The sequence below is a fragment of the Primulina tabacum genome, chromosome 14 (genome assembly GCF_025594145.1).
Source record: "Primulina tabacum isolate GXHZ01 chromosome 14, ASM2559414v2, whole genome shotgun sequence".
NCBI lineage: Eukaryota > Viridiplantae > Streptophyta > Magnoliopsida > Lamiales > Gesneriaceae > Primulina > Primulina tabacum.
Window position 1 is genome coordinate 37,391,604 of NC_134563.1, and position 69,644 is coordinate 37,461,247.

At 36.0% G+C, this 69,644-nt stretch overlaps 10 protein-coding genes and 1 pseudogene across 20 annotated transcripts in view; 5 read left to right on the plus strand and 6 right to left on the minus strand.

Annotated features, from left to right (window-relative positions):
• Positions 1-6,644: 6,644 nt before the first annotated feature.
• Positions 6,645-9,762, minus strand: LOC142524013 (subtilisin-like protease SBT1.7; annotated as a pseudogene).
• A 509-nt stretch (positions 9,763-10,271) lies between these two features.
• On the plus strand, positions 10,272-11,406 carry LOC142524210 (uncharacterized protein At2g23090-like). Its single transcript, XM_075628055.1, has 3 exons — positions 10,272-10,408; positions 10,496-10,536; positions 11,036-11,406. Exons 1-3 carry the CDS (start codon positions 10,336-10,338, stop codon positions 11,150-11,152), a joined length of 231 nt encoding a protein of 76 aa, XP_075484170.1. The 5' UTR covers positions 10,272-10,335; the 3' UTR covers positions 11,153-11,406.
• Positions 11,407-11,858: 452 nt separating this feature from the next.
• On the minus strand, positions 11,859-19,292 carry LOC142524209 (transcription elongation factor SPT4 homolog 2-like). Of its 3 annotated transcripts, XM_075628054.1 has the most exons (7): positions 18,768-19,292; positions 18,591-18,682; positions 18,427-18,482; positions 12,459-12,520; positions 12,160-12,229; positions 12,049-12,076; positions 11,859-12,006 (listed from the first exon to the last, which is right to left on the minus strand). In XM_075628054.1, the coding sequence occupies exons 1-5, from the start codon at positions 18,945-18,947 to the stop codon at positions 12,170-12,172; spliced, it is 450 nt and encodes a 149-aa protein (XP_075484169.1). In that variant the 5' UTR covers positions 18,948-19,292; the 3' UTR covers positions 11,859-12,006; positions 12,049-12,076; positions 12,160-12,169. The 3 variants fall into 3 exon arrangements, with proteins under 3 accessions (XP_075484169.1, XP_075484168.1, XP_075484167.1); XM_075628053.1 differs by having other exon boundaries at positions 11,859-12,063; positions 18,768-19,291; XM_075628052.1 differs by having other exon boundaries at positions 11,859-12,076; positions 18,768-19,287.
• Positions 19,293-20,197: 905 nt separating this feature from the next.
• LOC142524603 (uncharacterized protein At2g23090-like) lies at positions 20,198-21,360 on the plus strand. Its single transcript, XM_075628637.1, has 3 exons — positions 20,198-20,334; positions 20,422-20,462; positions 20,962-21,360. Exons 1-3 carry the CDS (start codon positions 20,262-20,264, stop codon positions 21,076-21,078), a joined length of 231 nt encoding a protein of 76 aa, XP_075484752.1. The 5' UTR covers positions 20,198-20,261; the 3' UTR covers positions 21,079-21,360.
• A 353-nt stretch (positions 21,361-21,713) lies between these two features.
• Positions 21,714-29,229, minus strand: LOC142524821 (transcription elongation factor SPT4 homolog 2-like). Of its 3 annotated transcripts, XM_075628937.1 has the most exons (7): positions 28,731-29,229; positions 28,554-28,645; positions 28,390-28,445; positions 22,359-22,420; positions 22,060-22,129; positions 21,949-21,976; positions 21,714-21,906 (listed from the first exon to the last, which is right to left on the minus strand). In XM_075628937.1, the coding sequence occupies exons 1-5, from the start codon at positions 28,908-28,910 to the stop codon at positions 22,070-22,072; spliced, it is 450 nt and encodes a 149-aa protein (XP_075485052.1). In that variant the 5' UTR covers positions 28,911-29,229; the 3' UTR covers positions 21,714-21,906; positions 21,949-21,976; positions 22,060-22,069. The 3 variants fall into 3 exon arrangements, with proteins under 3 accessions (XP_075485052.1, XP_075485051.1, XP_075485050.1); XM_075628936.1 differs by having other exon boundaries at positions 21,714-21,963; positions 28,731-29,228; XM_075628935.1 differs by having other exon boundaries at positions 21,714-21,976; positions 28,731-29,222.
• Positions 29,230-29,879: 650 nt separating this feature from the next.
• Positions 29,880-37,226, minus strand: LOC142525442 (transcription initiation factor TFIID subunit 4b-like). 7 transcript variants are annotated; one of them, XR_012815074.1, is made up of 17 exons: positions 36,959-37,212; positions 36,701-36,812; positions 35,506-36,254; positions 35,291-35,386; positions 35,115-35,199; positions 34,926-35,020; positions 34,389-34,853; positions 32,866-32,978; positions 32,688-32,778; positions 32,433-32,568; positions 32,264-32,319; positions 32,117-32,173; positions 31,843-31,983; positions 31,680-31,745; positions 31,350-31,608; positions 30,253-30,524; positions 29,880-30,179 (listed from the first exon to the last, which is right to left on the minus strand). XR_012815074.1 is itself a non-coding variant. In XM_075629735.1 (17 exons), exons 2-17 carry the CDS (start codon positions 36,995-36,997, stop codon positions 30,358-30,360), a joined length of 2,727 nt encoding a protein of 908 aa, XP_075485850.1. In that variant the 5' UTR covers positions 36,998-37,028; positions 37,113-37,226; the 3' UTR covers positions 29,880-30,357. The 7 variants fall into 7 exon arrangements, 6 of the variants coding, with proteins under 6 accessions (XP_075485850.1, XP_075485851.1, XP_075485854.1 ...); XM_075629735.1 differs by having other exon boundaries at positions 29,880-30,524; positions 36,959-37,028; positions 37,113-37,226; XM_075629736.1 differs by having other exon boundaries at positions 29,880-30,524; positions 36,959-37,028; positions 37,125-37,208.
• Positions 37,227-38,768: 1,542 nt separating this feature from the next.
• On the plus strand, positions 38,769-40,469 carry LOC142525444 (uncharacterized). Its single transcript, XM_075629741.1, has 3 exons — positions 38,769-38,870; positions 39,191-39,255; positions 40,169-40,469. Exons 1-3 carry the CDS (start codon positions 38,771-38,773, stop codon positions 40,364-40,366), a joined length of 363 nt encoding a protein of 120 aa, XP_075485856.1. The 5' UTR covers positions 38,769-38,770; the 3' UTR covers positions 40,367-40,469.
• A 796-nt stretch (positions 40,470-41,265) lies between these two features.
• Positions 41,266-42,103, minus strand: LOC142525443 (LOB domain-containing protein 37-like). Its single transcript, XM_075629740.1, has 2 exons — positions 41,818-42,103; positions 41,266-41,726 (listed from the first exon to the last, which is right to left on the minus strand). The coding sequence occupies exons 1-2, from the start codon at positions 41,999-42,001 to the stop codon at positions 41,350-41,352; spliced, it is 561 nt and encodes a 186-aa protein (XP_075485855.1). The 5' UTR covers positions 42,002-42,103; the 3' UTR covers positions 41,266-41,349.
• Positions 42,104-46,400: 4,297 nt separating this feature from the next.
• Positions 46,401-47,518, minus strand: LOC142525311 (zinc finger protein ZAT10-like). The gene has a single exon (XM_075629567.1). It carries the CDS (start codon positions 47,354-47,356, stop codon positions 46,589-46,591), a length of 768 nt encoding a protein of 255 aa, XP_075485682.1. The 5' UTR covers positions 47,357-47,518; the 3' UTR covers positions 46,401-46,588.
• An 18,047-nt stretch (positions 47,519-65,565) lies between these two features.
• On the plus strand, positions 65,566-67,764 carry LOC142525236 (uncharacterized). Its single transcript, XM_075629457.1, has 5 exons — positions 65,566-66,602; positions 66,789-67,034; positions 67,247-67,312; positions 67,410-67,475; positions 67,603-67,764. Exons 1-5 carry the CDS (start codon positions 65,976-65,978, stop codon positions 67,699-67,701), a joined length of 1,104 nt encoding a protein of 367 aa, XP_075485572.1. The 5' UTR covers positions 65,566-65,975; the 3' UTR covers positions 67,702-67,764.
• A 1,743-nt stretch (positions 67,765-69,507) lies between these two features.
• LOC142523608 (uncharacterized) overlaps positions 69,508-69,644 on the plus strand; it is a 5,665-nt gene continuing 5,528 nt past the window's right edge. The window contains exon 1 of the mRNA XM_075627305.1: positions 69,508-69,644. This exon is cut by the window's right edge and continues 412 nt beyond it. The gene's annotated coding sequence lies outside the window, so the exon portion shown is untranslated.

A 69,644-nucleotide genomic window follows, 5' to 3' on the forward strand; every position in this document is an offset into this window, starting at 1 on the left:
GTTCTAGGAGGAGGTAGAGGGCTGGGGCTGAGGGTTCGACGGTGAGAAAGGAAGTCATGACGGTGAGAAAATGAAGTCATGAGTGATAACCGTAAGAAGAGAGTGAGAGTTTGTTTGTAATATAGAGACGGAGGCCGAGTGTAACGAACCGTACTTGTACTACTTAAAATTTGCGGAAAAATTTAAAATTTTCTTGAATACGAAAATAAAATCAATACGGTCGTCACTACATCATCCATTCACCAATAAAAATCTGTTAAAAGAAAAGCTTGCTCAAAACATCTCGCATCAAACATAAAAATAAGAGTATTTTAAACTTGCATAAAAATATTAAAACAGCGTGGGCGGTCCTCGGGTCTAGCCTCCCGCTCAGTCCAAGCCTGCTCCTTGGTCACCACCTCCTGTCTCTTCATAGACATCCTCACCTGCATCGATCAAGTCTAGTGAGTCTAAAGACTCAACACGTATAAACTGAGAATAGCAAGTAATACATAATAAAATCGCATGCCACTTTAAAATAGAACATACATACTTGAAGCTTGAACTTGAAATGAACTTGAACTTGCATACATACATAGACGTGCCATAACTTAAAAGCTTTCATAAACATGCTAGCATACTTGATCATACTTAAACATACATGACTTCATTTTGCGTAGAGGATGTTTCAAAGCAAGTGACCCATACATACTAAACGCCTGATCAGACAAACCACAGTACTGGGCTGATAGGGACGTATCCACTGCCACATACATGAGATCCCCGTTCATAATTTAACAGGCTGGTTGGTCCCCGTTCATAATTTAACGCTTTCCAACCACGATCTAACCCGTTCATAATTTAACGGGGTGGAGAGGTCCTCGGCCAGGTTCACCGACTTCCAAACCCATTCATAATTTTGTCACAAGACAATTAGCATACCTCAAAAACTTAAAATATTTTCTTGCACGTCAACATACTTACTTGGCGTTGAGGGATTCGTTGGACTTCGATCGGGGTCGTCGCTGCTGCACATACTAACATGAAACTGCATACTTAACTTGCATAGCTTAGACGCATTAATTATACTTACTTACAAGTTCATTCAATTCCTTAGGACGTTCTAAAATTCCCATGAATCGACCTTGTAAAACATTGTACTAAACCATAACATGAAACTCCAAAGGATTCAATAAGTTTTCCCAAAAACTAGAGTACACGGACCCCGTGCCCAGGTCCGGCTCCGGGTCCGTGTAAGTGCGGTGCAATGTGTCGTGAAGAAAAGTAGAGGCACGGACCCCGTGTATAGGTCCGGGTATGGGTCCGTGTAGACACTGGAAAAAGGCACTCCGGAAGAACAAAGGCACGGATCCCGTGTAGAGGTCCAGGTAAGGGTCGTGTACCTGCGCAAATTTGACACCAAGGAGAAAACAATGGCACGGACCCCGTGCCAGGGTCCGTATGGGGGTCCGGCTACGCACTGAAGGTCAATGGCTACGAGGGAAATCTTGACACAATATTACATTCTCCTCAACCAAACTTGATGGCTACGAATCGACACCGCAAGACACTTCCTAGGACAGTAAGGCATTGTATCAAACCCAAGTGAAGCATTAAAATTATTCCCAAGAGCAACGACAATCAATGACAATGACACAACCCGAAATTTGTCACCGTTTACTTTCCTACGACTCTTGATTCAACTTAGTGCCTAACGACACAAAACCAAACGTTAATAATCATCCCAACATCTTAAACAATGTACCTATAAGCAGCAACAATCACTCGTCGATCCCCAACGAAGCTTGCAACATAAAAACTTCAAGAACACATCAACATCAATAGTTTCTGAAAACGCAGTTTGAGCAGTCCCACGAAAAACATCATAACTCACTCAATTTTTATCCAAATAACTCGAATTATATATCAAATCGAAGGTATCGAAAAGTTATACATTTTTTTATTGAAAGTTTTCTCAAAATCTCGACCGCAAATTCGCAGTTTTAACAAGAACAGCAAAAACGTGATTTAGATTCCTAAAATTTTCCTTCAAAATCGGTCCAAACAAATAACCGCTCAAACTATGAACATCATACATGAATTTTACGCATAAAACAACGCAACACATAATATGACATGATCGATGCAGAAAAAAGAGATTATACGTGCCTTTTGATGATAAACTTTACCGAAGCGGAGAAAGAAGCGAGGTTGATCCGGGACGATGGTGGCTCGATTATCTTGCAATAAAATCGCCGAAAACTTGCTGGAAAATAGAGGGGAAGGGGGCGGCTGCTTGCTCTCTCAAGAACCCTAAGTTTTCTTTTCCAAAATATGAATGAGTGGATGAGTATGTGTTTGTGTGTGTTGTGTGATATGTTTATGTGTGTGTGTATAGTGTGTGTGCGTGTGTTAGAAATATTTTAGGGAGTGATTTGTGCTTAATTAAACCATTAATCATGCTAATCAATATACTAATTAAAATGTTACTCAATTAGCCAATTAATTAAAATGCTATCCCTACTCACCTTTAAATAAAAATCCCCTAAATAAAATAACACACATTAAATGCTAATTTTAAAAATTTCAAACTCTTAAATCACTAACAACTTAATAAATTAGTTAAAATGCCCCAACCTCAATTTAAAATAAAATACCACATTTAAATCGCCAAAATCGTCACCGGTCTCTTTTTTCCTCGATCCCGCCTCGAGTAATCACCTGAAACATAAAACTCAAGGAAAACGTTTTAACGTGCATCATATAATAATTTAAAATAATGCAAATTCATAGATCATGAATTAAAACACAAATTAATGAAATAGACATGCGTTAAAACCATTTAATAAAATACATGAGGAATTTAATAACTTGCACGCACGTGGTTCATGTGGAACTCAAATTTTCGGGACGTCACACCAAGGCACCTCTAAAGCTGCAGCAAATATTCTTCCAGTTGCGGCTCAACCATTCCTGTACGCATTTGACGTAGAGTGGTCCCTTTTTTAAATTTTTTAAAAATTTTTTTATAAATATATATATTAAAAATTATAAATATTATTTAAATAATAGTATAATATTAATTTTTTTATTTTAATAATTAGATATTAAATCATAAAAATTAAAAAATAATAATTGTTGATTTTTAAAATATTTATTTATTTATGTTAATTATTAATAATTAAAGACAAAATTTTGGGCTGATCACAGGGTAACTAAATTTTGGCATGTTATTTCAATTATACTCTTTAACACTATAAATTTAACATTTCTTTCAATCTCATTCGACAAAGCCCAAAACAAAGTATAAAAAAGACTTGATACTCAAAATGTTTCTAAAATAAAAAGCAGTTGTGAAAATATTAAATTACTAATTTTTTTCTGTGTTTTTAATCCATTTCTTGGTAAATAAATTTTACCTCCGAATCCCTAATGTATTTCTCCAGGAAGGATTCCGGATCTCTTTTGATATTGTAGTCGACCACACCTTTATCTTTTGGTAAGATATCCAGTTTGTTCTTTTCATCCCGAGAGAGCGAAAATATTTTGCTAGGTATTTTTTGTGTAGTTGTTTACAGCCATCATTTGTCGGGGCCCTGATGGTTGTTTTAGCGGTGGTAAATAGAGGTTGCCGGCAATCAGTGGGAGTGTGGGAATGTTAGAAAGTAAAGAACTCGTGATTGTAGGATGATTAAGTTGAAAAAATAAAAGAGAAATGGAATGGATGGAGTGGAGAAGAGAAATGGAATGGAATGAGTGTTTAAGAAGAAGAGTGACTGCTTGTAGGAGTGAGAAACTAGGAACAGTTCAAGATCAACTTTGACGGGAAGGATTATTGTCTCATTACTTGGCTTTGTGTAAGGGAAAGGCGCCCAATGCCTGCATGTTTGATTTCCTTCGAGAATTTCCTAATTTGTATGTGTATTGTTTACAGATATATAAAATCAACTGAATAAAGCAAAAAGATATTACTTAAAGCCGAATGACTTGTAGGAATGGTAGGATACAGAATCGATCCCCGAAGTATATATTCTTATGTCGCAAATAAAATAGCAAAGCATGTACCGCAATGATAATTCCATTTTCTTGTAATTTCCGGGCTGATGGGTAACTAAATTTTGGCATGTTATTTCAATTATACTCTTTAACCCTATAAATTCAACATTTCTTTCAATCTCATTCGACAAAGCCCAAAACAAAGTACAAAAAAGACTCGATACTCAAAATGTTTCTAAAATAAAAAGCAGTTGTGAAAATATTAAATTACTAATTTTTTTTTTTGTGTTTTTAATCCATTTCTTGGTAAATAAATTTTACCTCCGAATCCCTAATGTATTTTTTCAGGAAGGATTCCTGATCTCTTTTGATATAGTAGTCGACCACGCCTTTATCTTTTGGTAAGATATCCGGCAGTTTGTTCTTTTCATCCCAAGAGAGCGAAAAGATTTTGGTGGTATTTTTTGTGTAGTTGTTTACAGCAAACATTTGTCGGGGCCCTAATGGTTGTTTTAGCGGTGGTAAATAGAGATTGCCGGCAATCAGTGGGAGTGTGGGAATGTTAGAAAATATAGAACTCATGATTGTATAGAAGAGAGATGGAATAGATTGAGTGGAGAAGAAAAATGGAATGAAGTGAGTGTTTAAGAAGATGAGTGACTGCTTGTAGAAGTGAGAAACTAGTAAGTTGTTATCCATCTTTCTCATATTTCCCTTATTATCTTGATTATAGATCCGGTGGAGCACCCGATCCAACTCATTCCTTTTCCCCCGGATCTCATCAGCGGCAGTATCGTCTGAAAAAATATTGGTAAAACAACTCGAACTCGTGACAATTAATCAAGTGTTTATTTACTCTACCGACTCGAACATCATTTAAAAATCAAATAATAGATCGATTGATAGACAGGAAATTAAAGCATGGGAACAAATCGAGACCACACAAAACATTCACGATTGTAGTGAATTTGGGCCTCATAGAAGTATATTCTCGAACGCTTATCATTTTCAAAGAACACGATTGTAGTGAATTTGGGCCTCCGCACCTCCTCGCCCAGCCAATCCTCGCCGCAACCGCCCTCTGCCTGCCTCGCCTAGTGCCCAGCCGCAGCACAAGCTCGCCCAGCCGCAGCGCACATCCTCCCCCAGCCACAGCACAGCCGTAGGAGGTGCAAGGGAGGTGTAGGCGAGAGGGCACGGTGGCGAGACGCTAGGCGAGGGTAGGGGCTTGGGCATGAGCGTGAGCAAGAGCGTAGGGGAGATGCTGAATGAAGGAGAAAAATACTGTGTGGGATAAGTGAGAATGGAGTGAGGAGATGATTAGTGAGCAACAGAGGAAAAATGCACAACTCGCACCTGGAAAACCGAGGACAACACAATTAATCGAACTTAGAACCTACGATTCGGTTCGATTTAGGAGGGGGAGACTGGTGATACCCCAGGAATGATCAGGCCCAAACTCTCGGCGCATCCATAGCAAGGCCCATCAGGGCCCAGATATTCTCTTATAAATACTAGGTTTGAGCGTATGATTCATTCATTCAATAAATTGTTTTTCAGCAGCACCCTTAGCTGCTCACCCCTTATATCCTCAATCTCTGACTTGAGCATCGGAGGGGATACGCTGGGATACCCTCCCCGCCCCCTTCTAACGGTCTTCTTCGTGATTTCAGGCTTAGGGAAAATTCAAAGCCCGTGTCTGGACTAGTGTCACTTGCTGGAATCAGACCCAAAATTTCTCGTGAGTATCACTTCTGATTGTAAATCCTTTCTGAACGAAGAAATAACAATGTGAATTCACACAATATTCACGATAATGGGTGACAACACATTTTGTGTATGCACGCATTCTATTTCTTAATGGATGAAAATTTGTTTTCAAAAAAGAGAAATTAATAGGTATGCATAATTATATACATATTTTGCAAAGAACTCGATAATATCCAACCTAATCTTTAATCTGCTTATTTATCCTAGATGTTTGCTTTATGTACTTCTTATATACGTGATGCTGATAACCGTACGTGCATCATGCATACGTATATACTTCCACGAGATTAATAAATTAAAAATAAATATTCAAAATAATTACAGATAATGTATTGATGATACTCATACTAATTATAGCTCTTTCTGGTAATCCAAGTCTTAATTATATCCATCCAATTTGATTTTGCATGGTGACTAGATTAACTAGATCAACATAATTTTTACAACTTTAGCAAGTTTTTAATATGATAAAAAAGGCTAGCTAGGCTGAAGATTATTATTTTTGAGCAATGTAAATGCTTCTTCAATTTTAGAAAACATTTTGGTTAGTGAAAATGAATTCTGGACATTAATGATCGAACAAGATGTACGTACGTACTCGATAACTAGAAATTAAAGGAGCATAATATAAATCAAAAGTCCATATTTAATGTTCATTTTACCAAAATTATTTTTTTAGCTATGCTGTATTGGTTAGTCTTAACTTTGTCATAGATGATGTAATCGTGAAAATGGATATCGGTATATCTTCCTCACTATGCATCTTTAACAGTAAAGCAACGAATAATATTTTTACACTTAGCCTAAATTATGTTCCATCTTCCAGAGTATTCTTTCAGTTGGATCTGGATAAATCTTTAAGTATGCTAATGGATTTGAGTAATCTAATAGGCTGAGACATTTGTGCTTAGTCTTTGTGGGCTTCGAACAAATTCATGGACCTGGTCTAATTCTCCGTTATCTGAATGGCTATATAATAGGCATAGGGATTCAGGCCGAATTAACTCTTGGAACAATTGCAAGAAAAATGCAGATATGATGATGGACATGCACTCATGCAAATTAAAAGCTATTTGCTCCGGAGGCTCAAGGGCGGGAGGCGGGCATGCATTATTCCATATCTATAGATATCTTTTGTGGGTTGTTTTCTATTATAGGAGATGCAGATGAACATTGACTGCTCTTAAGTTCTGGATTACACCAATTAGCACTCAGGTATTATGCTTGTAGACGTATCTTACAAGCTCGGCAATTTTTAGTCCAACAATTTCATTATGTTATCAAAGCTCGGATTCACAAATCCGAAATCTTTGGACAGTGGGAAGAAAAACCCACATATTTCTTCAGTTAATCGTTAGTGGTCTATGTTGTTTTGGAGTAAATATTTATGTATTCATAGATGGAGGAGGAGGATAACATACTCATGATCGATTTCATGATCTCCTCTTTCTTGGGATATTTTTGTGCAATCCTGCTTCATTTTGGAGGAAAAGTTTAGAGTTCTTCGAGTAGCATTTTACTCATTACACCTCAGTTTTAACAATGAAGAGAGACCAAATAGAATGTTCAGATTTTTTGATGATTTACTCATGATAAGAAGATAATTTCAGGGATATATAGCGTGTGCATTTCTAGGACTATTGACAAATTTTATCATGTCCAACCAAATACAATTGAGCTACTAACTATGTGCTTTCCATCCGACCATTCCAAATGAGTGAAGCTAGTTGTGCTTGAAGGCATGGAATTCGCCGTAAATGTCACAATGTAAGTTTTCCTCTCATCTGCATCAGTGAAATCTAGCACATCCAGCGTGACGTCTATCTTCACCGTCTTCATCTGCTGAGGAATTGAGACTCTGTAAGTTGCTGGAATTCCCACATTTGTCAGAGTTCTAGTGTATTTGATTACTGATGCTGCAGTATTACCACCATTATTTGGGCCAAAAGTTGTCTGTAGAGGAACTGAAAAGATGGGTAGTCGAGATTCGCTACCATATATTCCTTATCTGCCTTGCAGGAATATTCTTGCTTTGTGATGATCTTGATCGTACTTGTGCTATAGTTTATGGCACAAAGAAAATCCATATAGTCATCAATAGTAGCATCATACACAAGACCAGGATCAAGTGCTGGTATAGGATCAACATGTCCGGCACCATAGTCAAATGGTGTTGCTGGCAATCCGGTTGCACTATCTTGAATGCCTTTTCCACTCTTGTATTTGCTATAAGCTGTTGTCATCAGTGCGGATCTTATAGATGCAGGGCTCCATTCTGGATGCACGGCCTTGACCAGTGCTGCTAGTCCGCTCACGTGTGGGTACAACATTGAAGTACCAGAAACTATGTTGAAATTCACTTTTCGGGTGTCTTCTGATAAACCTGTTGGACCTACTTTACCCGTCCAACCCGCAAGAATATTAACGCCTGGTGCTATTAAATCAGGTTTCAATATATCTTGCGTGATGGGGTTCGGACCTCTGGAACTGAATGCTGCTATGACGGGTGATGGCTTCACTCCAAGTAGGGTGCCTCCCGAAGCAATTGTAGCACTCGGATTCGATTCAGAGGAGATGTATTTCTTTAACTCATCACCTTCTGTCTGACCCACAGCTGCTGTTGGTATAAAATGGGCGTCAGCGACCAGCTCTTCTCCATAGGTTTCCATGTTTGCAAGAATCATCCTTACCCCACCGGCATCTTTCACTACCAATCCTTTTTGTGACCTCGCATTCAGCCCCCGCTCGTAAAGCACGATTTTCCCTTTCACTTTCTCTTGAATCAGAGTCTCTCGCATGCAGAGTCTCCCGTAGGATGAATTGCTGACGCTACCAGCAAATACCAGTGGAGTCGTGGAAGTTAACGGTTTCCCACTGTACAGTGATGCCCCAGTAAAGTTCTTGTCATTTCCAAGAGTAACATATGCAGGAAATTGACGATCCATTGTACCAGCTCCTACAGTCGTTATCCATGGTGCAACATTCGACAGGCTCCCACGGCTTGGGCCAGCATTTCCAGCAGAGCACGAAACGAGAATGCCTTGGGATGTTGCTGCAAATGCTCCAATTGCAACTATGTCTCTGGAGTAATCAGAATACGAGCCGCCACCAAGTGACAAGGAAAGCACGTTCACGCCATCTTCTATTGCCTTCTCCATTGCTGCTAATATATCATTGCTGACGGATCATCCAAGCCAGCAGACTTTATAAGCTGCCACTCTAGCATGTCTCGCCATCCCATGCACGGTACCCGCGGCAAAACCAAACAGGCTTACTCCAACCATTGGCGATCCTGCTGATGTGCTCTCAGTATGTGTTCCGTGGCCATCATCATCTCTTGCAGACCTCGATTCTGATGCCTCTTCAATGGCTCCAAACGCGGCCTCATATCCCCGTGAGAAAAATCTCGCACCAACGAGAGTTTCCAGTTGCAGCTTGATGTGGTCAATCATATCTACATATTTATAATAAAAAAAATAATATGTTTTTGCATAAAGATTAATACTTATTTCATGAATGACTCAAATAGAAGATCCATCTCACAAAATTGAATTATGAGACTGTCTCACGAGAGTTTTGTGAAGATAAATATGAAGTATCGAATGCACTTTTTAAGTAAAATGAAGTAAATTGTTTTGCTGAAATTATATTATTTTTTAGGAAAAAAAAATTGATATATTCATGAAAACGACTCACATAATATATAAGCTACTACTACGTGCCAAATGTTAAAGTCCCACAATCACAATAATTGGTGAGAAATGGAGTAGTTACTTGTCTACCTTGAAACACATAAGTATTTCAATAATTTAATTAATTAAAAAGAAAAATAACCGAGAACGAATATATGTTTTCAAGAAGAAGCCCATATACAGCAGCCCAGCTCCTTCTTGAAGGCTTATTTGCAAAAGCCCAACTGAAAAATTTGTTTAAATAAAATAAAATCGTTTCGGTTTAGCCCATGTTCTGTCCCATAATGTAAAGTCTTTTGCCATCCATCCACCCATCAGTTACCATTATTGCAATCGTAACATAAAATTGCAAAAATAAAATAAAATTGTAATATAAAGAATAATAATAAATTGTGAGAGTTGATGAAAAATAATGCAAAGGAAATACGAGATAGTTGGGAGAAAAAATAAGACCTATAAATTGTTAGATTATACATGTGTTTGTAACATTATTACTATTGTTATTTGTTGATTTCATATGATTTATTATTGTTTTTTAAAATCAATATTATTAGGTTGTTTTATTTAAATAACGAAATCATTATGTTTTTAAAAAACTATAACAAAAATAAAATTTATAATAAATTTAACTAGCGGGCTCCTTAACCAATTAAAAGTAAGAAAATTCAGAGACAAAATCATCTACTACACTTAACATAAATTTTTAAAAATTAAATACATTCAACACCATAAATAAATAAATAAAATTATTGATAAAATATTTTATTCTTATAATTATTTATAAAAAAAGAGATGGTTGACTCATCTTATTATTATAAATAAAAAAATATTTTTTTTGTGTATACGTATTTATTTATGCGGCAATTTCCTAACCTGCTCTGCTAAAAGAATTGAAACTATGGGAGGCGGCAACGCCCAGAAATCGAAGATGGCTCGGGAGAGGAACGCGGAGAAGTTGAAAGGCAATAAGGGTACACCCATTTCTATAATTTTATTTTAAATTATGAGATCGAGATAGGGTTTCTCCAAGATTTGACGTTTCTTGATTTTCTGTGCAGGAAGTCAGCTGGATTCCAACAAGAAGGCCATGTCCATCCAGGTTCTCTATTAATTCTGATACCTGTCCTTTCCCCCAAGTTTTAGGTTTAGATTTCTCTTTTTTGGGGTAATTTTTGAACTTTCTATTGGTTTTTCTTCGGTTTATGTTTCAAGGAGTGATTTTTTTCTTTCTTTCTTCGAATTTAGAGCTCCAATTGTGATTAAACGCTTGAATAAAATAATAGCTAAAGAAAATGTTCCCTTAGTTTATTACATCTAGAGAACAATAATTCCCCTTGTTATTTTATTAATTAGTGGGATGTGATGATCATTAGCTGATAAATAGGTGTAGCAAAATCCACCATCTATTGGTTTACCGGGTCAAATTTATATAGTTGATTAAATGACTTGTTATTTGTTATGAAACAAAGGCTTTAAATTTTTAGAACAATATTGTTACGAGGTTAAAGGAATAGAATCCCGTTTCTTGAATTTTGCATTGGTGTTTGTGTAGTTCTTTTATCGTTTAGCGATCAAACTTAAGAGTCGCTCATCTGCAGTGCAAGGTTTGCATGCAAACTTTTATCTGCACTACTTCAGAGGTAAAATGCAAGGAGCATGCTGAAGCTAAGCATCCAAAAGCTGATCTCCACACCTGTTTTCCCCACCTGAAATGATGTGAAGTTCTGGTAAAGTCTTGAAAATCGGATGGTTCCGACTGTGTCTGAAATCTGTGAATGTGCTTGGTTTGATGTTGTAAACTTTTGCTGGTTTATTGGGTTGAAACTATAAATGGTATATGTTTGCATTATATTGTCTCCTCCTCCGTTTGCCATGATAAGAACTACCTGAGTTGATGGCTATCTGTAGCACACTACTGTTTGGTTATGATAGTAAGATGCATTTATTTGGGTGTTTTCAATGATTCAAATGATATGTGAAATTTCTCTTTTTGCTTATTCAATCTAATAATCCACAGCAGTAGGATGAACATATTCAATAATTTTGATTTTCTTATGGTAAAAAATGAATATATAAATCCATTATCAGCCGCCTCCTGAATCAGTTATCAAATATATATTGTTCATTAGAACTGTATCAGCTATATATTAAATTAAGTGGCATGGGATACTTTATATACGAATTGTGAGCTCGATGCCTCGACCACAAGACCAACATGCTGGAAAACAGGGTTGCGCTATGCTACTACCTCCATTTGGTTTAAAGATTTTGATGAATTTCATCAAATATTAGAATTGATTGGAAGCGGACTTGCAACAATAAAATTGATATGTAAATGATGTAATATGCTAAAGATTTGAGGGTTATCGATAAAAATAAAATTAGACGTCATGCATTATAATAATTTGTCAAACATTCATAAGCACAAATTGCAGTTCAACTCTAGGTGCATAAAACGTTGGGTTTCATGATTAACAGCTCCACGGTAGATAATGTTAACTCTCAATGTTTACATAAATTAATTTTTCCAGCTCCATCAACTAATTTTCAGAAATGGAAATCTCTACTACAGTTCAACAGGTGAAATGGACGATAGATTGCACAATTCCTTCAAGCATATGCCCAGCTGGGTTTTGAAACTGTTTTAGGTGATATAATTAGCAAGAAGCTCCCTCTTCTCCCTCGAATATCAAATAAACGTAAAGCAAACACGTATATGTACCATTTAGATGTCAAGATGCCTGGGAACGTTTCGGTGGAACGTATGGTACACGCTGGTCTTCACAAATATTCTGCAATATTTATCAGAATCGATTCAACTCAAGAACAACGGAAAAAGAAGCTTATAAGTACAGAAAGTAAAACATGTCTACCAGGCTAAAAAGGGTATTTTGTTGCAATTATATGAACGGAAGTCAGCGGTTAACAAATTAATCAACGTGAAATGGGGAAACGGATAATAAATTTGAATGCTTGTGTAACTTGGCTGATTTATTGGAAAATAAACTAGATCTAGCATACCTGCAGGTCGTGGGGGAGTTCTTCTGAAACTGCAAGTGTATAGCAACCAGGAATAAATTTCCCTGAAATTTTTTTGAAAGCATCATAGTTGATATGATCAAGATCCAAGCTTCCATCATAACGAAAAGAATATAAAAATGACAAAAATACTTGTAGGACCGAACAACATGAAAAAGAATGGAGCGATGCATCAATAAAGTTTTGATCATTAAAGTAACAAAAACTTAGCAGGCAATAACAAAATGATCTTCCATGAATGACTTGGAGCAGTTAATAAATTTTCAAGAATGAATTTCAAGTACCAAAAACAAACTCCTTCCAAAGTTTTCAAAAGAGATCCATAATCAAATCACTTGGTCGTTAATGTGATCTTTCTTCCAGTCTTCGCGAAAGCCATCGCTCAAGCTGTCATCTCCCTCAATGTCCTTCACTAGTTACAATGACGGATGACCCATGTCTCCAACACGGAGACAGGCAGTTTGCTTAAAAATGGGCTTGAAAAGTAACATCAAGCACTCTACTTAAGTAACAATGCACCTACCTAGTCAGTTGAAATAATGGGAAATATTGCTCAGAGCCATCTAGGAGAAGTCACTGTTCATCAGCCGTGAAATTGACTAGTTTGGATGAACAACAAAGATAGTCGTAGGCAAGAATCTGAAGAACTCAATTTGGAAATCTCCAGCCACCATCAAGAAGGTCCACGGTAGGTGCAGCCATTGTTGATTCTCCAATGGCTGCCATCGTCCATTCACACCAATTAACATGTGCAGAATATCCTCTATAAATAGAGGCTTCAGCTTGTTGTTTAAATCATCCCATTCCCAGTTGAGGAATCCTAATCCCAAGTAGAGGAGATTGAGAGTGCTGTGAGATCCGAGAGTTTTTTATTTCTTTCTGTAAATTAAATCTATGAATTGAATAGATTGATTTTTCTCTCAAATTAGTTTGATCTTTGATAGTTTAATTCCCAACAAGTGATATCAGAGCCTGGTTAGAGGTATTATCCATCAAAGGAGAGCTCTCTGTGAAAAATTCGATTTCGTGAAAGTGTCTGAAATCTTGTTTTGATTATACCACGACGTAGCTCTCGTTCCCACGAGTCTACCGGTATTTTCAGATCGAAAATCGGACATCAAACGAATTTTCTGTGATTTTTCAAAAGTTCTTTACGAAGAAGATGATGAACAGTGCCCGCCACGTCATTGCCACGTAAGCGTCCAGTCAGCGCCACGTCATTGCCACGTAAGCGTCCAGTCAGTGCCACTTCATCAGCACTATTCAATTTTCTGAAAATTGCATTTTGGTCCTTATATTTTCTGCTCGTTTCAAAATGGTCCTTTATCTTTCCTAAAGTACAGAATGGCCCCTGAACTTTTGGTAATGACTTAGAGACCCCTGAACTATCAGAAAGTTATATAGTGATCCCAAAATTTTCAGCAATAGAATTTCTGACCCCGAAGTGCCTATTCCACCATTTTCGGCCGTTCCGGACACAACGGTGTACTCCGTTTTACGAGATTCAGCTCTTTTTTTGATAAATAAATATTGAAGATGACCACAGAAGAGTCAACATCATATTCTGGAGCTATGATTATGCTCACGGCAACCAACTACACGCTGTAGAAACCTCGGATGGAAGATCTCCTCAGCTGTAAAGATTTGTTCGATCCCGTAGAATTGAAAGGTGAAAATCCTGATCCAACCAAAGCGTCAGAGTGGAGGAAATTAAACCGGAAATCTATTGGTCAAATCCGACAATGGATTGATCATAGTGTCTTCCACCATGTTGCACAGGAGACAGACGCATATGCTCTCTGGAAGAAGCTGGAGGACATGTACCAGGCCAAGACCGCTCGGAATAAAGCCCTGTTGATGAGGCGGTTAGTCAATATGAAGTTCAAAAGTGGAACTTCTGTTGCCGAGCATACCAGTGAGTACCAGAGTCTGGTAAATCAATTATCGTCTGTAGAGATGCTGCTTGGAGATGAGATGCAGGCACTCCTACTTCTCAGTTCGCTTCCTGATAGCTGGGAAACACTTGTAGTTTCTCTCAGCAACTCGGCTCCAGATGGCAAACTTACCATGTCCATGGTTAAGGATGCCCTGTTCAACGAGGAGGCCAGGAGAAAGGATATGAGCACAGACCAGACTCATGCCCTTGTCACAGAGCCCCGAGGAAGACAACAAGAGAAACAACAAAGGGGTAAAGGCAAATGGAGAGGCAGAAGCAAAAGCAGATCCACCGATGGCAGAAAACCTTCGTATAAATGTCATCACTGTGGAATAGAGGGTCATATGAAGAAGAATTGCTACAAATGGCTAGAGGAGCAAGGCCAGAGCAGTTCCCAATCGAAGAACAAGGGTGGAGAAACGCTAGTCATCATTCCTGGAGATGTAGCGTTCTGTTCGACCCATAATGAGACATGCCTTCACGTTTCAAAAGAAGACACAGAATGGGTGGTAGATACTGCAGCTTCCTACCACGTGACTTCGCACAAGGAATACTTCATGACATACAAAGCTGGTGACTTTGGAGCAGTGAAGATGGGAAATTCCAGTTCCTCTGGGATTGTAGGAATTGGAGATATCCAAATAAAGACAAGTGTTGGAAATACAATCACTTTGAAGGATGTCAGACATGTGCCAGATCTTCGGCTCAATCTTCTTTCTGGAATAGCCCTTGACAACCAAGGCTATGATAATCATTTCAGCAATGGCACATGGAAGATGTCAAAGGGTGCTTTGATAGTCGCTCGAGGACACATTTGTGGCACACTGTACAAGACTCACATGAAGATATGTACAGACACCCTCAACGTAGCTGAGAAGGAGGGTTCTCAAAATTTGTGGCACCAGAGACTCGGCCATATGAGTGAGAAAGGGTTGTCTACCCTAATAAAGAAAGAGCTTATCATCGTTGACAAAGATGTTGCGCCAGATCCTTGCATTCATTGTCTATTTGGTAAGCAGCACAGAGTCTCATTCAGTTCCTATTCAACGAGAAGATCAGAGTTGCTCAGTCTGGTACACTCTGACGTTTGCGGTCCCCTGGAGGATGAATCACTAGGCGGAAATAAATATTTTCTAACTTTCATTGATGATGCTTCTCGAAAGGTGTGGGTCTATTTCCTGAAAACGAAGGACCAGGTATTCGAATACTTCAAAATGTTTCATGTCATGGTAGAACGTGAGACTGGGAAGAAATTGAAGTGTCTCCGGTCAGATAATGGAGGCGAATACACTTCCAAGGTGTTCGATGCATATTGCAAAACATACGGCATTCGACATGAAAAGACGGTCCCTCGCACCCCTCAACACAACGGTGTAGCCGAAAGAATGAACCGGACAATCATGGAACGTGTTCGGAGTATGCTCAGTATGGCTAAACTGCCAAAGTCATTCTGGGGAGAAGCAGTCAGAACCGCCTGTTACCTGATCAACAGATCACCATCAGTACCACTGAATTTTTAAGTTCCGGAGAAACTGTGGTCTGGAAAGGACAGACAAAAGCTTGATGCAAGGACCACTCCATGCATTTTCATTGGCTATGGAGATGAAGAATTTGGATACAGACTATGGGATCCAAAGAAAAAAAAGGTGATCAGAAGCAGGGACATTGTGTTCCATGAAAGTCAGACAATAGAAGACATTGAAAAACCTACAATGTCTCAGAAGTCAAATGTTGGTGCTCTAAATTCAGATGCAGCACTAAACTCGTTCGATATAGTGACAGAAAATACATGCCAGAAGCAGAAGCTGAGGAAGAAAGGGGTGTTGAGCAGGGGGAGCCACAACCCACTCCACCAGATGTTCCAGGATCATCACAAGGCCCAGATGATGGTGAATCTTCTCAGACTATTCCAGAAGTTCGTAGGTCTGAACGAGGACGGATTCCATCTAGAAGATATACGGAATCCGAGTACCTTCTGCTTACTGAAGATGGAGAACCAGAGAGTTTCCAAGAAGCACTATCTCATAAGGACAAAGAAACATGGTTGTCAGCAATGCAAGATGAGATGGAATCTCTGCAGAAGAATCACACTTATGAGATCGTAGAACTTCCAAAAGGGAAGAAGGCACTAAGAAACAAATGGGTGTTCAAGATGAAGAAAGATGGCAGCGGACAAGTGGTGAAATACAAAGCACGATTGGTAGTCAAAGGATTCCAACAGAAGAGAAGAATTGACTTTGATGAGATATTTTCATCAGTAGTCAAGATGACGTCAATCCGAGTTATACTTGGCTTGGTAGCAAGTATGAACTTGGAGCTTGAACAGATGGACGTGAAGACAGCTTTTCTTCACGGGGATTTAAAAGAAGAAATCTATATGGAGCAGCCAGAAGGTTTTGAGGTTTCAAGTCATAACCTCGTTTGCAAGCTTAAGAAAAGCTTGTACGGTCTAAAGCAGGCACCAAGGCAGTGGTACAAGAAGTTTGACTCATGCATGGCAAGTCAAGGCTATAAGAAAACTGCTGCAGATGAGTGCGTTTACATTCAGAAATTTTCAGACGAGAGTTTCGTTGCTCTTCTACTTTATGTAGACGATATTATGATCGTGGGAAAGGATGCAACGAAGATTAGTCAGTTGAAGAATGAACTCTCTAAGTTTTTTGAAATGAAGGACTTAGGACCAGCTCAACAGATTTTGGGAATGCAGATTGTTCGAGACAGAAACAACCAACGGTTATGGTTATCTCAGGAGAAGTACATTGAACGTGTGCTCGAGAGGTTCAACATGAACAACGCCAAACCAGTCAGCATTCCACTTGCCAATCATTTCAAGATGAGCAAGAGTGCATGTCCTTTATCCAAGAAAGAGATCGGGGAAATGTCATCAATACCATATTCTTCAGCTGTTGGAAGTTTGATGTATGCAATGGTATGCACAAGGCCAGATATTGCTCATGCAGTGGGAAAGGTGAGTCGTTTTCTCTCCAACCCTGGGAAGCAGCATTGGGAGGCAGTAAAGTGGATTCTCAGGTATCTAAAGGGTACTACTAAATTATGTTTTTGTTACGGGGGAGCTGATCCAATATTGGAGGGCTATACGGATGCAGATATGGCCGGAGATATTGATAGTAGCAAATCTACTTCAGGATATATCTACACTTTCGCGGGGGGATCTGTCTCATGGCAGTCACGACTGCAGAAGTGTGTTGCTTTATCCACAACAGAAGCAGAATATATTGTTGTCGCTGAAGCTGGGAAAGAAATGTTGTGGCTAAAGCGATATCTTCAAGAACTTGGAATCAAGCAGAAAGAGTACAAGGTACATTGTGACAGTCAAAGTGCTCTCGACTTAAGCAAGAACTTCAAGTACCATTCCCGTACAAAGCATATTGATATTCGATATCATTGGATACGTGAAGTTATGGATCGACAACTGTTGAGACTAGTTAAGATTCATACGAAGGAGAATCCAGCAGATATGTTGACAAAAGTGGTAACGCGAGAAAAGTTAGAGCTATGCAGAGACATAGCTGGAATGCTTGTTTTGGATATGGCTGGAGGGGGAGAAATGAAGAACTCAATTTGGAAATCTCCAGCCACCATCTAGAAGGTCCATGGTAGGTGCAGCCATTGTTGATTCTCCAATGGCTGCCATTGTCCATCCACACCAATTAACATGTGCAGAATATCCTCTATAAATAGAGGCTTCAGCTTATTGTTTAAATCATCTCATTCCCAGTTGAGGAATCCTAATCCCAAGTAGAGGAGATTGAGAGTGCTGTGAGATCCGAGAGTTTTTTATTTCTTTCTGTAAATTAAATCTATGAGTTGAATAGATTGATTTTTCTCTCAAATTAGTTTGATCTTTGATAGTTTAATTCCTAACAGAATCATATATAAGTAACCTACATTATGCTTTGGAGGATAATTACCTGTTACCGAATTTCTTAACCATTTTATACACGCAGAAATTCGAATAAACAATAACGAAAGCAATAGTATAAAGTTAAATACCAGTGCGAAGCCAGCGGGCAGCCCAGCTCCTAGTTGTGTCCATGATTGAGATTACCCTACCCATAATTAAAATCATAACATGCGATAGATTTCACAAAAGAATTCTTTACTCATTTTGAGCATTTTATTTTTGATTTTTTAAGTAAATTAAAAGAGAAACAAACCCATTGAAATTGGGGGTAGTGCAGTCAGCTACTCGTTCAGGATCCTCCTCCATCTTAAAGAAAGGACAGTTCTCACACCCCGATTCAAAAAACTGTGAAGAAATTAGGCCTTTTCTTTTCTTTAGGGTTGATAATGAACAAGAAATCGAAAGGGAACAAACAGAAGGTGAAACCAACCTGGTCGTACGTCTTTATGAGACGGCATCGGAGGCAGGCTCGGAGCTCATGTCCGAAGCTTGTGGGTAGCTGTGCTGCCACGACGCCTCCTACTTTATCTTGATTTGCCATTGTTTTGATACAGCTAAAACTTTTAGTAGTACAGAAGTTCAAGGGGCCGATTATGCCGATGGGAATCATATAACAAAGACAGTTTGAGGTTTCCCCATTTATAGCACCACAACAAATATGCTATGAAATCTCTTACAAAACTTCGATATCTATGTGAGGAAAAAAATCCTTGTCCATGAAATAAAATTACCTGAAGGTCACCAAGTTAAATTAAAAAGCCCTCTACTTTTCACTCAACAAATAGATTAATATCAACGTGTTAAAAAAAAAAAACAAGAAGAAGAAATACACGTAAGTTGTGTTCAATCGTAAAATTCATATTAATTCAACAATAACACATTCAAATAGGTATAACAACATGCAAAGATGTTGTCAGCTTGAAGACGACCGAAACCCTTTCAAGAACTCTAGCATTCACTCTAAGACAAAAAGAATATTTTAGATATGTTGGTTGATAACGGGGAAAGATTTGAATGTTCTAGGTTCGTGATAAAGATCTCTGAACTTGAATATTATAAATTTATTTGAAATGACATAGAAAGTTGTGGAAAAAGTTTGACATATTTACCATTATAGTAAAAGATATAGATAGTGTAAAAGACTTCTTTTTATATGGGGTAGGGGTTCATTTGTAAATCACTCAACTAGAACAAAATAATTGAACAATTTATTCCAGCTTCTTCTTGAAGGCTTATTTGCAAAAGCCCAACTGAAAAATTTGTTTAAATAAAATAAAATCGTTTCGGTTTAGCCCATGTTCTGTCCCATAATGTAAAGTCTTTTGCCATCCATCCACCCATCAGTTACCATTATTGCAATCGTAACATAAAATTGCAAAAATAAAATAAAATTGTAATATAAAGAATAATAATAAATTGTGAGAGTTGATGAAAAATAATGCAAAGGAAATACGAGATAGTTGGGAGAAAAAATAAGACCTATAAATTGTTAGATTATACATGTGTTTGTAACATTATTACTATTGTTATTTGTTGATTTCATATGATTTATTATTGTTTTTTAAAATCAATATTATTAGGTTGTTTTATTTAAATAACGAAATCATTATGTTTTTAAAAAACTATAACAAAAATAAAATTTATAATAAATTTAACTAGCGGGCTCCTTAACCAATTAAAAGTAAGAAAATTCAGAGACAAAATCATCTACTACACTTAACATAAATTTTTAAAAATTAAATACATTCAACACCATAAATAAATAAATAAAATTATTGATAAAATATTTTATTCTTATAATTATTTATAAAAAAAGAGATGGTTGACTCATCTTATTATTATAAATAAAAAAATATTTTTTTTGTGTATACGTATTTATTTATGCGGCAATTTCCTAACCTGCTCTGCTAAAAGAATTGAAACTATGGGAGGCGGCAACGCCCAGAAATCGAAGATGGCTCGGGAGAGGAACGCGGAGAAGTTGAAAGGCAATAAGGGTACACCCATTTCTATAATTTTATTTTAAATTATGAGATCGAGATAGGGTTTCTCCAAGATTTGACGTTTCTTGATTTTCTGTGCAGGAAGTCAGCTGGATTCCAACAAGAAGGCCATGTCCATCCAGGTTCTCTATTAATTCTGATACCTGTCCTTTCCCCCAAGTTTTAGGTTTAGATTTCTCTTTTTTGGGGTAATTTTTGAACTTTCTATTGGTTTTTCTTCGGTTTATGTTTCAAGGAGTGATTTTTTTCTTTCTTTCTTCGAATTTAGAGCTCCAATTGTGATTAAACGCTTGAATAAAATAATAGCTAAAGAAAATGTTCCCTTAGTTTATTACATCTAGAGAACAATAATTCCCCTTGTTATTTTATTAATTAGTGGGATGTGATGATCATTAGCTGATAAATAGGTGTAGCAAAATCCACCATCTATTGGTTTACCGGGTCAAATTTATATAGTTGATTAAATGACTTGTTATTTGTTATGAAACAAAGGCTTTAAATTTTTAGAACAATATTGTTACGAGGTTAAAGGAATAGAATCCCGTTTCTTGAATTTTGCATTGGTGTTTGTGTAGTTCTTTTATCGTTTAGCGATCAAACTTAAGAGTCGCTCATCTGCAGTGCAAGGTTTGCATGCAAACTTTTATCTGCACTACTTCAGAGGTAAAATGCAAGGAGCATGCTGAAGCTAAGCATCCAAAAGCTGATCTCCACACCTGTTTTCCCCACCTGAAATGATGTGAAGTTCTGGTAAAGTCTTGAAAATCGGATGGTTCCGACTGTGTCTGAAATCTGTGAATGTGCTTGGTTTGATGTTGTAAACTTTTGCTGGTTTATTGGGTTGAAACTATAAATGGTATATGTTTGCGTTATATTGTCTCCTCCTCCGTTTGCCATGATAAGAACTACCTGAGTTGATGGCTATCTGTAGCACACTACTGTTTGGTTATGATAGTAAGATGCATTTATTTGGGTGTTTTCAATGATTCAAATGATATGTGAAATTTCTCTTTTTGCTTATTCAATCTAATAATCCACAGCAGTAGGATGAACATATTCAATAATTTGATTTTCTTATGGTAAAAAATGAATATATATCAGTTATCAAATATATATTGTTCATTAGAACTGTATCAGCTATATATTAAATTAAGTGGCATGGGATACTTTATATACGAATTGTGAGCTCGATGCCTCGACCACAAGACCAACATGCTGGAAAACAGGGTTGCGCTATGCTACTATCTCCATTTGGTTTAAAGATTTTGATGAATTTCATCAAATATTAGAATTGATTGGAAGCGGACTTGCAACAATAAAATTGATATGTAAATGATGTAATATGCTAAAGATTTGAGGGTTATCGATAAAAATAAAATTAAACGTCATGCATTATAATAATTTGTCAAACATTCATAAGCACAAATTGCAGTTCAACTCTAGGTGCATAAAACGTTGGGTTTCATGATTAACAGCTCCACGGTAGATAATGTTAACTCTCAATGTTTACATAAATTAATTTTTCCAGCTCCATCAACTAATTTTCAGAAATGGAAATCTCTACTACAGTTCAACAGGTGAAATGGACGATAGATTGCACAATTCCTTCAAGCATATGCCCAGCTGGGTTTTGAAACTGTTTTAGGTGATATAATTAGCAAGAAGCTCCCTCTTCTCCCTCGAATATCAAATAAACGTAAAGCAAACACGTATATGTACCATTTAGATGTCAAGATGCCTGGGAACGTTTCGGTGGAACGTATGGTACACGCTGGTCTTCACAAATATTCTGCAATATTTATCAGAATCGATTCAACTCAAGAACAACGGAAAAAGAAGCTTATAAGTACAGAAAGTAAAACATGTCTACCAGGCTAAAAAGGGTATTTTGTTGCAATTATATGAACGGAAGTCAGCGGTTAACAAATTAATCAACGTGAAATGGGGAAACGGATAATAAATTTGAATGCTTGTGTAACTTGGCTGATTTATTGGAAAATAAACTAGATCTAGCATACCTGCAGGTCGTGGGGGAGTTCTTCTGAAACTGCAAGTGTATAGCAACCAGGAATAAATTTCCCTGAAATTTTTTTGAAAGCATCATAGTTGATATGATCAAGATCCAAGCTTCCATCATAACGAAAAGAATATAAAAATGACAAAAATACTTGTAGGACCGAACAACATGAAAAAGAATGGAGCGATGCATCAATAAAGTTTTGATCATTAAAGTAACAAAAACTTAGCAGGCAATAACAAAATGATCTTCCATGAATGACTTGGAGCAGTTAATAAATTTTCAAGAATGAATTTCAAGTACCAAAAACAAACTCCTTCCAAAGTTTTCAAAAGAGATCCATAATCAAATCACTTGGTCGTTAATGTGATCTTTCTTCCAGTCTTCGCGAAAGCCATCGCTCAAGCTGTCATCTCCCTCAATGTCCTTCACTAGTTACAATGACGGATGACCCATGTCTCCAACACGGAGACAGGCAGTTTGCTTAAAAATGGGCTTGAAAAGTAACATCAAGCACTCTACTTAAGTAACAATGCACCTACCTAGTCAGTTGAAATAATGGGAAATATTGCTCAGAGCCATCTAGGAGAAGTCACTGTTCATCAGCCGTGAAATTGACTAGTTTGGATGAACAACAAAGATAGTCGTAGGCAAGAATCTGAAGAACTCAATTTGGAAATCTCCAGCCACCATCAAGAAGGTCCACGGTAGGTGCAGCCATTGTTGATTCTCCAATGGCTGCCATCGTCCATTCACACCAATTAACATGTGCAGAATATCCTCTATAAATAGAGGCTTCAGCTTGTTGTTTAAATCATCCCATTCCCAGTTGAGGAATCCTAATCCCAAGTAGAGGAGATTGAGAGTGCTGTGAGATCCGAGAGTTTTTTATTTCTTTCTGTAAATTAAATCTATGAATTGAATAGATTGATTTTTCTCTCAAATTAGTTTGATCTTTGATAGTTTAATTCCCAACAAGTGATATCAGAGCCTGGTTAGAGGTATTATCCATCAAAGGAGAGCTCTCTGTGAAAAATTCGATTTCGTGAAAGTGTCTGAAATCTTGTTTTGATTATACCACGACGTAGCTCTCGTTCCCACGAGTCTACCGGTATTTTCAGATCGAAAATCGGACATCAAACGAATTTTCTGTGATTTTTCAAAAGTTCTTTACGAAGAAGATGATGAACAGTGCCCGCCACGTCATTGCCACGTAAGCGTCCAGTCAGCGCCACGTCATTGCCACGTAAGCGTCCAGTCAGTGCCACTTCATCAGCACTATTCAATTTTCTGAAAATTGCATTTTGGTCCTTATATTTTCTGCTCGTTTCAAAATGGTCCTTTATCTTTCCTAAAGTACAGAATGGCCCCTGAACTTTTGGTAATGACTTAGAGACCCCTGAACTATCAGAAAGTTATATAGTGATCCCAAAATTTTCAGCAATAGAATTTCTGACCCCGAAGTGCCTATTCCACCATTTTCGGCCGTTCCGGACACAACGGTGTACTCCGTTTTACGAGATTCAGCTCTTTTTTTGATAAATAAATATTGAAGATGACCACAGAAGAGTCAACATCATATTCTGGAGCTATGATTATGCTCACGGCAACCAACTACACGCTGTAGGAAACCTCGGATGGAAGATCTCCTCAGCTGTAAAGATTTGTTCGATCCCGTAGAATTGAAAGGTGAAAATCCTGATCCAACCAAAGCGTCAGAGTGGAGGAAATTAAACCGGAAATCTATTGGTCAAATCCGACAATGGATTGATCATAGTGTCTTCCACCATGTTGCACAGGAGACAGACGCATATGCTCTCTGGAAGAAGCTGGAGGACATGTACCAGGCCAAGACCGCTCGGAATAAAGCCCTGTTGATGAGGCGGTTAGTCAATATGAAGTTCAAAAGTGGAACTTCTGTTGCCGAGCATACCAGTGAGTACCAGAGTCTGGTAAATCAATTATCGTCTGTAGAGATGCTGCTTGGAGATGAGATGCAGGCACTCCTACTTCTCAGTTCGCTTCCTGATAGCTGGGAAACACTTGTAGTTTCTCTCAGCAACTCGGCTCCAGATGGCAAACTTACCATGTCCATGGTTAAGGATGCCCTGTTCAACGAGGAGGCCAGGAGAAAGGATATGAGCACAGACCAGACTCATGCCCTTGTCACAGAGCCCCGAGGAAGACAACAAGAGAAACAACAAAGGGGTAAAGGCAAATGGAGAGGCAGAAGCAAAAGCAGATCCACCGATGGCAGAAAACCTTCGTATAAATGTCATCACTGTGGAATAGAGGGTCATATGAAGAAGAATTGCTACAAATGGCTAGAGGAGCAAGGCCAGAGCAGTTCCCAATCGAAGAACAAGGGTGGAGAAACGCTAGTCATCATTCCTGGAGATGTAGCGTTCTGTTCGACCCATAATGAGACATGCCTTCACGTTTCAAAAGAAGACACAGAATGGGTGGTAGATACTGCAGCTTCCTACCACGTGACTTCGCACAAGGAATACTTCATGACATACAAAGCTGGTGACTTTGGAGCAGTGAAGATGGGAAATTCCAGTTCCTCTGGGATTGTAGGAATTGGAGATATCCAAATAAAGACAAGTGTTGGAAATACAATCACTTTGAAGGATGTCAGACATGTGCCAGATCTTCGGCTCAATCTTCTTTCTGGAATAGCCCTTGACAACCAAGGCTATGATAATCATTTCAGCAATGGCACATGGAAGATGTCAAAGGGTGCTTTGATAGTCGCTCGAGGACACATTTGTGGCACACTGTACAAGACTCACATGAAGATATGTACAGACACCCTCAACGTAGCTGAGAAGGAGGGTTCTCAAAATTTGTGGCACCAGAGACTCGGCCATATGAGTGAGAAAGGGTTGTCTACCCTAATAAAGAAAGAGCTTATCATCGTTGACAAAGATGTTGCGCCAGATCCTTGCATTCATTGTCTATTTGGTAAGCAGCACAGAGTCTCATTCAGTTCCTATTCAACGAGAAGATCAGAGTTGCTCAGTCTGGTACACTCTGACGTTTGCGGTCCCCTGGAGGATGAATCACTAGGCGGAAATAAATATTTTCTAACTTTCATTGATGATGCTTCTCGAAAGGTGTGGGTCTATTTCCTGAAAACGAAGGACCAGGTATTCGAATACTTCAAAATGTTTCATGTCATGGTAGAACGTGAGACTGGGAAGAAATTGAAGTGTCTCCGGTCAGATAATGGAGGCGAATACACTTCCAAGGTGTTCGATGCATATTGCAAAACATACGGCATTCGACATGAAAAGACGGTCCCTCGCACCCCTCAACACAACGGTGTAGCCGAAAGAATGAACCGGACAATCATGGAACGTGTTCGGAGTATGCTCAGTATGGCTAAACTGCCAAAGTCATTCTGGGGAGAAGCAGTCAGAACCGCCTGTTACCTGATCAACAGATCACCATCAGTACCACTGAATTTTTAAGTTCCGGAGAAACTGTGGTCTGGAAAGGATCCATCATACTCACACTTAAGAGTATTTGGATGTTTGGCGTACGCACATGTATCCAAGGAGCTCAGACAAAAGCTTGATGCAAGGACCACTCCATGCATTTTCATTGGCTATGGAGATGAAGAATTTGGATACAGACTATGGGATCCAAAGAAAAAAAAGGTGATCAGAAGCAGGGACATTGTGTTCCATGAAAGTCAGACAATAGAAGACATTGAAAAACCTACAATGTCTCAGAAGTCAAATGTTGGTGCTCTAAATTCAGATGCAGCACTAAACTCGTTCGATATAGTGACAGAAATACATGCCAGAAGCAGAAGCTGAGGAAGAAAGGGGTGTTGAGCAGGGGGAGCCACAACCCACTCCACCAGATGTTCCAGGATCATCACAAGGCCCAGATGATGGTGAATCTTCTCAGACTATTCCAGAAGTTCGTAGGTCTGAACGAGGACGGATTCCATCTAGAAGATATACGGAATCCGAGTACCTTCTGCTTACTGAAGATGGAGAACCAGAGAGTTTCCAAGAAGCACTATCTCATAAGGACAAAGAAACATGGTTGTCAGCAATGCAAGATGAGATGGAATCTCTGCAGAAGAATCACACTTATGAGATCGTAGAACTTCCAAAAGGGAAGAAGGCACTAAGAAACAAATGGGTGTTCAAGATGAAGAAAGATGGCAGCGGACAAGTGGTGAAATACAAAGCACGATTGGTAGTCAAAGGATTCCAACAGAAGAGAAGAATTGACTTTGATGAGATATTTTCATCAGTAGTCAAGATGACGTCAATCCGAGTTATACTTGGCTTGGTAGCAAGTATGAACTTGGAGCTTGAACAGATGGACGTGAAGACAGCTTTTCTTCACGGGGATTTAAAAGAAGAAATCTATATGGAGCAGCCAGAAGGTTTTGAGGTTTCAAGTCATAACCTCGTTTGCAAGCTTAAGAAAAGCTTGTACGGTCTAAAGCAGGCACCAAGGCAGTGGTACAAGAAGTTTGACTCATGCATGACAAGTCAAGGCTATAAGAAAACTGCTGCAGATGAGTGCGTTTACATTCAGAAATTTTCAGACGAGAGTTTCGTTGCTCTTCTACTTTATGTAGACGATATTATGATCGTGGGAAAGGATGCAACGAAGATTAGTCAGTTGAAGAATGAACTCTCTAAGTTTTTTGAAATGAAGGACTTAGGACCAGCTCAACAGATTTTGGGTATGCAGATTGTTCGAGACAGAAACAACCAACGGTTATGGTTATCTCAGGAGAAGTACATTGAACGTGTGCTCGAGAGGTTCAACATGAACAACGCCAAACCAGTCAGCATTCCACTTGCCAATCATTTCAAGATGAGCAAGAGTGCATGTCCTTTATCCAAGAAAGAGATCGGGGAAATGTCATCAATACCATATTCTTCAGCTGTTGGAAGTTTGATGTATGCAATGGTATGCACAAGGCCAGATATTGCTCATGCAGTGGGAAAGGTGAGTCGTTTTCTCTCCAACCCTGGGAAGCAGCATTGGGAGGCAGTAAAGTGGATTCTCAGGTATCTAAAGGGTACTACTAAATTATGTTTTTGTTACGGGGGAGCTGATCCAATATTGGAGGGCTATACGGATGCAGATATGGCCGGAGATATTGATAGTAGCAAATCTACTTCAGGATATATCTACACTTTCGCGGGGGGATCTGTCTCATGGCAGTCACGACTGCAGAAGTGTGTTGCTTTATCCACAACAGAAGCAGAATATATTGTTGTCGCTGAAGCTGGGAAAGAAATGTTGTGGCTAAAGCGATATCTTCAAGAACTTGGAATCAAGCAGAAAGAGTACAAGGTACATTGTGACAGTCAAAGTGCTCTCGACTTAAGCAAGAACTTCATGTACCATTCCCGTACAAAGCATATTGATATTCGATATCATTGGATACGTGAAGTTATGGATCGACAACTGTTGAGACTAGTTAAGATTCATACGAAGGAGAATCCAGCAGATATGTTGACAAAAGTGGTAACGCGAGAAAAGTTAGAGCTATGCAGAGACATAGCTGGAATGCTTGTTTTGGATATGGCTGGAGGGGGAGAAATGAAGAACTCAATTTGGAAATCTCCAGCCACCATCTAGAAGGTCCATGGTAGGTGCAGCCATTGTTGATTCTCCAATGGCTGCCATTGTCCATCCACACCAATTAACATGTGCAGAATATCCTCTATAAATAGAGGCTTCAGCTTATTGTTTAAATCATCTCATTCCCAGTTGAGGAATCCTAATCCCAAGTAGAGGAGATTGAGAGTGCTGTGAGATCCGAGAGTTTTTTATTTCTTTCTGTAAATTAAATCTATGAGTTGAATAGATTGATTTTTCTCTCAAATTAGTTTGATCTTTGATAGTTTAATTCCTAACATAATCATATATAAGTAACCTACATTATGCTTTGGAGGATAATTACCTGTTACCGAATTTCTTAACCATTTTATACACGCAGAAATTCGAATAAACAATAACGAAAGCAATAGTATAAAGTTAAATACCAGTGCGAAGCCAGCGGGCAGCCCAGCTCCTAGTTGTGTCCATGATTGAGATTACCCTACCCATAATTAAAATCATAACATGCGATAGATTTCACAAAAGAATTCTTTACTCATTTTGAGCATTTTATTTTTGATTTTTTAAGTAAATTAAAAGAGAAACAAACCCATTGAAATTGGGGGTAGTGCAGTCAGCTACTCGTTCAGGATCCTCCTCCATCTTAAAGAAAGGACAGTTCTCACACCCCGATTCAAAAAACTGTGAAGAAATTAGGCCTTTTCTTTTCTTTAGGGTTGATAATGAACAAGAAATCGAAAGGGAACAAACAGAAGGTGAAACCAACCTGGTCGTACGTCTTTATGAGACGGCATCGGAGGCAGGCTCGGAGCTCATGTCCGAAGCTTGTGGGTAGCTGTGCTGCCACGACGCCTCCTACTTTATCTTGATTTGCCATTGTTTTGATACAGCTAAAACTTTTAGTAGTACAGAAGTTCAAGGGGCCGATTATGCCGATGGGAATCATATAACAAAGACAGTTTGAGGTTTCCCCATTTATAGCACCACAACAAATATGCTATGAAATCTCTTACAAAACTTCGATATCTATGTGAGGAAAAAAATCCTTGTCCATGAAATAAAATTACCTGAAGGTCACCAAGTTAAATTAAAAAGCCCTCTACTTTTCACTCAACAAATAGATTAATATCAACGTGTTAAAAAAAAAAAAAAAGAAGAAGAAATACACGTAAGTTGTGTTCAATCGTAAAATTCATATTAATTCAACAATAACACATTCAAATAGGTATAACAACATGCAAAGATGTTGTCAGCTTGAAGACGACCGAAACCCTTTCAAGAACTCTAGCATTCACTCTAAGACAAAAAGACTATTTTAGATATGTTGGTTGATAACGGGGAAAGATTTGAATGTTCTAGGTTCGTAATAAAGATCTCTGAACTTGAATATTATAAATTTATTTGAAATGACATAGAAAGTTGTGGAAAAAGTTTGACATATTTACCATTATAGTAAAAGATATAGATAGTGTAAAAGACTTCTTTTTATATGGGGTAGGGGTTCATTTGTAAATCACTCAACTAGAACAAAATAATTGAACAATTTATTCTCCACTCAATCAAATGTTGTGATATTTTATGTGTCTATTTATTCACATAACCACTCATGTTACTCTACAAGCCTGCTTTAATAATACACGTAAAGGTTAAATGGGGGGCAAAGACCGCAACTGTACTTAGCTAAGTCCGTCACAGTGAGCTTTATAAATTAAATTAAAAATAATCCTGAAAAATATTTTTGTGTACAGACAATATCAATGTGTTTTACTTAGATCGCAGTTAATCCAACATGTTCACTTTCGCTTCCCACGAATATCGAAACAAAAATATTGCTACTCTTTAATAAATACAAAATTACATTGTTGCAAAACGTTCGATGCAACTTTCTAATCAAATTTGCAAAATAAATAAAGGATGATGGAATATGAAACAATCGAATATCAATGAAACCGAAATTCTAGTTATGAAAATGAAAGTGTGATCCCAAAGCAAGGAAAGGCTTTGGTTTGCAAAAACCAGTAAATTCCCAGGAAGCCCTTTTACAGATGCAAAATACAAACATACGCAACTACAACTTGGGATTCGAGACCGAGCATTTGGCTCGGTGGTCTCATCCGGGATTCCCATGTGAGCTGCCCGAGTTCGAACCCCCTTTAGATTAGGACTCTAAAAAAAACTTGGGATTTTCGTCCTTTCTGTCCACGCACTTCATAATCTACAAGGTCCCACAAACCAATCACCAACAGAAATGGGCACAAAAGAAGAGTAAATCATTTAGCACGTCAAACCTCGCGGCATTTTAGTCACATATCATCATCTGTATGTCAAGTGAAATACCAGCGTGGACTTTCATATTGGCACTATCTTGTGGCTGAAACAATAAGCAAATTGGATCATTCAACCGTAGCACTGGCACCAATCTTGTTATACAATCGGTATATCAGAGTAGACTTTGACATCTGAGGTTCCCTTTCCAAGATGGCAATCACATCTTTAACTGAGATGCTCCGAGACACCCGAGGCATGACGATTTGATTTCTTAAAACTTTTCTTGCGGATGCTGCATGTACAAGACTATCAATAATCATGGCGAGAACCAACAGTACAATTATCACAGTATCATATAAACAAACTTCGATTCACTCGAACAACCCATGGCCCAAGGCGTACCTCTAATCATTTCCCTTTATTTTGGCAAGTAAAGAATCACCTCAAGAGAGAAGTATATAAGAAGCTAAATAACCATAAAGCAAACAACATGACGTATCTATTTGCCAACAAAGTTAACCGCAACTAAATATGACGAAAATTCCCCAAGAAGATGTTACAGATTTTAAAATCCAGATAAATGCCAAGAAACGTAAAGGACGTCATCTAATTGTTGAAACAGATTTTTGTGGACTTGCTGCCCTGGATTCAAAGAAAAAAAGCAACACTCATCGGTATTTATTGGTATAAAATTTGAAAAGCACAATCCACTTCCCCCATTTTCTCACCCAATAGAAATGATATGCTCCACAGTTTCTTTCAGTCAAATGTCATGTCTACTTTTCAAATAACGACAATGCTTCATATAAATAGCAATCCAATCTGCCTCTGTCAATCTTTGAAAATTTGAGGTATACTAGTTTTTCCAAACTCGAGCGGAGATGATTTTGGGATTGAAAAAGGAAAAAAATATTTCTCCTCACCAAAAACCATAACAAAAATCAGGATTCCATGAATATTCTTCTCAGATTTATGGACATGCAAATCACGTGGGATCCCAGACATTGACAAAACATACATACAAGTAGATAAAACAACATAGTGATTGAAAGGGAAATTTCTCATGAAAAAGAAGAGGTATAGGCTCTTTCCCAAAATTCTTTAGGAGCCAACATACCAGGAGTGTTTAAAGCAGGTGAACGATCTCGTTTGTCAGCTTCTTGACTTTCCCTGGTGTTCCTCGCGGATGTGGGTAAAGGCTTTCTTGCCATGACTTTACCAGCTTGGGAACCAGAGAGAGTTTCAGTTCCTCCCAGTTTCTGCTTGGCCTCAATCATTAACTGCCATTTTGAAAGCATGTCGCCAACTCCAGTAGCAGCACGAACAGCAACATTTGCAGCTGTAGTACGCATCTTATCATCTTCATCCTTGTTAGCCTGCAGATAATAGAAAACTTAGAAATATATTATGAATTTCAAACATTAGGAGAAAAAACAATTCTCAGTACCTTCGCTGATCTTGTACGGCTTTCATCCTTTTCCTTATCACCATCGACACTAGAATCGCTCTCAGTCTGCATTCCACATAATAAGAAAGACATTCACTCAGTTTCTACTAAATAAAAGCGCAAAATCCACATAGAATTGCTAAAAAGTGTTCTAGAAGCTTACTTCGTTCAGTTTCTGAGATTTTTCTGTTTCTGCCTGTTCTTTCTCCCATTCTTCACGAGCTTTACGGTTGATAGTCGTGATTTTTTGCAGAACGTCTGAGGTGATGATAGTTCTGTGCCTTAACTTTTCCATGTCAACTCGCTACAGTATTCATTAGAGAGTAGAAAAGATTAACTGAAACGTTTTAATCCGATAAAGGAAAGCCTTCACACAAAAAATGCTAAAAGTAGAAAAAAATTTGCAAAGCAAATGAGAGCAAACTATGAAAATAAACCTGTTTTGACAGTCTGATGAGATTAGTTATAATGCCGCGCATTCTCTCTTCCACACACTAAGTGTACAACAACATTCAACCAGAAATAAATAAATAAAGTCTGACAAGGCTTTCGTAAAAATGCAGTAATGGAGAGTTCGATTTTACCAAGGACAAGCACCGCTCTACATCACTGTTCATATTCTTCAAACCAGATTTTGCCACTGCCAGAGAGCAGACAAAACACAAAAATTATAATATTTACGAGACCAAGTGGGATGCAGAATAAGATGTAAACAGATAATCCAAGCAAAGATGGTTCATATAGAAATATTACTTATTTCTGCCACTAGCTTCTGAAGTGGAATCTTATGCAAAATCAGCCTTTCTTCCTCTTCTTGAACAACCCGCCGAGATGCTTCTAAAGCCCGACTGTCTTCCTTGGAGCCAGAAAAAAGTTGTTCTTCTTCCTCCTATTCATGCATTTAGTTGATAAGAAAAGCAAATCAATGGTTATACACAAATACAAGTAAAAATGAATTGAGTGGATGAAAAACATAAATATTTTCCAAACATAGTGTGAAGGAGTTACCTTGAGATTAACCCCGCTTACTGCAGTAACATCATTGAGTTGTTCAATGCTTTGATCCAAAAAGGCTCCAGCCACTTTTTGCTTCTTACTGCTGAATACTTTACAATTCAGCACTACATATGCCGAAGCTTTTTATTTTCAAGCAGATTTCCTGATATGCATCAATAAATGATTTTACCTTGATGGAGGAGAAGAACCAGGAGCTTCAATTTGCTTCTTCTGGCCAACCAGAGGCTTTTTAAGGGGAGGCTTGAAGTTTCCAGGCCCAATGGAAGCAGTCAAGGAAGACATCTGAGACTCTTAGAATTAGAAAGGGGATACAAAAAGAGAGAAAGCGGTGAAAGCTAACATAATAACAGTCATGATATCTTAGAGATAAAATTTATAATAAGAAAAAAATATTTGCCCAAGCAATAAAATTTCCGAGGAAGAAAGAAATCCAATAAGCAGAAAAGTAAGATGAGGACATGGGCAATCAATTCAGCAGCTGAGTGTATCAGCCAAGCCAAGTGAAACTTTTTAACAAGGACAGCCACTCTAAGCAAAAATCTCACTGGAACTCCTCGGCTAGTAAATTGTTGTATAAAAAAAATTTCTAAAGCTCAATTTATTTTCTAGAAACTCACAGAGATTTCCGAGTATAGAAATAAATCATGATTTCTCCAGCTGTAGCGCTCTACGAGGTCAGGTAAACTTATTGCAGTACAAGTTACATGGTCCTTCTCCATGGACCACTTGCCAATAATCCTACGATACAACATTCATGTCACATATTTTTTATTTCCCCTGAATCGGGGAGGAGGAAAACAACAATGATTAAACTAAAAACTCTAAGCCTCAACAAGATAGAGCAGTTTGGCAAAAGCCTCTTGACTTGATGGCATGTCCTCTCCTATTTATGGGAGAGGTGGTAGGTTCTAGTCCCCAACCTCCAATGTATATATCATAAAAACGACACAAAGCATGAGATTCATAGTATCAAGAATCAAATATGATAAAATAACCTTCAGTTTTTCCATTAAATGAACAATGAAGAATTATGCAACCCATATGTAACTATCGTACTTTGGACAGAAAGAATCAATATTGGTTGCAAGCATTATTTTTACAAAGCAAAATAAAGACCTCTGGAGGTTAATGCAACCCCATATGAAAGGATAGATTACCAAAAAAACTAAAAGTGTTCTATGAGAAATTACATTTAGTTCTCTCTCTGAGTCTTTTTTTCTACATATGGTGGCATAACAAAAGATAACACGCGACAAGAGGCAAAATAAATTTAAATTTTAAAACAAGTTGGTAACCACAGAAAAAGTAAAATAACTCAAATGCGATTACACCTTGAAAAATTGCTCAATAAAAGCTGTTTTACTACGGCATACGCACATGGTTCAATCTAGTGATTAACAACGGTCAAGATAAGAAAGGTTTTAAATGTCGACCACTCACACATAACAGCTATCCAAATGTTAAATCAGTTAGATTTTCATGTTAATATTACTTCTTTGCTTCATATGCATCAGACTGACTGCCAAAGCAAGAGTTCTTTATGCAAATTGATATATATGCACGCATAAACCTGGTCTGAAAGCCAAACAACAAGAGTATGACAGAGAAACTAGACAGCCACATACTATTAAAAATTGCAAAATATTATGCTCATCAAGCTGTAATGAATGAGGGTATCAAGCTTGTAATTACCATGTTTTGCGAAGAAGACAAATTTGATAACCCCAGTGAGGAATTCAACTGGGCTTTGGGTGGTAGTTCACTTGATTGATCAACTGGTTCTTGCTTTGCATATGGCATTGAAGATGAAACGCCAGGGGACGATGCCCATTTGGCTAGATTCTTTGGAAGCTCAGCGTCGCTGGTCATTTGAGTCGGTCTTCTTGCCTGCATTTTCTTAGGATCGCTAAAAGAAGATGGCCTCTCAAACTTGGCCATGTTCATCACATTTGTATTCTGGGTTGTTGGCCCCAAGTAATTAGATATTATATTCGGATGAGCTGAAGCCTGCCTCATTTGTGAATCATGAAGCTGTGGTCGCATAGATGTTGGAGAGCTAAAATTTTTAGCAGAAACGGCTGAATAATTACTCCCAGAAGTTCCAAATGTGGGAAAAGATGTTTGTGAGAAGTGTGAATGCTGCTGCTTATCAAGTCCCTGTATTGGAAACAAATGATGCTTATTCTACTGACTTAAAGCACTCAAACTTGAAGTTCACAATAGAATTACTTGCAATCCTTGTGAATCAGCTTGACTTTCCACCACGTGCGATTTAACTGTATTACTATCAGCCATTGGATTTCTTAAATCTGTCAACAATTGTGCTGCAAATAAAAAAAAGAGGCGTTTTGTCAGCAGAAAATCATTGAGGTTTATGAAACAGTTGATAAACAAGTTAGGTTTCATTAAAGAAGGCACCACTCGATGACCCTTGCAATTGCCGTCCTCCGGCTGAAGGCTGTAATTGATGCGGATTAGGGGTTGTCTGCAAGTTCTTGGCAGCCTGAATTCCATACCCACAACTTAACCTAAACTCAACTGACAGATTTTCAAACTAAAAACAAAAGTTCATCGAACATTATACTGTCACATACCTGAGTCTGTAATTTATACACAGCCATCTTTAACATCTGATCCCCGACAAGGCTTCTCATTTGTCGGACAAAATTATCTTTAGAGATCTCGTTTTTCTGGCAAAACATACACCATTGCTATATGATTTCAATAAAAATTATGAAAATTTTATAAACTTGAGGTAAACATTCTTAAAAGGCTATTGTTTAAGAAGTGAAAAAGATCTGAAAACCACCCTAAGCTTGAAGTAGAGAGTCTGAAGTTGCATGGCTCTGTCCTTGTCCAGTTGTGGCTGTATAATAGGAAGCAACATGCCAAAAGGAACTTGTTTGTTCAACTTCACCGAGGTACCAGGCTGTTGATTACTACTTGTCAGTGACTGTTGATTACTAATACCCGAGGTCTTGGCCTGTTGGCTGTTCGACCCAGTTTCCAGAGCATTCTGATTCATTGTAGCCATGGTCTGTCCATTACTGATTCCAATATTAGATGTTTGTTGATTTCCTTTTCCGGTAGACAAGGGTTGAAGATCATTTGATTCTGGAGCTAAGGGCACTAGATTATTTGACCCCGTTGCATTGGACTGTGGACTATTCACAGCTTGTGATCTGTACAACTCTGATTCCCTTTCTGAGTATGACTCATTGTCAGGTCCCTGGATATGGACAGGATTCTTTCCAGAAGTTATCACACCAATAGGTCGGGATGCAGGTAGAGTGTTCTGGTCATCTTGTGGTTGAGGAGAGCGATCCGCGGATAGCAAAGGAAAGTTTTTAAACTCGTGGGTCGAGTTGTCTTCCTTTGTGTCGCTTTTAAAATCAGACCCATCCTGTTGCAACTCCAATTGAGTTGGATGCTGAACCTTTGGATCCATAGTCAAGATATCTTTCCCACTTCGAAAATTAATGTCTCCATCATGGCTAGATGTTTGCCACTGCTGAAGAAATTGACTTTCCGTACCACTGATTTCCTGAGATAAGGCTTCTGCACTTTGAATGCATGCATTAAGGAATACAGTGTATCAAGACATGTTGAGAATCTAAAAACGAAATTGGTGGTAGGGCGTCTGAAATAAGCATCAGCAGTAAAGTTAGATGTTAACTTGATTTTGGCCATTGCTAAAAGTGAGCCAGTCCTAAAAGCTTTCCCATTCCTACAACGTGGTATCAGGGGCAGGGCCGAGTTGGTTCCTTACTAGTTTCAAATTTTAAAAGTATTTTTTTTCCCAAAAATGTCATTTTGCACCCAATACACATTAAATCTCCGAGCTCTAGACAAAATCACAAATCAGCGAGCGAGCATATCCATCATATTCGAAAACATACCATCAAAAATTACAAGACAAAGAACCTGAGATTCCACTGGCAATTCACCAAGTACAGGACCTGCCGCAAAATCAATACTAAAGAGCCAAAAAAAGAAATGATTACCGCTATTGGAATCAGAAGGCTGATGTGATGTGGATGCATTGCCGCCTTCAATGTCTCTGTTCAATTCAGCTGTGAATGCATCCACGTCAGCCCCAGAATGCATTGTTTCGTCCTAGGAAACCGTCCAAGAATGAAATCGAAATAAGAAAACAAAATAACCAAAAAAAAAGCTCTCGAATGCTTGAAAACTCCAAGATCAAAGCATGAATGGACAAAGCAGTAAAGGAAAGAAAATCGTGCAGACAAATGGTGGGAAACCTCTTCTTCTTCAAGGAGTTTCATAATATTAGGATCCATCAAAATCAGCTCCTACTATTTTGGTGTTTTCCTGAGAAAGATGGTACGGAAGTAAACAATTAAGGGCTGCGTTCTAAGATTATGAGAGAGGACGACATAACATAAAGATCAACACTTGAAAATTAACTGAATTTTTATGTCTTCGATGCACCGGGAGAATTGAGGAAGACAAAAACGACGGCAGTGAGCTTGAATACAAGATATTAAAAGGGGTTTTTTAATTAAATGTAATAAACCTTTCAAAATAAATAAATAAATAAATGTAATAAAAACTATTTAAAAATTTAGGACAATCCGAGCTTTGGTTGCTCCAATTTTACCAAGAACCGAGGTTTTTAGCTTTTCCGTCTTTTCTTTTTCTTTTTAACAATTCAAATAATAAAATGTAAGAAAAATGGAAAAAATAATAAAATCTTAGAATCCGAGGATTGAATTTGGTAGAATTTATTAAATTCATGTAAAATATTATTTTCATTTTATATTTATAGTAGTTTATGGATCGAATTTTGAATTTTTTGTAGTTTACGAAATTATAATTATATTTATAGAAAAATAAGAGCCAATCACCCATTATTATTCAGTATATGCAAACATTTGGTACTTATATACATGTGTGTGTGTGTGTGTGGCTAATATAAATTATGTTAATTTGGTAAATTAGTGCGACCAATTATATATGTGTGTGTGTGTGTGATTTCTTTGTTTATCATGCCAAACTATGTATATCAGGAATTGTGACAGTGGTTTCATTCTTAAAAAAATTAGCTATGAGGCAACAACAGTACATAATTGTAATAGATTGTCGTGTGTGAGGTTGAGATCATTTTCTCTAAAATGTCACCATTAATTTCTCAACATGCATGCGATATTATGAGTACTCACACTCCAGAAATACAGTATGCGGCTCGAGAGTCTGTTTCGATCTATACTCGAGTAAAGTTGAACTCTCGACGAAAAATAATTTGACTGCAATCCGAGCTTTGCTCATGAAGAAAATTTCATGCTATATCACACGTGTTTATAGGGGAGGGAGTCAAGCCATGAATCATTTGGTTAGCTCGTGAGGCTCATATTCATAAAGTTTTTTATAATATCATAATATTTTGAGCTGTATAAAACTAAATAGATTTGATTTACCCTATTTACATTGTAAGAAGTCATAGTTGTATCTCTCCGGAGGCTCGAGTTAGTCTCACTCTTTTTTTTTTTAAATTTATATACCGTTAGGAGTCTGTCAAACTCTCTCATCTGACCGTGTGGTGTTTTATTTAAAAAGAAAAAAGAAATAGACATGCAGCGGTCAGTTAAGAGGATCCAACTTCTTATGATGGATGAAAAGGACGAGTCACAGAATAAATCAATGCGATCGAAAATAAGTATATATTTAAGAACCTTAATTACCAACAATCTTATATATATAGCAACGTCGAATATTAGCCTTTAATGGGGCAAAGTACTGTTTGCGGTTCACAGAAGCAAATTAATCTTCGAATCCTGGATATAAAAGGGCTCGCATTCCCAAAGCGCTAGCTAGCTGCTGCAGATGCATTCATTTCTATCCATTTTCTGCAGCAAGAAACAAAATTTAAATGCATTTAATTGCAATGCCCATCTCACTGCCCAACAGCAATCAAGTGAGCTGCGTTGATCAAATTAAAAACCACACCATCTTCATCATGACTCATCATTTTTCCATTAAATACCTCTCATCTCAAAAATTTATGAATATATATATATATAGACAATCGTTTGTTTTGAACAGCAGTATCAATCATGAAGGGTTCTGGATTAATATCAATGTTTTTGTTGTTGGTGGTAATTGGAACTGCTGCTTCTGGTTACGCCAGTAAAGGGAGTACCTCTTCAAATCCTGGTAAACTTTTCTGTTCATTTGTGCAAATTAAGGAGAGTCGTGTTCTGTGATCTAGTACTGTACTAAAAAATTTGTCAGGGAGTTGATTTGATATTGCTGGGGATATAACTTAGGTAAATTTTGATGGAGGAAAGGTCAATAATCGATCTTTTTCCCGTTCTGATTTTTGTTTTTACGTACCATTTTGGGAAAGTATATATATAATATATATACATCGATTACTTATCTGCATGAGAAGTTATAAGGTAATTTCTTAATTTCAAGATTCCCTTAATTATTGATTGAGTAAATTGCATGTTAGTGATGATGATTAATTGCAGGTATGACTTGGGTGCAGAGCAATGAGAAAGCAGTGGCATCTCCTTTCAAATTTAGAAAACTTAAGGTATATACACTGTGTTCTTCTTTCCCACACTAATAAATTTCGGATAATTACCATCTCAAATATCTCTCTTAATTATCTTGAATTACGGTAAAAATCTATATCTGGCATCATGGTCGGAGCCACATGTTAATTTACCGACCTTTGGCCCAATTTTATCACTGAAAAAAAAGAAGGAAATTGGTATAAAAAAATGTTAATTATATTAGTTTTATATCCCGAATTCCGAAGATTTTGCTATATATGCATATAAAAAGGATATTTTAATTGGTATTTATATGGTGTGCACTTATAAAACTTATAAACTCTTACTTTATGACCAACTATTTCATCATTAAAATTAAGAGAATTTTCAATGTAAAAATGTAAATATTCGGTAGTGCAGATGTAAATAGTTTCTTCGAAGCAAAACAATATTTGATCATTTTTACGCTACGTATCGAGAGGTTTTATAAAATTTAAGATGATATTTTTTTATCTTTTATTTAATGTAGGAAAAATTGAAAACTAATGCTGCATGGCTTTTTTTTTTTTTTTTTTTTGCAATTTCGGTAGGTCTTAGTAATTTGCCTTTCGATTTTTGTAACTAAAGATTTTTCTCAGAGTGTTGGTTTGACATTATACACATAAACATCAAACATGCGCATTAGAAAAATCACGTAATTTGCGAGGAATATATATATATATATATAAAACTGAAAATCTAAATAAGACGAAGATAGATTTCCCTTTTTAACGTAATATCTTAGAAAAGAAGAAAAAATTGTATCCTGAGTTTGAGGTTCTGAATCCAGACTGTGTTGGATTACTATGGTCGGAAAGGTGCAACTTAGAACTCTATAAAACATCACATGTTTAACGTACAACTGCTAATATATATTCTTAATATTTTCCTTTCTAATCAACCAATCTACAGGATGAAATGGATCCTTGGGTCTCAAATGATGCCTGCGAAATCAACTTGGAAGATTATCGTCCTATCAATCCAGTTCCGAGTTCGAAGGCTTCCATTCGACCCGGACCTGTCCAGCATGGTACCCCGTTGATGCCATACATCCCCAAACCAGAACCTTCTCCTCCTCCCTCTCAACTCAAGCATGGTGGGCATCCTTAGCTCGTCTCTCCTTTCATAACATCAACTTGGTTATTATTAATTACCCTTTAAGGAATAAATGAAGTTGTACTGACATTACACATAATTTAGTATCTTTTTATGTCGTGTTATTGTTATCATATACGTGTTATAGCAATAGAAGAATAATGAGCTTTGCAAAGAATAACGAGCTTCGCAGTAGAATTAATAGACACACGTACAGTTTAGCAGACTCAACACTCGATTAATAGAGACAAATTCCTTACGCAACAAAAGAGCAAATATGTGATACAGAATTTAATAAACCCTATTTGGTAGTAGCGTGAAATAGAATTCTAATTCCTGAATTTGTCGCACAGAATTTATGTATTTGTGAAAACACAGGTTAGTCATGGATACACTAATACGCATATTAGTCATCAGTATTTTGGAAGTTTAACGGACGTCTATTTTTTTGGATCCAATGTTCGATTCGAATAGAAGTTAAAAGGCAAGTAACCACTTTAAGCAAATAGAAGATAGTAATTCGTGAATATTATAAAGTACCTTTTGAATCCATTGAAGTAAAATGGCTAAAAATCAAAGATGGTATAGAGTTAGATTCCTCTTAGATATAGTATGTGAATTGAAAAATATACTCCATATTTGTAAGCTTAAATCTCTTTGAAATTTAGTATGTATAAAAATGTAATCCATAGACCATATATGTAATGTAATCCATAGACAATATATGTAAGCTAAAATTAAATTCGTGCATATATTTTGCATTAAAGAATATAATCTAAAATATGGAGAGAGAGGTTAATAAAAGCAATTTTTTTTGTTTTGGGCTCAAAAGGATATGGTGACGTTGATCATCCCACTGCTGGTTGAGGAATAAAACATTATTTACCCATTTAATCACCAAAAAAGTCAAAATAGGAGGCCCCGATAAACTCTTCTTATTACATTTAATTAAGCTCAGTCTTCAAAAAGTTAAATTAGTACATTTAATTCTGTTATCATTATGCAAAAAGGTTGAGTAGCTTTGGCTCTTTGTTACCAACCTTCTTCTTAACCTTATCTCTTCCTATTTCCGGTGATATTTCGGATAGTCCGGACACGAAAGATGCCGTGTTCTCCCCGCCGCGACCCCATGGTGGATATTCTGTGATGGCGATGCCGTTGGTTCCATGCACTAGGAGCTTAGCACTTAATTGATCTTCGTCAGATTTCGAAGGCAGGATTCCGGCGGGCAACGGCCTCAGAGATCCGCCGGAGAGAACTGTCTCCACTGCCGCCTGGCAGATGTTCCAATTCCCCGTGGACAACAGCCCCACCGCCCCGTTCACTGGGTTCACGGAACGCCCACATGCCTCAAACAGCAGAGATTGAAACAGAGCTGTTTCAACAAGAGGAGTATTCGAAAACTTTTAAGAACACAGATACACAACAAATTGTACGATCATCCATCGGAATCAATATGTACTCACCGGGTCTACGGTGTTGAGGGACGGCGGAGATGAAGGACATGAGGTCGCTGCGGCCGAAGAATTTTGAAACGAAGAGGGTTGCGTTGGCTTGGGCTTGTGGGGTTTCGATCCAATCCAAACACGGCTTTAGTATGCAGTGGTCGCTGCAACCTCTCCTCAGAACTCTGCAGCCATTGCAGCTCATCTTGTGAGGGAATGAGAATCTTGGTTTCTGCTTAATCTTTTCGTTTTCCTCCGAGATTTCTTGAACTCAGAGGAAAACAAGAACAGAGAGAGTAAAATGAGTGAATTTTGGAGTTCATTATAAGACACTAAAATATGAGTAGGGTTCAAGTTTAAAAGTAACCCTGGTTGGGTTAAGATAGGGCGTGTTTGGGGTTGACGCCTCTGGCTTTGAGATTATAGGAAATTAAAATAGCATTTTATTTCGAAAATGTTTGTCATATACTCTGTCAGATACATGTACAAGATATACAGATTATAAATTAAGTCGTTTTTGGTATTAATGTAAGAAGAGAGATATACTTCAAGAATCATGTATGCTAAAATGTGTTAGATAAATGAATTAGCTTATTTTATTTACCATTAAAACAATTTTTTTATATTTGTTATTGAAGAAGCATATATGGGCATTAAAAATACCAAAATTACAACTTCTTCTTTACCAAGTAGTATTGCTTTCCATGTTTGTTGAATGCATAAGCAGTGGAATGAAACAAACATGAGATTTGAATTGGTTTTTCAATACTATAATGAACCAAACAAGATGTGGCTGCGTGGTGTAAGTAATGTATATTTTTAAGAAATTAATGTACGGAATATTTAATATATGCGAAACTGGAAGAAGAAAAAACCATGAGCTTTTGTGATAATTAATATTCTTGGTACTCTATCTATAAATCTATAATGACTATAAAATAGCTAGACTCTCAAAATATGTAGATTTAAAATTTTTGTTTGAATCTTATCAAAATCAAGATTTTATTCCGATGAAGTGAACGAATTCTTTCTGGCAGCCAAGCATGAATAATGAATGATCATTCTCTCATTTGAAGCAATAAATTTAAACTATAGTTTTTACATCTCAATAATTCAACTATTAGTTAAAATAGTATTATTTATTTATTTATTTATTTATTTATTTTGACATATTTGGTAATTCGAAGATGAATATTGCGACAGGAAATGAATGAAGAAGCCAAACGCAGTCCTTGTTAGTAAAGTTGGTGGAGGATGTGATGGGATGTGATGTGATGGGAAGAGAATATCTTGTTCCAAACTATGGGTTCGAGCGGCTCCGTGTTTCCGCGGCTTTTCAGAAATGGGTGACTGATTCTCCACCCTTGGATTTTTATATTTTGTCTTCTTTTGTTTTTTGTTGCTTTCCACGTACACACTCCATTATCTTCATTCAAACATTTTTTCCATCCTCCCATTCTTGCGTCGTTGACTTATTTTAATAAATTATTTTTTACCTTCGATTTTCCCACCTTTTGGTTTTTCATTTTGAGAAATTATAAATTATATAAATAAATTATTTTTTACCTTCGATTTTCCCACCTTTCGGTTTTTCATTTTGAGAAATTATAAATTATATTAATAAATTTTAGGTTTTTCCCCATCTACCCTTTTGATTTTTCATTTTGAGAAATTAAAAATTATACTAATAAGTTTTATGTTTTTCCCCATCTCCCTCCTACGCTCAATTTTATATATATTGGTAATGTGACACACACTAAGTGTATATGATATTATATATAAATATTATTTATTGTTTAGGTATAATATATTTTTATTTCGATTATTTGTTTTAAATATAAGAAAATTTGATTACATATATTAAAAGTATAAGTATATAAAATGAAATCTTTATTTATATTAAACGTGGTGATAGATCATAGGTGATTACTCTAATGATCTCACGCTTTGTAGTATAAATAAATAATATAGAGAATAGATATATTATATTTGTATACATATACTTCAACTCTTTTCTCTAAACTTGTTATATCGATTTTTTAACAGAACGTATATAAATTTTACCAGCAAAAAGATCAGATACGTTCTATTATTGGACCCGATTGTGTATATCCACTCTTTTATATTATGTTAATGTCCGGCCCAAATATTACATTGCTTCGGCCCGTTCTCTCCACCCAGGTTTGTGACTGATCACCACTTCGTTAATCGGCCTAACCATCGATATTTTATTGATGTATGTATAACACTAAGAATTCATGGATCCTGAGAAAGTAGTCATTACAATGTTATAATATTGTGTCGAAATAAATGTAAATACATTCTAAAAAACCGTATCTCAATAAATTTCACATAATTTTATAATCGAAATGACAAACGAAAATTTCTCGGATTATATATCAAATTCAGATCAATCTATGATTCACACATCATGTACTAGAAATCTAAATGCTACAATTTGATCACTATGAGAAAAACACTTCAGATGTAATCTAACATAGATTTTCCCGTCAAATCCGAAGATTTTAGGCGTTTGATCAGCTTAGGAAATGGTTATCCCGTGTACTAAGTCGGACTTTGAAATGTTGACTATATTAACCGCACGGGCCACTTTTTGTTGGTAGCCGACTTCCTTTAATGTACCGAATTCATTATCAAACCAGTCAATGTTTTCATATTGAGGCTAGTCAAATATTGAAAATTTAAAATTAGGCAAGCTACATTAAGAATTAAAGTCATATTAAACTACCATTAGTTTAATTTAGTCGTTCTTGGAAGGTGAACGAACACCACTTTTTTTCACAAAAACAACTGGGGTATACATTACTTTCTTGAATATAAAATTTCTTTAATGTTGAAATTTTATATAAACCGTGCATCGAATGTGTTCGTTTTTTTTTTAACTGGTGATACTTGAATTAACCAAAGAACAAAAATTAGTTTAATGTGTGAGTCGAATATCTGATCCGACTCGATCCATTGAAAAATATGATTTTTTTTACACAATACTGCAGATGCTGGACTAAGTATTTATTTGATTACAAAATTAACTTTTATAACTTATATAAATTAATCCATTTAACTAGAATGCAAATAATATATTTATAAGTTTAAATAAATAGATTATAAGTTTTAACAAACCGTAAATGAAAGTGACCAATAATTACGTATAGCTTTGGATATACATGGTGAAGCCCAAACAACATACGTAAAATATGAAACACGTTTGCCAATTTTTATGTTCTAGATTCTAAAAACCATACGTGCACGCTTTCTTTTCGGTTTTATTTTTCCATTCCAATTTTTTGCACGTCATTCACGTATGTACATTTCTGTGAGAAATTAGTAAATAGCATATTGTAAGGCTACGTTTGCTACGATGAATTACGGGGGTTTATAGTTTTTTAACCTAGCCTAATCTCATATTTGATAGAATATTTATTTAACTAAATCAATTTATCCTATAAATGATTGGTTATATTAACTGGGATAAAATAATCTCCTCACCCACTATAGTTATTTATCCAACTCTTAATACATCATATTTTCCCAATTTTATCCTTCTCTTACCACGACTTCCTGTCACCGACCGTCCGCCGTCGCCGACCGCCGACCGCCGACTGACGACCGAACGCCGGCAGACCGCCGACCGACAACCTCTGGCCGACCACATCCGCCGCCGCCGCCACCCCGACCGCCGGCCACCACACCGCCACCGAAGTGGATAGACAATTTTATCAATTCATCAAAATATTCTTAATTATCTCGTTCTTAACCATCGTAACAAACATAATATTATTTTATCATTATATATTATATTTCTATTTCAATCATTCTCTTTATCACTTAATCATTTCATAATTTTATCCTTAAGCCAAACGTAGCCTAAAAGTTAGTATTATATATGAATGATTATCCAACCAAAATTAAAACTCGTTTGAAATTTAAAGCAATTCAGAAAGGTAAATTTAAAGGATATCAAAAAGTTATGCAATATATCGGTCTTTTGATGATATCATTATATATACCACTGCGCAAATATTTAGAGGTATTCAATTTATTTAAAAAAAATTTAGATGCTAATTATTTATATTTAGTAATTAGTAAGATACGATTCTGGCGGCTGGCTCCGCTTCTGGGAGAAATAATCAAAATCTAGAACTTCAAAAACTTATTCATTCAATCTGTTTTCTTTTCTGATTAATAAAAATGCAATTATTTCGGCTCTAATATGCATTTAAAATGATAAAAATTAGTTTTATCAATATTTTTTTAGTTTTTTCATTCCAAATACTTATTTATCATTGTACTCCACTCTCGTTTTCAAACTTGTTTTTTCTAATTGAGTTGTGATTCAATGTATTTATTAAACAAAAAATGAAAAAGTATTTCATGCTAAATAAATATAGATTACAGTTGAGGCAAATTCATCGGAAAAAATTTACCTTCTAATCTGTCATTATGCTGTCAAGTACTGTTAAATTATGGATTTTTTTTCCTTACACATTCATAATCAATTTTTTTCTTGCAAACAACGTAATTTGAATATTTCCAACATGCGGAACTGTTAAAAATGCTAATATACTAAAATTTTTAATGAGAAATAACGAAAAACACCTTTACCGAAGTCGGAAATCCCTGCAATTACAAATAATAATCTGTGACTGAGATCTATTCCAAACTATATTAACACAAACTAAATTTCTACCTACCAAGAAAAAATAAATAATAATAATAAAACGAATTTTCGAAGTAATATCCTAAATTCTGCAGATAAGCTAAGTCAATCCTCTCAAAAGATTTCCATCTTCAGTGGCAGCGATAGACGGGATTTCTTCGCGGGGTGGGGGCTTTCTGCTTCGTCTTCAATCCCGGAGCCGAAACCCGGCCGTAATTCCGGCGAAGCTGGCAAGTTCAAATCGAAGTCCCTGTGAGTAATCGTGGAGCCCACACCTTCCGAAGACGTCACCCCGCTGCTTCCCGCACGAGCGGTGGCGTGGTTGGTTGCCGCACCGCCTTCGTAGTGGCATCGCTTGTGGCCTCCCAAAGCCTGCCCTGTGGGAAAGCGCTTGTGGCAGATCGAGCACTCGTGGGTCTTCCCGCTTCCCGCCGCAGAGTTAGTTGTGGTGGTGGCTGTGGCGGTGGTGGCGGAGGTAGTCGACTGCTCATCCCCACCGCCGAGCTTGCGATGGCTGGCCTTGTGCCCCCCCAAAGCTTGGTAGGACCCAAATGCCTTGTCACATACGGAACACTTGTAGACCAATTTAACCGGCTGAAGCGGTGGAGGCCGAGTCAGAGGCTGTAAGTGCTTAACAATCTGTGATGTAGTGGGAGAAGTAGAAGTAGAAGCATTAGATGGTCCGCCACCACCGCGAGCGAGCATAATGAGACAAAGAGCCAAGTACTCCTCCTCCGTGGGCTCTTGACGTTCGTCGACACTGCGCGGACGCTTGGATCGCTTGCCTTTGGTCCAAGACTCAAGATAGCTTAAACTGGGATTGCTGTCGAAATGAAACGACTTGTCAGGAGCGGTGGGTGAGTTCAAAGCTTCAAGCGCCATTTCAAGATCGATCTAAAACCTAAACAAGTTTGTTTCTTGAATACAAAGAGGGAATTAAATTCTGTTTCGGAGATGAATAACAGAAAGATGGATGAATATATTGAGCTAGAGTTTCTGTTGTATATAAAGAGCACGAGAAAAGGGAAAAGGAGTGGGAAGATGCGTGACAGGTGTGAGGAAAGTAAGACAGTTACACAGCTATGTATCTTTTCGAATACTTCACTTTTTGTCTAAAAAAATATTGAGCGTAAGCTAGCTTTACTTGTTTAGCTAATAGCCAAGTGGAAGAAACGTGGAGTTTAGAGTAAGTGAAGTGTGTGGGTAGCCGACTCAGTCCAAGTCAAAACTTCCTCGCGCCTCTTTATAAAACGCTCCACCTGTACAATCGGAATCGAATATTCTATTCTTAAATAAGGTTTTTTCCTCAACCTTTGCGTCTCTCGACGTTTTTTTCTTGGATAGAATACTTCTGCAAGTTGTAAAGGCTCAGTTTGTTCTTTGTCCGAGTTCAATAAATATTTTAATTCTCTGTCTGTTGGGATATTTTGTTTTTTTAACCTCGGTCAACTATTTAATTAAAAAAATAACCTTTTCATGTGTATTTCAAATACACACGAGAAAATCATTTTCTTAAATAAATAGTTGACCGAGGTTATTTTGCAAATTTTCCCCGTCCTCTCTTTTGTTTGTGAAGGTAGTTGTACACCTTGATCTATTTAGGTGCAAAGTATGCAGATTATTTAGATTGAACATCAGTTGTCCATACTCCAGTATTCCAGAAAAAAAAAAATTTACTCGGCTCTAATAAATCGTCAACTCAACTAGCCCGATTTACCCGATCATCATCATTATTTTTACCACAACTACTGCAATATCAAGATTTCCATATCCATCCATCACAAAAGAATTCGAATTTCTGCACGTGATAAGATCGAAGATTAATCCTTATTCTTATCCGTTAGGTTAAATAGCGTTCAAAAGTACTGAATAGAATGGGTTATGGTTCCTTGTACGTAATTACCAGCACATTCGTGACTTATTGAGGGAGCGGGTACGAATGGGGCAACTGCGAAAGAAACTCTTTTTTTTTTTTTTTTATGTATATTATATTATTGATGATAATAAATTATATTTTCTTGAGAATTGGGTGGGGCGGCCATTTATATTGTTAGAAGCAAGTGACATGAGACGCAATTGCACATAGTCAAGTTTCACGTTTTAAAATACAATCGATGATGTATGACTTCAACTAATAGCTAGCCAGTATTAATTAATTAATAATCCATTGTGGACTAGTACCTTTTTTTCTCAATTAGTTGAGTTCCAAATTATATATTTTGGACCGATAGTAGATAGCAAGTACAGTGCCTTTTTCAATTTAACTTTCAAGGAATAATTACTATATTCTAAAAATAAAAAAAGTTTAAATTTCTACAGTTTTGTCGTGATCGATTTGATGAAACAACTGAGTTACTTAACGAACGAGTTTTGATATATTTTCATGAGGTATGAAATTAGGAAAATGTGAAGTCTGCTGATTTGTTGCAGATAGCCAAGCAACTTGATGCATTGCTGTGAATGCATGAGAGTGACGCATGTCATAAGTAACTTAAAAGTAATTATAAATTTGATTTCTTTTCTTTTTAGTATTCTAATTATATGTATATATATGGGGTTTTGAAGATGCGTGCTATAAAACATGATACTGACAATTAATTAATATTCACACACTTTTAAGTGGGAAAGTTCCAGTAGCTTTAATTAATTATTTACTCACATTAATTTCGGAAAAAAACTGCATGTATATGTATCTATTTATGATTTTGGTCGGCCTCAAATTTCAATTTTAATAACGTATTCTTATTTTTTTGGCAATTATAATCTATATTTATTGGTAGTGCGGCTCTGAACACGTCATCACAACATTAGCATCACAACGCTTCCACGTTGAAAAATAACTAAAGTTGCATGTAAAAAAAATAAAAAAATAATGATAATAGATTAAAACTGAAATTTAATGATATATCAACAAAAATCACAAACAAGTAAACATATATATATATGTGTGTGTGACCGAAATGCAATGTTTTCCTTTACTTTTTATTTTAGAATGGAATCAATGGGTGAATCTATTGAAAATTTTAAATCGGTCACACCATAAATCGAATATAATGATTTCACGCATCATTATTAGGCTCAATAACAAAATATGATCTCTCTACTTACAGAAAATAATTTTGTATCCTTATACATTACTTTTCAAATTTGTGAAATATATTTTGAATTAAATGAATATTAAAAATACAAATATGGACTGGGTAAATTATCCCCGACCTCACAATGAGTTAAGTTTTGGGCCTCTGTTTCGATCTGGTTCGATCCATTCGAGCCCACTTTGAATTGACATTTAACAAGTCATCAAAATTCTGTATATCTTCTTGTCGTTTCTTAAAGCTCAAACTTAATTATCTAAATGGAACATTATTTCTTAATTTCTTCTTATTACATGAATCTTATGAACTTCGACCTCCTCACATATGACAAAATATCCTTAATAAAGAAACTTAGTCAAATGGCAAATATATCCATCATATATATAAATTTTTAATTTTGGCTGTTTTTGACTTTTAACATTATTTTTAAATCTCGCGCTAATTATGAAATTTAATCACAATATTATATAAGCCAATGAGAATGGAATTAATTAAGTATTGTATCGATGCATGTATCCTAATGTATGACTTGCAATTGATGTCAATGCACTAAAGTCTATTGAAGACAAATATTGGAAATAAAACATAAGGTCGATGGACCAACGTCAGACCGACGGGTATACTCAAATATAATTTAATTTTCTAATTTAATATTTTTAAAAATGTAACTTTTATTTTTCCCAAAATCTACGGAGTTTTATAAATCTGAAATTCAACATATATTTCCACCTAAGCTTTAGTAATTCAAAATAAAACTTGTATATTTTTCCCTTTGTCAATAAATATCAGTTACTAGCTTAAAAAAATCAACTACTAGTTACCCTTTAAATATTGTGGGGACCCGGACACTAATCAAGTTCTTAATCATCATTGGGACTAATTAATCAATTAATAATACAAGGTCTAAATTTTTTTTCTAAAATGCGGAACGTAGTGACATAAAACATGTATACATCTCAGTATAAAAGTACAAATCTTGTACTACATACATTTATTAGACTAAGGTTTAACAGCTAATATCAAGTGTCCAACCCTATCTCTAATCCAAGTCCGGAGCCTCCACTCTAATCACGATCTTTCCTCATCTTCTCGACCCTGAACCTGTCCCACCTGTTGTCATGCACACATACAAAACAAGAAAACAGCCGGATAACTCCGGTGAGAATAAATCCCAGTATAAACAATGTAAACATGCAATCATATAGAAACATATACAAAAGCATGTAACAGTTATCATCAACATGTAGCAAATCAACAAACATGAATGATATAAAACTGTAAATCAACTAGTCATCACAGACTCGACTCAAACAACGCGTCGTCAGACTCGACTCAACTCTAACCTAGGATCCCAATGTCTGGATCTTGATAATTATATCGAATCTCAGTCGATAGGAATGAATCAACCCTAAACGGCATCGATATAATTCATATATCCAGTGTCTGGGCGAAACAGCCGCAGAATTGACGAATCAGTCAAGGATTAAGCGAATCAGCCAATAATTAGACGAATCAGTCAGGGACTAGGCGAATCAGCCGATAGTCAGACGAATCAGCCGGTAACTTGGCGAATCAGCCAATGACTAGCGAATCAGCAGTCAATATATGCATACAGTAACTAGGCGAATCAGCCGATGACTAGCGAATCAGTAGTCAATACATGCAGTGGCTATAAATCAATAGACTACAAACATCAATCTCATCAATTACAAATATCAATGTAATAAACTAAGTATGTGATTTAGGGAGACTCGAGTCAAACCTCACTCGAGTTGTGCAATCCCAACTCAACATTAATTTATACCTTTCTTTCTGTCACTCTGACTCTGTCAAAGTCTCGAACTCAAAGCCTGACAATATCAATCTGGCAATAACAATATCGAGGAGTATAATATCAATACCTTACTCCAATCAAATCTGTTCTGCTCAATACTCAATCTAATTCACTATCGATGGCATAACGGTACAATATCGATATACCCAACAATACCATATTAGTCAGATGTCACTTCCAATATCTCATAATCGATAACAATTCAATTCTGATATCAATTCCATTCAAATCAACTCTGAAAATCATAACAATTCTGTACAGTATCCGTTCTTCAATCCGGTTTCGATTATACAATGTCTAATATCGCAAGAACATCATATATGAATCATATCCGATTCCTTCAACATCATAATTTCAAATCATATCAAAACGTATCAAAACTTACGTCCAGTTGTAGCCTGTGTTGATAGGGACACAGTACTGAAGTCGGATTCAAAATCAGACGGACGGATTAAAATATAAAGGCGTAGGGATTTCTTTCACAAATTCTCTGAAGCTTTTCCTCGACCTTTCTCTTTCGTTTCCTAATGTTTACTGAAGGATTAACTTATATATATCACGTTGCATGTCTATGAAACGTGGCTCATTTTCAAACAATTCAAGCGGCGCTCGGGCGGTCGAGAATTACCGCTCGGGCGCTTGCTCGGCGCTCGGGCGGTTAAAACTTAACGCCCGGGCGCAGGAGGTTCTGTCCTCCACAATACCCATTGGCGCTCGGGCGGTCAAAAACTACCGCCCGGGCGCCGCATCTTCTGTCCGAAGCATACTTTGTTGAACATTGGCGCTCGGGCGGTTACTTTCTACCGCTCGGGCGCCAATAGTTCTGTCCAAAACTTGTACCATTCATATGCTTTGCCTAATCTGGTCTCGAAATGGCCCGGCTATAATCACCTCAGTTCATAATCAATAAATCATCTCAGATTACAATAGTCAAATTCTCGTGCATTACATTTCTCCCCCCCTAAGATAGGATTTCGTCCTCGAAATCACAGGCAATCAAATCATATCATTAGAAGGTATAACAGAAGAAGCTAGGTCACATAATTCACCTCAGTGAAATAACTCTGGAAACTTCCGCCTCCGATCTGACTCAGTTTCTCAGATAACTTCTTCAATGCTATTACGACTCCACTGGATCCTCATAAGTGGAATAGTCTTCGTTCTAAGTTGCTTATTCTTTCCGATCAAGAATCTGAATCGGCTTTTCAAAATAGCTCAATGTCTCATTCAATTCAACTTCGTCTGGTTGAATCATATGTGAAGTATCTTGCATGTACTTCTGCCATAAAATTACATGAGAGACATCATGTATTCCGGATAATGAAAGCGGTAAAGTGAGTCGATAGGCACGATATCCTATCTTTTCAAGAATCTCATACGGCCCAATCTATCGTGGAGACAACTCCCCTTTCTTGCAAAATCGGACAATTCATCTGAAAGGTGAAATTTTCAAAAATACTCGATTTCCAGCCTCACATACCAACGGTCTACGTCGAACATTGGCATATTTGGCTTGTCTATCCTGGGCTGCCTTCATTTTCTTATGAATCAGCTTCACTTTTTCAATCATATCTCTAGTCATATCAGGTCCAGTCTCAGGAACCTCAGAGATATCATCCCAATAAAGAGGGGATCAACATTTCATTTCGTACAACACTTCGAAAGAAGTCATTTCAATACTCGTCTAATAGCTGTGGTTGTACGATAATTCATAAATGACAATAAATCATGTCAACTAGTGCTTAAATCCAGCACTACAGTTCTTGGATATTCTCCAGTATCCGGATAGTTTGCTCCGACTATCCGTCAATCTATAGACGATAAGTGAAGGAGTTTATAATATATTCTGCCAAAATACAAAATCAACCGAAAATCATGGTATGATATAGTCAATTTTGGCATTCAATGCAGTCTAATTATTTTTCTGACATAACTCTTGATCGTCTGATCTTATCTGTACATCATCCTGTACACCTAATATATGCAGATTCAAGCATTCTATCAACACCTTTTCAGCTATCAAAATGCATACCGCATAGATTTTTGCACACTGTCTGGCAATATTTATCATTTTAAATTCGAAACATCTGGAACAACAGATTGGTTATTCATATACAATACAGTATTACTTACCTAATTCAAACACGAATTCAAAACAACAGCAAGCTTCAATCAGATTCAAAACATCACTCATCGGTACTGATCTGCCAAACTCATAAACCGCAAATGTTTGACACTGATATCCACCTCGGCCAACTAATTCCGGTTTAATTCTGCTAAATTCAACAGATATATCATCTTCAGATATAACACACCCTGAATATAATATGTCTCAATCATGATTCACCATTTCAACAGTTTCTGACATCAAATCAAGGCTAAAATCAATCTCTCTGATTGGAATCGAATCAGAAGTCTTATCGGGGAAAACATTATTAACTTTCTTATCATTGGTAAATCAGCCAATGATAGACTCAACTTCAGTAATTCAACTGAATACATAAGGAGTCTCTCTGCTCCTTTCTGTAATAATCGAATCCTAGATAGTACGGATTATCAAATGAATTCTCAATCTAGAATCCTTATCGTACAATATTCATCCTTTGGCCATTTCAGGTCCGATTCTCACCATCTTCTGGAACTAATCTAGGGTAGCTCTGTACTTGGTCATCATATCAATATCAGTAATGCAGTCCCAAAATCAGACAACACTAGTACAATTCCAGCTACCACACGATCTAACTCAATCTCATTCTCATCCTACTGTAGTATACGATATTTTACAGAATTCACTGATATAAAAACTCTCCCCAACTAGTCAAGAGATACACTACAGTAGAATAAAGCCTCAACAGGCAATGCATGACTCAATGCAAATCGTTCAGAAATAAACATATGGGAAGCATCCGTATTCATCAATATAAAAGCAGGATAACTACATCAAGAACAGTTACCTGCAACATCATCATCTGGTGCTTCCTGAGCCTGCTCCTCAGTCAAAGCAAATACTCTGGCCTGCTGTCTAGGAGGCTGGCCAACTGTCTGGCTTCCTCCTGGCCTCTGCTGTGACTGAGATGGTGCTGGCTGAAATGAAGGAACAGCAGCTGATCGTCTACTCCACTGTGCCGCTGATCCAGATGATTTGGCTCTCTGGGATCCTTGAGAACCCTTCTGTGGACACACTCTGGCAAAATGTCCCTGTTGTTTGCAGAAGTGGCAACTACCAAGTACTCCTTGGCATTGCTCAGTGGAATGTCTCCCTCCACAATTTCCGCAGTAAACTCCGGTATAACTCTGTTCGGAACCACTGGAGCTAGCAGAATTGTCGCCAGACTTCTTAAACTGCTTTCCTCTAGCCTTCGAAAAATCTTTCTTTCTACCACTGCTACTGTCACTCTCGAATCGGGGAGGTGGTTGCTGTGGTCTCGATTCTAGGGGAACAGATGCAGCTCCTCTCTGCCTTATCAGGCCCGCTTCAGCGCCCTTTGCTCTATTCATGGCATCAGCAAAGTTATTCGGTCGCCCTGTGTTCACCAATGTAAATATATCGGGATTCAAGCCATTGATGAACTGATCAGCAACGGCTTCGTCATTTCCAGCCACATGGGGAGCAAACTTCAATAAGGTAGAGAACTTGGTCACATATTCTTCAATGTTTAGCTGACCCTGTCTCAAATTGGAAAACTCTGCCCCCTTGTCTTTCATGTACGACACTGGGAAAAATCTTTGATAAAACTCAGTTTTAAATACATCCCAAGTAATAGTCGTACCTCGCTGTTCCAAGGCCCTCTTCATCGTAATCCACCAGTTCTTTGCAACATCAAGCAACTGGTGCCCAATCAATTTAATTCGGCGCTCATCACTGTACTCCAGTGAGTCAAACAACATCTCAATGTTACCTAACCAACTTTCACACTCAACTGATGTCTCCGTACCCTTCAGTGTCGGTGGTTTGAACGACTGAAACCTTTTCAATAACGTTTCCATCGGAGTTGCTGTAACATCCATTGGAGGATTCGATGTGCTACCCTGTTCTGGTATTCTTCGAGGAGGCATATCTGATAATCAAATGGATTAGTACCCCAATCCAATAAACCTGTTTCACTTCAGTTCCCTCCTCCGATCATCTTACTGCTGATCGGGAATCGGTTCAAATTCGTTTCCAATAATACATATCACACAATCAAATCAGATAAGTCAAGTAACATGTATTATATAAAGCAGTAAATCATGCTAGCGATCAATCACAAGCAAGGAAGGAAAACTCAATCTACCCCGCTCACTAGCTTCTATCTCAGTCTAAAGGATCTATCGCTCTGATACCACCTGTTGTGGGGACCCGGACGCTAATCAAGTTCTTAATCATCATTGGGACTAATTAATCAATTAGTAATACATGGTCTAATTTTTTTTTCTAAAATGCGGAACGTAGTGACATAAAACATGTATACATCTCAGTATAAAAGTACAAATCCTGTACTACATACATTTATTCAACTAAGGTTTAACAGCTAATATCAAATGTCCAACACTATCTCTAATCCAAGTCCGGAGCCTCCACTCTAATCACGATCTTTCCTCATCTCTTCGACCCTGAACCCGTCCCACCTGTTGTCATGCACACATACAAAACAAGACAATAGCCGGATAACTCCGGTGAGAATAAATCCCAGTATAAACAATGTAAACATGCAATCATATAGAAACATATACAAAAGCATGTAACAGTTATCATCAACATGTAGGAAATCAACAAACATGAATGATATAAAACTGTAAATCAACTAGTCATCACAGACTCGACTCAAACAACGCGTCGTCTCAGACTCGACTCAACTCTAACCTAGGGATCCCAATGTCTGGATCTTGATAATTATATCGAATCTCAGTCGATAGGAATGAATCAACCCTAAACGGCATCGATATAATTCATATATCCAGTGTCTGGGCGAAACAGCCGCAGAATTGACGAATCAGTCAAGGATTAAGCGAATCAGCCAATAATTAGACGAATCAGTCAGGGACTAGGCGAATCAGCCAATGACTAGCGAATCAGCAGTCAATACATGCATACAGTAACTAGGCGAATCAGCCGATGACTGGCGAATCAGCCGATGACTAGCGAATCAGTAGTCAATACATGCAGTGGCTATAAATCAATAGACTACAAACATCAATCTCATCAATTACAAATATCAATGTAATAAACTAAGTATGTGATTTAGGGAGACTCGAGTCAAACCTCACTCGAGTTGTGCAATCCCAACTCAACATTAATTTATACCTTTCTTTCTGTCACTCTGACTCTGTCAAAGACTCGAACTCAAAGCCTGACAATATCAATCTGGCAATAACAATATCGAGGAGTATAATATCAATACCTTACTCCAATCAAATCTGTTCTGCTCAATACTCAATCTAATTCACTATCGATGACATAACGGTACAATATCGATATACCCAACAATACCATATTAGTCAGATGTCACTTCCAATATCTCATAATCGATAACAATTCAATTCTGATATCAATTCCATTCAAATCAACTCTGAAAATCATAACAATTCTGTACAGTATCCGTTCTTCAATCCGGTTTCGATTATACAATGTCTAATATCGCAAGAACATCATATATGAATCATATCCGATTCCTTCAACATCATAATTTCAAATCATATCAAAACGTATCAAAACTTACGTCCAGTTGTAGCCTGTGTTGATAGGGACACAGTACTGAAGTCGGATTCAAAATCAGACGGACGGATTAAAATATAAAGGCGTAGGGATTTCTTTCACAAATTCTCTGAAGCTTTTCCTCGACCTTTCTCTTTCGTTTCCTAATGTTTACTAAAGGATTAACTTATATATATCACGTTGCATGTCTATGAAACGTGGCTCATTTTCAAACAATTCAAGCGGCGCTCGGGCGGTCGAGAATTACCGCTCGGGCGCTTGCTCGGCGCTCGGGCGATTAAAACTTACCGCCCGGGCGCAGGAGGTTCTGTCCTCCACAATACCCATTGGCGCTCGGGCGGTCAAAAACTTACCGCCCGGGCGCCACATCTTCTGTCCGAAGCATACTTTGTTGAACATTGGCGCTCGGGCGGTTACTTTCTACCGCTCGGGCGCCAATAGTTCTGTCCAAAACTTGTACCATTCATATGATTTGCCTAATCTGGTCTCGAAATGGCCCGGCTATAATCACCTCAGTTCATAATCAATAAATCATCTCAGATTACAATAGTCAAATTCTCGGGCATTACAAATATTAATTTTTAAAAAACTCTCACGCATTATTAAATGCGTTGAGATTAACTAAACTGATTCATTTTATCAACAAATCGTGTGTGTGTATATATATATATACATATAAATATAAATAATATATATAAATATATATAAATATATATTTATATATATATGTATGTATATATACACACACATATATATATATAAAATAAAAATTAACTTGCAACTAAATCAGAACAAAACATATAAATGTATAAAAAAGTTTACTTCTCAATTATTGGAAGTGGCCTTATACCTTAAGCCAATGTAGAATTATATTGATTCATATTATATAAGTTTTAAATATCGTTTGGCTCGGAAATGTTATGATGAAAAATGTATGATATGATCAATATATATCTATAATATGACCAAATATCTAATGAAAAAAAGATATGTAACAACTAACACATCATCATTTGTATCAAATTAATAGTGCCTTAATATCTACACATGCTCCTCTAGATCTAGTTTAATTAAAAGTCTGCCTAAAAAAACTATTTAGTGTAATGTGTTAACAAAATCAAAGGGAATAAACAAATATATAGCGTACCTCCATGATCATAATCCCTCCACGCATGCACCCTAGCCTAGCTCAGCAATTCTATAGTCATCTAACTAAAAAAATTATAAATAAATTTGAGAACCATCTCTATCGTTATTCAAATGTTGAGTAGTTCGTTTATTGCTCTTTTTTTTTTTTTTAATGCTAAACATTTAAATGCTTACACAAGGCAGGAAAGTGACATAAAGTTGTAAATTCACATGGTTGGAATTCAAGCTATGATCATAGATGAATTCAATATATATAATCGATGGAGAATAAATTCGAGATCGACAAGATGGATTAATGTACTCATGACTTGAGCTCAACTACAACTTTTTAATTTATGAACACTATGAAATATTTTGAAATCCCTTGCTGTTTCATAAAAAAAATCAGAGAATCATATACATTTTTAATAAAATATCATAAAAACTTTATATAATTTTTAGGGTATAGATTAATAATGAAACAGCTTGTTCTGCATTATAATTAAACAATAATTTACACATATCATTATGAATTAAATTAAAAGGGTTCATTGACCTTTAGGTCTATAATTAGTTGAAGGGGATGTACTTAACATTAACTAACAAACACTATTTTATAACAGCATAACCTGTATCTCTGCATTACCTATAAAAACCTATGCTTTTATACATGCTAATATATAATATTATATTCCCATTATATGTTATTCATGGTATAACCTACCAAAATTTAATTGGTATAAATTCATTTAATATTTTTGGCAAGCAACTGTAAATACATTTCATATAAATAATGTGTGTAGATATTTATAGCTTAAAATTTGTTTAAGAAGCCATGTGGCTGAGTCAAAGAAATAATGTACGATTGACGTGCCATCATGATATTTAAAAATAATTGATTTCGTTTCAATCATTATGGCTTTAAGACTATTATTCCAGCTCTAGTGGCAGTGGAAGAGAACAATTACTTTTTTATTATTTTAGTAGACTTCAATAGCAGCACGATTACAGGTTTATGGACGTGTTAGTCGGAATTTGTTGACTCAAATAATTATTGAATGTGTGTGTATATATATATATATATATATATATTGACGTTCTAATTTATATTTTAATAACAATTTCTTGGGATACATATGGAGGACTTTATATTTTAACAACATCTCAAGCATTTAAAAATTATACACACACGCATATATAAATATATTATAAAAACTAAATTTTATTTCTTAAGCTTTAAAATTTTCAATATGCAGAATATTCACGCTGTAGTTTAAATCGACCATCTTCGTCAAATTAACATATATCCCTCCCCCTAATTATAAACCGACTATATGTTAAAATTATTCAAACAACGATTTCTTATGAGGAAATATCTATCTATATTAGTCTATCTATATTAGAAAGATAATAATTCTAATATATCTTTATACGTGAGACAAAACAATCGTGCACATATTTACAATAATAAGTAATATTTTTGATATAAAAAGTAATACTTTTTCGTTAGTGACTCAAATAGGAATTCAATCTCACAAAAGCGACTTTTGAGACCGTCTTACAAAAGTTTTTATGTAATTTCAAACTTTCTCTTAATTCAATCACTACAACATTTTTTTTATTACACGCTCGATTAATGGAATTTTGGTATGTACATGCCGTATTATAATTGTCTTCGAAAAACATCTAATTCATACCACCTTTGCATTCACCTATACAATAATTATTAATTCAGATTAATGAAATTTTATCCATCCCGGCCAAAAATACTTACTTTTCGTAAATTTTTGATTTAGCGATAACCAGTAGATGATCAATATCGATTATCTCAACACGCATCTAGGATGAGACAGATCTTCGGCCCGATTCAATCCATGAAAAATATTATTTTTTATATCCAAAATATTATTTTTCATTGTAAAAATATCATTTTTTGTTAGTTATGTTATAGACCCGGTCAACCAATCTCACAAATATATATCCGTGAGACGTTGTAACTAGACCTACTTATATATATATCTGTGAAATTTTACCAGGTAATTAATTAGCTAGGTGGTGGTGCTTGCAGCACTATACGTATCATCGTGTGGTAGTTTGAAGACAAAGATTGGCTGTCATTCTCTATTTCCCATCAAAATTAAAAGTTTGTAACCCACTGGTGATATATTCCCCCGACCCGACAGTCGAAAACCCTTAATTAATTTAATTTAACCAATCGTGCGAAGCCGGCCAGAGCTAGCCCATCCAGGAGAACAATATCTGATTTTCATTGTATTTTTATCCCTTCACCGTTTCGAAAACCAAGTAGATTTTATTCCCACTATTCATTTGTAAATTTAACAGCTTCACATTTTGTAGCTGAGATCGTGGAATGGGCGGTGCGCAACTCCATTTTTAAAAGATTAATAATCTTTAAGGTTAATTATATGTGTGTCTTACATTTGATTAGGGTTGAAGAGAATCGATGCAAGCTAGCGACCTTGGAGTTAATTATATTATATATATACAGTGTTTCTTAAATATTACGTTTCTTCATCCTACCGACATTAATATTTACATTAAAAAAGGATCTTTGCAAAAAAATATTGAACAATGCACTATTGCTTATGTTTACGTTGAAATATATTGAAAGTATTTTGTTTAAGATAACGATAAAGAGTTTGTATCAGATATAAGATTTGTTTCGGATATTGTAATATCTCGTGACAACATGCAACATAATAAAATAACACAAGAATAAATAACTTAATTAAAAATAACACATAGATAATTATGCATAAGTGAACATACTTGTGCGATGTGTCAATTATGAAAAATAATCACTAGAAAAAAAAATCGTGGTAACAAAAATAACCAAAACATAAGAATGCAAATCTGTGTGGCCGAAATTCAGAACAATTCTTCAATCATCACTTTGTACTGAGTGTTGTCTTCAAGTGTATCCAATGCGTCACTGTGTTGAAACAACTATGCTTCGTCTTTACGAGTTCTCTTTCTTCTCTCGTATCTCGCATCACTTCAATACAACAATTATTCTTCAATATATATAGACTTGTGTTGATCTTGATAAAATTATTTGAATATCTACCTACGAGATATGGAAAAATGAAAATAGTCTTTCATTAGAAAACAAATTCCTTTAAACATTAAAGATCAAATCTAGAGTTTAAGAGACTGAATATTCTAGAAAGACAAAACTTGTTCAAAATCTTATCAGAAAATGAAAGATAATTTAGGAGATAAATTGTGTCTTGCAATGCAAAACATGTTACTTTTTTTTTTTTGTCTTTCTGGACAAATTAAGCACAAAAAATTCCACGCAAGTTGATTAAACTCCAAGCACCTCCATTTAACTCATCCTGAATTCGAAAACATATATCTCACTGAATTCGATCATGTTAGTTTGAGTGCTGTTAGTAGTGTTGACAACAGGGGTGCAGAAACATTTATCACTCAAATTTAATCAGAGTATTAAAAACAATGAAAAATAACTAATATCTTAGCTTAATCAAATAACAATAAACAAAACTAAGCACAAGTAAGTACAAAGATAAAGATAATAAAAGATCAATGATCAGTTTCCTCTCTCTTCAGTGTCTTCATCCTCCTATGCTTTAGTATTTTCATGAGTGCCAGAGGGTCCAGTCTCAGAAGTTTGTTGCACTGCTATATCCCTTTTTTGTCCAGAATGGACGTTAATTAGTGAACGATCAATTCTTTGACTTGAACGATTTGCTTAAGTGCAAAGCCAATCTAGACTGTAGGGACAAGCTGAATATAGTCAGGACTTTGTCTCTTTTTTTATCTTTACTAGTTGATTTCACATATTTTGATTTTTTTTATGAAGACTTGTCTGTTTGCTACTAATTTTTTTAGAACTTTTATTCTGTTTATGGTGTTGAATTTTTATTGTGTTTCATGGATGCATTGTAATTGCATGTGTGAATGATGATTTCAACAATATTAGAATTGCTATTAAGATGGTAAATTTACAGATTTGTGAGTGCGATTTTTTATGTAGTTAACGTAAATTGGATTAAATAAAGATGTGGTTCAATGCATCGTTTTTATTCCGGCAGGTATGATTTTCTAGATGAAATATCTAGAAATTTTATTAGAGATAAACAAATTTTATTTTTAAAAAAAACTTATTTTCATAGAACTTGATAATGCAGTATTACCGATGAATACTGGTTATTTTTTCTAAAGAAATTTCAATAGTTGTAATTTTTGAAAATCGTACGTATATTATATCTTTTAGATTTGAGTGTATAATTCACGGGCAGAGTTTCAAAATTCGACTCAATTATAAAAATTCCTGCTATCAAATAACTAGTTTATAAACGTTGAGTTCCCGCTCCCATGTGCCTAACACAAGGCAAAACTTGTCAAAGTACGTGTATGGTGAAAACTTCAGTGAGTTCCACGCCGAAACATAAACTGAGGCCATTTTAAAATTTTAAAGTACTTTATATTATATTATATATTCGTGATTATTTAATAGAAATTGGTTAATGTATATATTTTAGTTATAGTTTAATTGAGTGCAATACCTTCCATGCTTGTTATAGGGCTAATCACTAAATTATTGAAATTAATTAATATGTTTTCATCGCACCACATAATTAGCAATTCATTTATGGTAGTGTAAAGGGGGTCAAACCTAAGGTTTATAGCCTAGTTTTTCTAATTTTTAGTTTAATTAATTCCAATACGTATATCTCTTAATTTAAATCCCCGATCCAAAATGCACCAAATTTATTTTCTAATTAAACTGTTCCTTTATCCTAGCTAATAATGTAATTTTTATAAAAGAGTAACATAATAACAAAATAAAAGCTCATTTCCAAGGTTTATTAGAGATTTTACAAAATGATTGTAGATAATTAATTTAACGTTTAGTATAATATATAAAATACAAAATATATTTTTTGAAGTATAATTATACATAAAATTTAAAGATGTTTTTCATTTACAAGGCCAATTTTTTTAATGACGATGAAACATCCAACTGCTATCTTTCGATGTGAACTAGATAATTTTCGGGCTAAACAGTGGCTTGCAATCCCGTTAGCCATGTAATTCGAACTTGACAAATTTTATGGGACATGTTCGCTCCAGAAAGTCTCCTATTGTACAAGGCCACTCTTATTCTTACACATATCTGCGGCTTAAATAGTTCCACAGCGCGTTAATGTAACCAGTCTCTATCCCAAGCATAGGTGTGTTACGCGGGAAAAACGCCGGGAGAAAAGGTTAGAAATTTGTAATTAGTGACTAAGTTCACGTAATCTGTATTAACTTCGATGAATCTAATTTCCATTGTTTGGATATGTGCTTGTCAATAATATATATATAATATATATATATATATATATATATATATATGTATTAAATTTAAAACAAATATATCACATGCAGCTGGTAAATTGCAGATATATTACTTTTCTTTCCAAGAAAAACATTATATACTATTATTCAATATGAAACTCGATTGCTCTGTTAAAATAATGTTGTCGACAAAAATTTTAAACCATACAGAATAATAATTTTTAATAAACTCTACAAAATTCTGCTATAAAGTAGTATAAAAGAAGATTTTGTCAAGACAAAGATCTAGATAAATAATGCAAAATGCATTGGAGTAATAAAAAAATATATAATTCCAGTAAAATAATCTCCATCTTTGGGTAAACAATTTCAATTATTAAACTTTAATTTAAACTAAAAATAAAACAATAATGATCAATGACAGTTATATATAAAACGTGCATGTGACATATATGTTGCAAATATTTCATATATTTTGATGAATAAATGAATTCTACGAAAATCTTTTGTTAACATGATATTAGTGAACCTGACTCAATGGGATCATTAAATCATCAACTACATATTGGGATCTTTGTCACATTTTTTCCGGTTCTTGGCATGAGTTTTTTTCGAGAGGTTTTAACCTAGTCTCCGGCTCGCGTATTCATATCTTTTCCTTTCAATAAAAGCACGTCTCGCGTGTTTGATTTTTTATTTTTATTTTATAAAAAAAACACGAGTCTCTCAATAAATATAAATAATACATTATCGTAACTATTTATATCAAGATACTAAAATTATGCATTTGGGTGAATGAGACATTCATCTTTTACGATATGAAATTTAATAATGAAGTGTCAATAGTTTTGAAGCTCTTAAGTCGAAAACCCACAACTAATCTACTTTGTTCCGATTTATACACTCCAATTGTCAATTACGGATACATAATTAATCAAGTTATGGATGGTAAATGAAATGTAAGACGTCATAACGTAAAATGTCAACTTTTTTTCTAAGTTATAGATAGTTCAATTTTGTAAGAAAAAACCAAAACAAGGTAAAATGTCAACTTTTTTTTTTTTTGGGATGAAAGTAAAATGTCAACTGTAAACCACAGAATTAATTATTTAGGTGAAATTAACTTGAAAATTGTTAGGTTTGACGTTAACTATCTTAGATGTGATTTAACTATCATAAACATAGGTTAGGTATATGTTATGATAGGGACAAAGACCAGGCGTTACGGACATAATGTCGGATTTAAAATTGTGTACTTATTATCCCCACGACTTCTCTATTTTATTATTTATTTATAATATGCATAATTAATTCCCTCTAATTATTTGTTATAAAATTCAACAATAATTCCACGTTCTACCAATAACCCTGTACGACGTTTTATTTCCCAATACCTTGCGTTCACCAAATCATATTGTTATCATCACGTTAACATTCTCATAAATCATTGTTAGTTTCCATCAAATGATTAGAGCAGAAAAGTAAAAGACTCGACATCTTCTTTTAAATGAAAATGTAATATTTACGTATCCAAATTTTAGATGAAGTTCTTATTAATTAGCAGTTCCGTTAGATTTCCATGCATTTTATTTGATTGCAATTGATGGTTTTTGTCTTTGATATATTGGTAAAAGGTTAAGTTACTCGTTAATTGCACAAGGAATTCTACAATCGGAAAACATGTCAATTCTGTCCATATTTACAATAAAAAGTAATATTTTTGGTATAAAAAAATTTGGGTGATCCAATTAGAATATTCATTTCAAAAAATTGATCCGTGAGACTGTCTCATATGAGTTTTTGTGATTCTTTCGATTTCATCACTTATCTTGCGTCGATCTGATTTGTGTTTAAAGCAGGGAAAAGGATGCAAGAGTTTTAATAAATTGAGGATTTAATATCTTGAAGAGGACAACTTTTTACATTATTTATTTAGTAAATCACATAGAGAATTACAAAAAAGACTTTAATTTAATATGATAGGATCACTCTAACCCGAGTAATGAGGTGTTTTTCTACTTGTTTAAGCAGGCTGATTCCACGCCATATTTACCCATAGCAGAATAAAACTTAAACAGTTAACAATATCCTTTATTTTTAATTAAAAATTTGAGCAAAGAACAACTGTTTAAGCTCATCAAGAATTGCAAATTTAATAAGGCCATACTTATTTAGGTCTCCAAATGAGTTGTTTTTGGCCCCCACATTTGACCTATGACAGTAGAAGTACAAAAAACTACTGGAACCATACCATTTTATAATCATTTGGTTTTACAGATAAAATAGTATAAGATTCAAGTCAATCCTTGCCCCAAGTATAAATACATGTAACAGATTTTTTATGTTCCACACCAAAAAAACCACTTCAAATCCTCACCAAGCCCTCCTTTTTCCTCTTTAATTATTAATAACTACAGAATGGGGTCATTTGGAGCTTTTCTTGACGAAGAAACGGAAACTTTGAGCAAAATGTTTTCCTGTGAAGATCCTAATCAATTCTTGCTTCATTTCAACGTCACCAACATTTTCTCCAATAATGGCCAGATCCCATCAAATTTCTTGGCTGATCAATTAAATGATGAGGGTTTGTTCTTTACAAATGACACTAGTTTACAAGAAAGTAGCTACAGCAGTACTGAAATTGGCAGTGCCCTTTTACTTAACCAATTATCAGGTCATGAGCTTTACCACTCTAATGGTGTTAGCTTTGTTCAAGATGTAATTACCAGCAATGCTCATGCAGATACTTATCCGATGGATTACAAAAACGATAACTTAATTTTCCCCGTTTTTACTGATCATATGATGGAAGAAATTCTCCAGCTGAAAGCACAAATATGCAATGATCAAGTGGGAAATGCTGGAATTCGTGACACGCTGAATGGTGAATCTTATGATGAAATGCAGCTCGAGAAAAAGCATGAAAGGTCCGAGCTTCAGATTGATCATCATGATAAGGGTTTTACTGTTCATCAATCCCGCGTGGATAAATTTGAGGACAATCCACCCCAAAGTCCGAGGAAAAGATCTCGGGTTTCAAGAGATGTAAGTATAAGAATTTAGATTGATGGTATTATTTTTTCAACAGTGCTTCTATGGCACCATTGGATCCAGCAGGAGGCAATGGCAACGCTGACTCTTTCATATGTTATTATTATTATTATTTTGAAAATATAAGTTTTTGAATCCATGTGCCTGTTTTCATGAATGGTGATCAATTCTTGAACACAGGCAAAGAAAAATAAGACGAATATGCAGTCGAAAAAGAACAAGAAAGCTGTCCAAAACAACAACGATGTTGGAGAAGAGAACAATGGTGGTGTAAATGGACAGAGTTCAAGCAGTTGCAGCTCCGAGGATAATTCAAATGCTTCTCAGGATCTGAATGAAGGGTCGAATTCGGAAGCTAAAAACTCGAAAGGGAAAGCAAGAGCTAGCAGGGGTTCCGCAACTGATCCCCAAAGCCTTTATGCAAGGGTAAAATACTTGACCATCTCAATTTTTTTCAAAATCTTGATATATGGGGTCTGACTTAATTATTGTAAAAAATATGTTAACTAATTTTGCGGATAAAATATAAAACTTTTTATTCGTAGTGACGATTCCTGTTCGTCCCCACTAAATCCAGCATCTTCTATTTGATATGTTGTATCTTAACATTAAACGATCCCTTCTTCCAAATTCTACAGCGAAGACGAGAGAGAATCAATGAGAGATTGAAGATCTTGCAAAATCTTGTACCTAATGGAACCAAGGTATATTAATCAAATTAAATGCGGTAAACTTTTCATTTTATAAATTACATAAAATACTATATGATCATTAATGACTAAAATTTGCAATACGCATCAGGTTGACATTAGCACAATGCTGGAAGAGGCAGTTCACTACGTGAACTTTTTACAGCTTCAAATTAAGGTAAGCTTAAATATTAATTGGTTCCCACGATATATATTTTCAACTTTATCGGTACAATTATTTATAGTTCTTAATAATGTGACCATCAAGCTAATTTATTCAGGTTTTTTACGTTTGATTCTTGCAGTTGCTAAGCTCGGATGAATTATGGATGTATGCTCCAACTGCATACAATGGAACGGACATTGGCCTTTATCACAAGATTTCTCCAAATCTGTGGTCTTAATATTTTTCTGAAACAAACATCAAATTCTGACCTGTAACCAATTTGAGGATATTCTTGTTTCGATCGGCGTCGAGGATTAATTTAATTTAATGTTTTTGTAATATTATGAAATAATAATAATAACAACAACAATAAGATTCTTTATTCAAATTTTCCTACCGAAGTGTCATTTGTAAACTTATAATACTCTGTTGCATCATTGCACGTGCACTCGAAGTAATTTAAGAATTAAAATATCCCAAATTGGTATATATCATGTATCCAATGATTTGGATGCATTTAACTTTTTGGACATGACTATGTGAACTGAATTACACGGATTTTTGTATAATATTGTTGACATCAAGACGTGATTGAAATTGATAGAGAAATTCAAGGAAGTCAAAAGATATTAGTGGGAAAATTAATTTTAAAATATGAAGGTTCTTACATGCATGTAACCAGCTAATTTCCAAATTGATTTGGAAAAAAATATTGAATAATAATAAATCACTATAAAAATTAACGGATATTTTTAGGACTTTGTCAAAAACTTCACTAACACAAATATTTAGTCGTTAGGGTTCTAGTTTAATATCTAGTAATAGATATATATTATAAATTGATTAAATATGGATACTATTTTAAATATATATATAATCAGTATATAGTACATCATGTAGAGAATTTTAAATATAATTAACGACTTTAATAAAGATAATATTTTTTCATATATCTAAGGTGAAATGGTATTGCAATAATATTTTTTCTTTCACTGTTTATGTTTGGGCTTTTACTTGTTATTTGTTTGCTTAGAGAGATGCATTTTGAAGTTAAAAGATAGTTAGTGTAGAGATATAATACTTAATAATATTAATTATACAAATATATATAGTAAATACAGATAGGAAAATATAAATTGTGGATTTTTTAATTTAAATAAATTTTGAATTTCACAGTTATGTAAAATGGTTCACTAGTGTAACACCAGAATACTTCAGTATATATTTTTATTGGCCTTTGGGCCTCACACATCTGAATTGAACTTGCTATATTTTTTGTTGGCTCAACTCATGAGCCTAATTTTATATTAATTTAGGCTTAACAAATATTTTATCTGAATCGATCTTGCTAATGTTTTGTTAATGGACCATCACGTGCGCCTAATATTTTAGGGCCTCACACTTATAGTATCTGAACCGAACTTGGTAAATTTTTTGTTTGCCCAACAGATGAGCCCAGTATGATATTTTTTGTTGGACCAACTTGTAAGACCAATATTATATTAGTTTGGGCCTCACACATTTTATCTGAACCGAAGTCGCTAATTTTTTGCTAGCCCAACACATAAGCCCAATTTTTTATTTATTTGGGCTTCAAATATGGTCTGAACAGAATTTACTAGTTTTTTGTTCGCCCAAAACGTAAGCCCAATATGATATTAATTTGGGCCTCACATGGTACCTGAACCGGACTTGCTTTTTTTGTTGGAGCAACTCGTAAGCCCAGTATTATATAATTTGTGCCAGACACATATGGTATCTGAACCGAACTCGCTAATTTTTTTTATCCCGACACATAAGCCCATATGATATTAATATGGGCCTCATATGGTTTCTTACTAATATTATGTTGGCCCAAAACTTAAGTAATATTATATTAATTTGTCACAGAGATTTCATCTGAACCGAACTTTCTAATTTTTTTCGGCCCAATCCTTTTGTATCAATTTGGGCCTCACATACATTTTATGAACTAAACTTGCTAACTTTTTTTGGCTCAACTTGTAAGCCAAATATGATATTGAATTGGGTCTCACACATGGTATCTGAACCGAACTTGCAGCAGTAGACAGGAGAGGAGAGGAGAGGAGAGGAGAGGAGATCATCGTCAGTCATCTCCATCGCTTCTACTCCGATTTTACTTCATCTTCTGAAACCCTAGCGCCAGCACACAGTATTGGA

Coding starts and splice junctions, on each gene's coding strand:
- LOC142525444 (XM_075629741.1), top strand. CDS start 38,771: ATGAAGGGTTCTGGATTAATATCAATGTTTTTGTTGTTGGTGGTAATT. Junction 38,871..39,190: donor GAGTACCTCTTCAAATCCTG/GTAAACTTTTCT, acceptor GATTAATTGCAG/GTATGACTTGGGTGCAGAGC. Junction 39,256..40,168: donor TCAAATTTAGAAAACTTAAG/GTATATACACTG, acceptor ACCAATCTACAG/GATGAAATGGATCCTTGGGT.
- LOC142525443 (XM_075629740.1), bottom strand. CDS start 42,001: ATGAGCTGCAATGGCTGCAGAGTTCTGAGGAGAGGTTGCAGCGACCAC. Junction 41,727..41,817: donor CCCTCAACACCGTAGACCCG/GTGAGTACATAT, acceptor TTGTTGAAACAG/CTCTGTTTCAATCTCTGCTG.
- LOC142525442 (XM_075629735.1), bottom strand. CDS start 36,997: ATGGATCCTAATATTATGAAACTCCTTGAAGAAGAAGAG. Junction 34,854..34,925: donor CTGATTCACAAGGATTGCAA/GTAATTCTATTG, acceptor TTTCCAATACAG/GGACTTGATAAGCAGCAGCA. Junction 32,979..34,388: donor TGTCTTCTTCGCAAAACATG/GTAATTACAAGC, acceptor TAAGAGTCTCAG/ATGTCTTCCTTGACTGCTTC.
- LOC142525236 (XM_075629457.1), top strand. CDS start 65,976: ATGGGGTCATTTGGAGCTTTTCTTGACGAAGAAACGGAAACTTTGAGC. Junction 66,603..66,788: donor GATCTCGGGTTTCAAGAGAT/GTAAGTATAAGA, acceptor TCTTGAACACAG/GCAAAGAAAAATAAGACGAA. Junction 67,476..67,602: donor TTTTACAGCTTCAAATTAAG/GTAAGCTTAAAT, acceptor TGATTCTTGCAG/TTGCTAAGCTCGGATGAATT.
- LOC142524821 (XM_075628937.1), bottom strand. CDS start 28,910: ATGATTCCCATCGGCATAATCGGCCCCTTGAACTTCTGTACTACTAAA. Junction 22,421..28,389: donor TGCCCGCTGGCTTCGCACTG/GTATTTAACTTT, acceptor AAAAAATTTCAG/GGAAATTTATTCCTGGTTGC. Junction 22,130..22,358: donor AACTCCCCCACGACCTGCAG/GTATGCTAGATC, acceptor TAAATATTGCAG/AATATTTGTGAAGACCAGCG.
- LOC142524210 (XM_075628055.1), top strand. CDS start 10,336: ATGGGAGGCGGCAACGCCCAGAAATCGAAGATGGCTCGGGAGAGGAAC. Junction 10,409..10,495: donor GAAGTTGAAAGGCAATAAGG/GTACACCCATTT, acceptor TTTTCTGTGCAG/GAAGTCAGCTGGATTCCAAC. Junction 10,537..11,035: donor AGAAGGCCATGTCCATCCAG/GTTCTCTATTAA, acceptor GCTCATCTGCAG/TGCAAGGTTTGCATGCAAAC.
- LOC142525311 (XM_075629567.1), bottom strand. CDS start 47,356: ATGGCGCTTGAAGCTTTGAACTCACCCACCGCTCCTGACAAGTCGTTT.
- LOC142524603 (XM_075628637.1), top strand. CDS start 20,262: ATGGGAGGCGGCAACGCCCAGAAATCGAAGATGGCTCGGGAGAGGAAC. Junction 20,335..20,421: donor GAAGTTGAAAGGCAATAAGG/GTACACCCATTT, acceptor TTTTCTGTGCAG/GAAGTCAGCTGGATTCCAAC. Junction 20,463..20,961: donor AGAAGGCCATGTCCATCCAG/GTTCTCTATTAA, acceptor GCTCATCTGCAG/TGCAAGGTTTGCATGCAAAC.
- LOC142524209 (XM_075628054.1), bottom strand. CDS start 18,947: ATGATTCCCATCGGCATAATCGGCCCCTTGAACTTCTGTACTACTAAA. Junction 12,521..18,426: donor TGCCCGCTGGCTTCGCACTG/GTATTTAACTTT, acceptor AAAAAATTTCAG/GGAAATTTATTCCTGGTTGC. Junction 12,230..12,458: donor AACTCCCCCACGACCTGCAG/GTATGCTAGATC, acceptor TAAATATTGCAG/AATATTTGTGAAGACCAGCG.